Source organism: Adiantum capillus-veneris, chromosome 22, assembly GCF_014529385.1.
Source record: "Adiantum capillus-veneris isolate H3 chromosome 22, ASM1452938v2, whole genome shotgun sequence".
Taxonomy (NCBI): domain Eukaryota; kingdom Viridiplantae; phylum Streptophyta; class Polypodiopsida; order Polypodiales; family Pteridaceae; genus Adiantum; species Adiantum capillus-veneris.
In genome coordinates this window covers 8,189,836-8,261,924 of record NC_140952.1, presented here as the reverse complement: position 1 = coordinate 8,261,924, position 72,089 = coordinate 8,189,836, and the positions used below count along the sequence as shown (strand labels likewise).

The following is a 72,089-nucleotide window of genomic DNA, read 5'->3' as shown; positions in this document are numbered from 1 at the left end:
GATTAGTCCACAAAGGGGAGTAAGCCCAAATCTTTGCGGAAGGCTTTGAGCTTCTCACGAGACAATGCCTTTGTGAAAAAATCTGCAAGGTTGTCCTGTGTTGGCACATAAGCCAAGCTGATCTCTCCTGCTGAGAGTCTCTCCCTAACATAGTGGTAATGCACCTCAATGTTCTTTGTGCGAGCATGAAAATTGGGTTTGTCACAATTGCTAATGCACTCTGACTGTCAATGTAGATAGTGTTGGCAATGTCCTGTCCAACACCCAAATCACCATAAGGCGTCTGAGCCATACACACTCAATTGTAGCTATGAAGACTTCCATGTACTCAGCCTCACAACTCAAACTGGCAGGTTGCTTCTTGCTCAACGATGATATACATGAACTACCAAGCATGAAGCAAAAATCACTTGTGGACACTCTCATGTCAAAACAACCAGCCCAATCTGAGTCCGAAAAAGCATGTAAGCCTAGCGGCAATGATCCCCCCTTGGGATAAAACAAGCCAAGATGTAAAGTGCCACTAAGGTAGCAAAAAATCCTCTTGACAGACTTCCAATGCTTAGACCCTAGGCTATGCATAAATCTATTGACCTGTGAGACTGCAAACTGAATATCGAGCCTCGTGTTGCGTACATAAATGAGGCATCCAACAACAGTTTGGTAAAGAGTGACATCCATAGGATCACAAGCACCATGAAGACTCAATTTCAAACCTGTGTCCATGGGAGTGGCAATAGATTTGCAATCCTCAAGTCCAAACTTACATAGCAATGTCTCTATGTAACTTTTCTAACACAAGGAAATACCACCATCACACTGCTCAAACTATATGCCCAAGTAATGATGCAACAACCCCAAATCTTTCATCTTTAAATTAGCATTCAAATCAGCCTTAAATTCAAAAATATGTCTCTCATTTGGTCCAGTGATCAACAAATCATTGACATAAAGAACCACAATGGGAAGTACATCGCCCTCACGCTTTATATACAATGTGCTTTTTGTTGGAATGTTACGAAAGCCTTGTTTGGCCAAATGAGTGCCAGCTTTCTCATACCAAGCATGAGGAGATTGCTTCAACCCATACAAAGCCTTGTTACATTTGCACACTTTGTCCTCTTATCCTCGCTAGACAAAACCATGAGGCTACGTTACATAAACTTCCTCAAATATGTCACCATTCAAGAAAGCAGTAACAATGTCTGATTGATGTACATCCCAACCAAAATGAGCTGCCAATGCACATAGAAAATGCATAGTAGTCATATGACAAGTGGGAGCAAAAGTCTCTTCATAATCTATGCCTTTTTTATGTGCATAACCCTTTGCAATAAGTTGAGCCTTATGGCAATAGATATCACCATCTAGCTTGCATTTCAACTTGTAAACCCACTTCATACTAATGGTCTTTTTTCCAGGATGCAAATCACATAAAGTCCATGTGTCATTTTCTATAAGTGCATCATATTCTAATTGCATGGCAGCCATCCATTTTTTTGAATTTTGTGCTTCATCAAAAGACAGAGGTTCCTCAACACAGCCAAAGCATAACAATCTGATGCATAAGATGCATGTCGAGAGCTTGAACAAGTACGACTAGACAAAGGTGCATCCCATTTACTGTCACGCAAAGTGTGCACCAGCCATTTTGGAATACCTCTAGCGTCCTCATTTTCAGCCCTTTCCTCATCAAGTACATCATGTACATCTGCATCAGTAATAGACTGATCTATAACATTTTTGAAAACCCCCATAGGCTATACATTTGCCTCATTGGAATTTACATTCAAACTTCCACCATTGAAAAGAGGCAACAAAGTGTCATAAATGTCTTGTGAGCTTACATTACTATCTCTAGTACATGACAACAAGGGCTGAACAGAATCTTCCACAAACACTACATCTTGTGAAACCAAAATACGCTTTGTTTGCAAATGATACAAGCTGTAACCTTTGCTTTCAGCACTATAATCAACAAAAATACATTTGATAGCCTTATCATCCAATTTTTTGTGCTGCACTTGGGGCACTAAATCATAAGCCAAAACAACCAAAAACAGCATGTGCTCAATAGATGGCTTTCTATCATGCCATGCTTCATATGGAGTCATAGACTGCAATGCTTTCGTAGGATACCTACTGAGTACATAAGTGGCACACATGACCGGGGGGGGGTATGTGTATGTGTGAGTGTGTGTGTGTGTGTGTGTGTGTGTGTGTGTGTGTGTGTGTGTGTGTGTGTGTGTGTGTGTGTGTGTGTGTGTGTGTGTGTGTGGGTGTGTGAACGGGTAAGCGGAAATTGCGTGTGTGCGTGTGCGTCTAAGCTGGCTGTGGAGAGAGAGAACAGGAGCGGGGCTTCCTGCTGGGAGCGCGCACAGCATGGGTGAGAGGGAGAGGGTGTGGGAAAGAGGAGGGGGGGGGGGGGGGGGGGGGGGGGGGAGAGAGGATAGGGGGTGGGTGATGGGGCTTCAATTGACGCCCGCCATGGGCTGGGTCCGGAGTGCGCGAGGGCGAGCGTGAGCGGCGGGCCAACAGAAGCCGAGAACGGGGGGGGGGGGGGGGGGGGGGGGTCGAGCTTAGTCAACGGGAGAGGGGCGTGAGAGATTATATAAAAAAAGACTCCCCTAAGGCGGGTTCCTGCCATGGGAAAAGAAGGTGAGAGAGGCGAATGGGAGGGGTTGTGAGTGATGGTGAGAGGATACGGTGGGAGAGAGAAGATAGAGAGAGAGGGGGGGGGGGAGAGAGAGAGAGAGAGAGAGAGAGAGAGAGAGAGAGAGAGAATCATCTAAGGCCCGCGGGACCGCTCCCGAGAGAGAGAGAGAGAGAGAGAGAGAGAGAGAGAGAGAGAGAGAGAGAGAGAGAGAGAGAGAGAGAGAGAATCATCTAAGGCCCGCGGGACCGCTCCCAAGAGAGAGAGAGAGAGAGGGCTAAAGCTAGGTGAAGATGGGGGGTGGGGGGTGAGAGAGATGGTCCGCCAAGGTTAGGGAAGAAACAGGGGGGGGGGGGGGGGGGGGGGGTATAAGGCCAAAGGGAGTGTGGACGAGACGGGGGAGAGGAATAATATATGGCGGCCCGCCGGGGCTGGGGTGTGGACGAGCAAAGAGAGAGAGAGAGAGGGGAAAGAATATTTGAAAGAGAGAGAGAGTATATACAATATCTGTGGCGGCTCGCCAGAGGGTGTGACAGAGGCATCATCGTCTTATGCGCCCACTGGGCCGGGTGATGCAGCGACAGAGTAGGTGAGAGAGAATATTGGCAGAGCCGAGCAGTAGGAGAGAGAGAGTCCGTCTTCTAGAGATAATGGAGAGATGTGGCCAAACTGGCGGCGCCCCGCTAGTGGTTAAGCTTAGAGGGGGGGTGGTGAATGGTAAAGAGATTTTTTTTTTCCTTTGGTAATATGGCTTCCCTTCCTTAGGGTGTGGTTCTCGCGGTTGCGGTTTTGAAAACCGGCCGTCATTAGCCCTCCCATCTGGCTAGAGGCATTCATGCTTCTAGCCCTTCCTCTGCATCTTTTGTTGTGGAATTAGAGGGTTCTCCCTCTTCTGGAATGTCTAGCATGAACTCTGGATCAAACCTAAGGAAATACCTTTTCAGCCTCCATCCATTGACTCTAGTCTTGTGAATTCTCCCATCTGCTTCCATCAGCTTATAGTTGCCGTTGTCATAGAGTTTTTTGACAATGAATGGTCCTTCCCATCTGGGTTGAAATTTCTTGTCTTTTCTGGTGTCAAACCTATTGTCGTATCTCAGCACCAACATGCCTTTTTCCAGGCCCTTTTCCTTAAGCCCTTGATTGAAGGTGAGCCAACGTTGTTTTGCCTGCGCTGCATAGTGATTGATTGCTTCTTCCCTATCTAGTTGGAGCCTCTCCATATCCAGGATGTGGTTTCATAGATTTACAATTGGGCGTTGTATTTGGCTAGCCATGACTCGTAAGGTGGCTATCTGTACCTCAATGGGTATAATTGCTTCCTTTCCGTAAACTAGATGGAAAGGGGTGAAACCTAATGATGTTCGAAACGTCGTTCGATAGGCCCATAGAGCGGCCATGAGATGTTTATCCCAGTTACTTCTGTGGTTGTTCACCTGCTTTGTGATGATTTTGCAGATCATTTCGTTTACCTTTTCTACTAGGCCATTACACTGTGGATAGTATGGTGTGGAATGTCGGCGTGTGATGCCTAACGTTTTCATCAGTTCTCCCACTAGATCACCTCTAAAACATGGTCCCCTATCTGATATTATCTCTAGAGGAGTGCCAAAACGGAAACAGATGTACTCAAAAATGAACTTTGCTACCTTTTGGGCTATAATGCAGGTGGTGGTTGTTGCTTCTGCCCATCGGATCATGTAATCTACACCCACTATAATGTACAGTTTACCTGATTGGGCCCTTGGTAGAGGACCGATTGCATCTATTCCCCACTTCTCAAATGGACCATATGAGATGATAGGAGTCTGTGGCTCATAGGTTAGTGTGCGATCACTGGCCACTTGACAGGCCTTGCATGTTTTACACCAATGATGTACATCCCTGTTTAGACTAGGCCAAGAGTATCCTACCTGTAGGATCTTCCTACTGGTGATATCTAGAGCATAATGACCGCCGCAGACGCCATCATGGCAACTTGAAATTACCTCTGTGATCTCACTGGAGGTTGGCACTCGCTTGAGAATTTGATCCTTGCCCTTGCAATACAAGTGGTCGTTTACAAGGCGGTATCTGGTAGCCTTCCTTACCAGCCACTGTTTCTGGCCTTTAATGTACCCTTCCGGACATTCTCCTGTATCTAGAAAGTTAATGATATCTAGCATAGCATCACTACCTTGAAAGAGGGGTAGTTTTAGTTTGATAGCTCCTACGGGAACGTCTTGTATTCTTTCCTTGGCTAGAGCATCTGCCTCCTAATTTTCTGTCCTGGGACATGAAATAGTTGCACTGCTTCAAACTTCCTTAAAATATCCTTAACTTGGCGTAGTTAACCAAGTAAAACTTGATTTTTACAATCCCAAGTGCCGTTAATCTGTCTTATCAAAAGCAAAGCATCGCCAAACACATTTAGGCGTTCAATTCCTTTTGAAATACACCGCAAAGCAGTTGGTTTCCTTCCTTCAGAAGGTAAGATACTTAAGTAGGTTCATTCACTTGCTATCTGAAGTGGTCCTCCCTCTACAACAAGTCGCCCAGAGGGATGTCTTCTCACGGAGTGAAGAAAATGAGCAGCAATTTATCGAGGTGAAGCAAATCCTAGCCACGCTTCCCACCATTTCACCCCCCAAGTGGGACGAGCCATTTTATGTGAACCCCAGTGTAGGAAGTGATACACTCGGAGCCGTACTAATGCAAAAGGACCCCCAAACTTCTTTCATGCGTCTTATTTACTTCTCTAGTCATGTCATGATGCCATCAGAAAAGGGATTCACCGAAGTAGAACACATGGTTCTTGCACTAATGTTTGCTACCACAAAGTTTCGCTCCTATCTTCTGCTTAGACCCTTTGTAATTCTGACAATGGAGGAGGTCTTTCCATATGTAATGCGACACATGGATTTCTCATCTAGGATCTCTAAATGGCTGGTTAGATTACAAGAGTTTGACTACACCATGCAAGTGGAAAACTCCACCAGGGCTAGTTTAGCGGGGATTCTTACTCATCGCCATTATGAGAAGAAGCTGAAGGTCAACACGGAAGCAAAAGAAGAAACACCATTGGTAGAAAGTCCTAAGCTAGAAAGAGCTCACTCTCTTTTCTTTGACGGAGCATACAAGAGAACAATGGACCAGTCTGCAGCAGCTGGCATAGTCATTTTTAATGAGCAAAGATACCAGAGCTTGAATCTTGCTAGGGTCATCCTCAATCCCTTTTGCTGAAATTACATGACCAAGGAGAGTGACTTTGCTCTCACCAATGTGACACTTATCTATGTTGAGCTGGCCACCCAAGGTTTGTAGCCTGGTTAAGTCATCATAGACTGTGCTTAAATGGAGGGCTCGTGAACTATAGATGCAAAAATCATCTATGAAAACCCGTGTTGACGTTCCAAAGTAGGATTGGAAGACAAAAGGCATCACTCTGTAAGCAAAGCATCCCCAAGGTGTGATGAAGGTTGTCTTCTTCTGGTCCTCTTCCACAGTGCTAATTTGGAAGTATCCTAAGTAGCCATCACACACTGTGTATCGCTCGTGACCCGCCACTTCATTGAGAATTTCATCCTGGAATGGGAGGGGAAAGTGATCCCTCTTTGTGGTTGCATTGAGAGGTTTATAGTCCACACAGACTCTCCACTTGCCATTCTTCTTTGGTGTGACTACTACTGAGGAGACCCATTCCGAGTCTTCGACAAGGTAGATGAAACCTACCTGTAGCAAACTCCTCACTTTTTTAAGTAGTGCCTCTTGTTGGATTACTCCAAGTCTTCTGAGCTTTTGCACCACGGGTTTTTTGCCTTCCTTGAGTTTTATGTGGTGTTGTACTACTGTGATTCCTATGATCTTATCATAGCCATCAATGAACAGTGTAGTGAAATTACCCAGCATGGAGACATATTCCTTCCTTTCTTTATTCGGTTAACTCATTTGAGAGCATCCTTCGTAATTTACCTGCATCCTCTAAGGATTCCGTACCTGATGGTTCCTCTTGGTTTGTCGGGAATGTTTCAAATTGTGTCAATCTTTTTGGGTCTTTAAGAATGACCCCCATCACTTCGATGCTACAGTCACTCTCATCAATTGTGGTTGTCTCTTCTCCTGAGGTAGACGAATAGTCTCCGGTGGACTCATCTTCTGAAGCCTCCAAGATCATGTTGCGTTGCTTCCCAGTCCTCGTGTCGTAGAATATGGACTTCCCTTAGCGTCCTTCATCTAAATCATTTCGGTGCTCCAGTCTTGCTTAGCTTCCATAGCCATGAGCCAGGGTCTCCCAAGAGTGATAGGGTAGCCCTCCCCTTTGTGTGGCATGACAAAGATGTCTACCTCCACTTTTGTATTGAATGCTTTTACTTTGACCGCATTCACAATGCCTACGCATTTCACTCTTACGTTGTTTGCCATTTTGGCTCGGCAGGGTGCTGGCCTACTCACCTCTAGACCTAGATGGTGCATCATTTTTTCACTCATGATGCATATTTGCATGCCACCATCTATGTAGACGTTTGAGATTCTATGCCCCTTGATGTGGGCATCCATGGTTGGTAGTGATGGGGGCTTTTCACAAGCCAAGCTCCCATACCCCTCTTCTCTCGTCCCCACCCCATGAAAACCCCCTCTTAGGGAGGGAGTGATAAAAGGCATTGGAAAAAGTAAGAAAAAAATAAAGTATGATTATGTAAATATATAAGAAAGGTAAAATAGGCCACCTCATGCCTGCGGGTAGCCCATCCCCACCTTGCCTCCTTTTTCTTCACTGTTGCCCCGTCGGGTGTCCCTTTTCCTCTCCTCCACTCAAAAGGTCAACCCCCTCTCTCTTCCCCTTGTCCTTTCTCCTTTCTCTCTCCCCTCAAGCTACCCCACCTCTCACCAATAATGCATTATAACTCACCAATAATGCACCCTAACTCACATGCAACTTACCCTATCTTCCAAAATAGTATACCCCACCCCCTCTTTCTCTCTCCTATCATATCCCATGACCCAAATACCCCCCTCTCTCTCTAAAGGGTGCCATGTCTCTTGTCTTGTAGCTAAATAACCTCCCCCACACTCACACACACTCAGCTTCAACTGAAAAAGGTACCCACAGACCCATCCCTACCCGGTGGTTACCTGATTTTTCTTGTGTTCACACACATCTGCACACAGATTCACCTCTGAACACACTCCCCTCTCTTCCCTCTTGTAATTACTTTATTCTCCATGTCACCTCTCACTTTTTTTCATCAACCCATCTCTCTCTCTTAATCTCTCTCTCATGAGACTGCTGTTCTGGCACATATACACACAGCCATACAAGTGGGGCCCACAGTCACATGGCCTATGTAGATAATGATTTCTTCATTTCTAAATTCTAGAATTTCTACCCCCTCCTCCCCTATATAAAGAGGGGTCACCATCACACTAAACACACACCATCACCAAAGAGTACACTATGCACTGTGTGTGCCTAGTGCACACACACACACACACACCATCACCATCACCGCAATCACCATGCTCGTCTTGAGCATGACCTCTACACCCTTGGGCTATTGAAGATGAAGGGAAACTAAATGAAGGATGATGGCCGTAACCTTCGCGCGAGTCTTCGCCATCAACTCCCACCTATCCGCCATGTGCTCTACCACGCTCTCCCTTCTCATTCCCCTACCCTATGCTCCCCATTTCATCGCCTTATTCTCTAAATAAAGCTTGAGGTTTTGTGAGTATGTTTTCTTGCAATGTTTTGCCCATGTGAGGTGTGCGGAATCGCCACCTAGTCTTGTGTTTGGAGCGAGTTTGTGTATGTGTGAAAGGTGTGCGGATTCGCCATCCTTTTGTGGTGCCTAAGTACTAAGCCGCTATACCCCCTCCCTCACTCTCTCTCTCTCTCTCTCTCTCTCTCTCTCTCTCTCTCTCTCACTTGATCTCATTCCCTTTCCTCTTCATCATTACTCCCAAGCATCCATCTCTCTTGGATGAAAACTTTGTTATGGTGGTGTGTTGTTTGCGTCCTAGCCGCTGAAGCTAGGTGGTGCCCCCTGTTTGCTTTACCATGACAGGCTCGAGGCGCGCCATTCGGTCCCCGGTGTTTTAGAGGCCGTCGGGGGTTCGGGGTTCGCTTTGCTCCCGTCATTTGGTGCCCCCACGGAGGAGGGCTTTCTAAGACCCTTCAGTTTACAATGTTGAAAGTGACGCCCACTATCAATCATGGACGAATGGCTGAAGGAATTTTTTAACTGGAGGACGGAAGAAGAAGAGACGAAGGAGGCACTAGCCGCCTTCATTGAGGTGCTACCTTTTGGCTGCAGTGTCGTCAGCATTCAAGAGGTAAATTCTCCATCTCGTGTCGCTCGTTCTAACTATAAATTGAGAGCATCAGGTGGGAGGTCGGTGAAGTGCCATCACTGTTGTCAACCAAGGCACACTGTCAATGAGTGCCAGCAACGAAGGCAGCGAAAGGGCTGAAGTCATCTACATCGACATTCATCGCAAAGAAGTCATTCACATCAAGGAAGGGAAGCAAACGGTGAGACCTCTTTTCCCTAAAGAAACTATAGTCAAAGTTATAACTCCAAAGTGGCCTAAAGGGGCTGCTCGAGCCAAAGGCAACGAGAAGATAAGCCAGTCTGGAAACACATGACCCCGAAGGGAGAAGCATCTGGCCAAGCAAGTGCTTCAAGCTCAGAAAGCCGGGTTGTACCCAGTTTGCCAAAGAGGAAGTCATCCGAAGCTAAGCGGCGAAAGGTCGCCTACCGGTTTGCACGACGCATGCGAGTGCTACCAATCCACTTCGACAATCCGGAAGAAGAAGTGGTAAGAAGATTCCCATGTCCTAGAGAAGAGTGGTTCGGCTACTGCTCTCGTTGTTTTGGAAAGAGAGTGCAGGATCTTCCTCCTCTCCCGGTACAACTTATCTTGAAGAAGCTCTCTACCACGGGAGAAACCCAGTGGGCTGGGGACGAGTTGCAACTGAATGGAGTAGAATTCATGCAACACGCCGACTACGGAAATTACCTGCAATTGTTGTTAGCCAAGAGGCTGGGAGTGGTCAGACGCGTCGCCATCACCCCGTACGTGCTGAGCAACGAAGGAAAGGTAGAGCCCATGAAAGGCGACGACCTCTTGTGGATGTGCCAACTCATCAACACTGGCACGATAAGAGTATAAGTAAGTATTTCATCCTCTGTGCATGATGGAAAACGGGCCAACGGTATTCCCGTTCAGATTCTTGCAGCATATGCATGTGAATATCTATGCAGATAGGAAAGTCTTCTACCAACAGAAGATCGTACACCTATTCGGTGCGGCGGTACTAGGAGAAATCCTCAATTCCCCGAACCCTATCATTCTCCCCATATTAGATTACCATCATTCCTTTAATGTTTCTATCTTTATCTTGTTTTAACCTATCCACCCACCCTTGTAAAAAGCTGCTATGAGCCGCACTATTAATGTAATGTAAAAAAGAAAAGAAAAAAAAGAAAAAAAAGGTTTGTAATTTCCTGAGTCACTACCATGGCAAGTGTTTCTTTCCCCACGTTCAGTGGAAAGAAGGGAGAGGATCTCACCACCGACTTTTTGGATGATTTCGACATTGCTTGTATCGTCTCCAACAAAGATGACGATGCTTCACGACTTAGAATTTTTCCTCTACTGATGAGAGTAGAGGCCAAGTCCTGGTATAATGCATTGCCCCAGGCCACCAAGAATGCATGGGATGTGTTAATGGCTACTTTTGTAAAGAGGTTTGGTGGAGGCACAACCTCGGAGAGGCTATGGCAGTTACTGACAGACATAAAGCAGGGAGGCCTGCTGGAGTATGCCACCTACGAGTCCAAATTTGTGGACTTATGGGAGAGATGGGTTGCCTCACTGGAGGAAGGTGAAGGAGCGCCTAATTTCCTAAAGAAGGACCGTTTCATTGCTGGTCTATGGTCGCCGCTTAGAGAGAAGGTGAAGGGAAGGTTTCCTACAACATATGAGTTGGCAGTCGAAGTAGCCCGCCTTAAAGACAAGAAGCTACGCATGCAAGCAAGAGTAAACGAGTCAGAGGAAACAAGCTCGATACAACCAACCCCAGTGACTGCAACAGCCAATCATAGAGTCCAACCGCAAGAGGCATCAGAAGAGCAAGACCTGCTGAGTCGTATCACCACCCAACTAGAGAGTTTATCTGTGCATCTGGTGCAGCAAGGGCATACACCTGGCAGGAACCCAGAACAAGGAAGAGGACAATGAAGGCAGAACCCAGAGTACCACTGTTACAACTACGGGGAAGATGGCCATGAAATGTACTACTGCCCACACCCGAGGAGGCATAATTTCAATAGAGGGGGGAGACAGAATCAAATCTCTCCACCAAGAGCAAGACCTCCGCCACTCAGGCAACCAATCCCACCTGTTCAAATCACACCACCAGTGGTGCAACCACAGCTGGCCACACCAATTCGACGCCAGTCACCAATGCAACCACCACCACAATCACCACTTACAATCATCCTACGCCCACCACCAATTGGTACCCGCACACCAAGTATCATTGGTCTTGCAGAAGAGGTCAAGATGAGTGTAACAGAAGAAGGATTAAGTAAGAAGACTATTCAAAGAACTGAAGCAGTGGAACAAGAGGTTAAAGAATCAAAAGATGCTACCCAGGTGGGGGAGGTAAGTCAAGAAAATTGTGTTACAAATGTGAGTACATCTTTAACCTTGGATGAAATAGGCACCAAAGCGATCAATCGACAGCATTGGGTAGTAAGGATAAGAAGGTGTAAAGTGTTGATTAGGCCTCGTCAGAGTAAGAGGAATGCAAAGTTCATGAAAGATACAAGAGAAGAGGAAAACCAGCCTTTTAGCAAGGCTTTGCAGAAGATGGACAACATATCAAGCAAAGGGGAGGGCTTTGAAAACGGAAGCCTGTGCACCAGCATGGACCCAGGACAGTGTAGCAAGCTAAAGGAATCTTGCATCAAGGCAGTTTCACATGAGGACCATAACTAAGAGGTAAGTATGACTGAAGGTTTGGAGTTGGATATTGCTCTAGAGGCTTGGCAGCCGAGCAAGACTTTATTGTGTAGTGTTATAGATTTAGAGATGGGTAATGCCTCCAGTTTATGTGAGGGTGTTCAGAGTAAGTTTGATGATCAATATGCTGCCAACCTTTTAAGGATGTTCCAAACTCCTCCACAACACAACATTGTGTTTGCATGGGATGCATCAGACCTATGGCTATGGCTAGCTGCTCTAACATATAGAGATACGATCAGCATGGAGATAAGAGCAAAGGAGCCATGGATAGACAAAAGCCTAATAGAATGCAAGAATGAAGACCTCATTCGCAATTTGGTACAATTTTTTACAAATAGGGCATCCTCTCTTTGGAGAAAGGTAAGTGGATTACGCTTGAATTTAAGCAGCAAGGTAGGTGGCTTGCTATTAGCATCAGTAAAGGAAGCTGACATGTTTGAGCACACCCAAAAGAAGCATGATATGCTCGCAGTTTTTTCTAGTCATGGCAGTGACGGGAGCAAAGCGAACCCCAACCCCGACGGCTCCTAAAAACGGGGTGGATTCGCCTGTCATGGTAAAGCAAACAGGGGGCACCACCTAGCTTCAGCGGCTAGGACGCAAACAACACACCACCATAACAAAGTTTTCATCCAAGAGAGATGGATGCTTGGGAGTAATGATGAAAAGGAAAGGGAATGAGATCAAGTGAGAGAGAGAGAGAGAGAGAGAGAGAGAGAGTGAGGGAGGGGGTGTAGCGGCTTAGTACTTAGGCACCACAAAAGGATGGCGAATCCGCACACCCTTCACACATACACAAGCTCACTCCAAACACAAGATTAGGTGGCGATTCCGCACACCTCACATGGGCAAAACATTGCAAGAAAACATACTCACAAAACCTCAAGCTTTATTTAGAGAATAAGGCGATGAAATGGGGAGCATAGGGTAGGGGAATGAGAAGGGAGAGAGTGGTAGAGCACATGGCGGATAGGTGGGAGTTGATGGCGAAGACTCGCACGAGGGTTACGGCCATCATCCTTCATTTAGTTTCCCTTTATCTTCAATAGCCCAAGGGTGTAGAGGTCATGCTCAAGACGAGCATGGTGATTGCGGTGATGGTGATGGTGTGGGTGTGTGTGTGTGTGCACTAGGCACACACAGTGCATAGTGTACTCTTTGGTGATGGTGTGTGTGTGTGTGTTTAGTGTGATGGTGAACCCTCTTTATATAGGGTAGGAGGGGGGAGAAATTCTAGAATTTAGAAATGAAGAAATCATTATCTACACAGGCCATGTGACTGTGGGCCCCACTTGTCTGGCTGTGTGTGTGTATATGTGCCAGAACAGCAGTCTCATGAGAGAGAGACTAAGAGAGAGAGATGGGTGAATGTAAAAAAGAGAGGTGACATGGAGAATAAAGTAACTACAAGAGGGGACAGAGGGGAGTGTGTTCAGAGGTGAATCTGTGTGCAGATGTGTGTGAACACAAGAAAATCAGGTAACCACTGGGTGGGGATGGGTCTGTGGGCACCTTTTTCAATGAAACGGAGTGTGTGTGAGTGTGGGGGAGGTTATTTAGCTACAAGACAAGAGACATGGCGCCCTTTAGAGAGAGAGGGGGGTATTTGGGTCATGGGATATGATAGGAGAGAGAAAGGGGGGGTGGGGTATACTATTTTGGAAGATAGAGTAAGTTGCATGTGAGTTAGGGTGCATTATTGGTGAGTTAGAATGCATTATTGGTGAGAGGTGGGGTAGCTTGAGGGGAGAGAGAAAGGAGAAAGGACAAGGGGAAGAGAGAGGGGGTTGACCTTTTGAGTGGAGGAGAGGAAAAGGGACACACGGCGGGGCAACAGTGAAGAAAAAGGAGGCAAGGTGAGGATGGGCTGCCCCGCAGGCATGAGGTGGCCTATTTTACCTTTCTTATATATTTACATAATCATACTTTAATTTTTTCTTACTTTTTTCCAATGCCTTTTATCACTCCCTCCCTAAGAGGGGGTTTTCATGGGGTGGGGACGAGAGAAGAGGGGTATGGGAGCTTGGCTTGTGAAAATCTCCCATCAGCAGTAATCAGGATTCTGAAGACAACTTGAGCTCACCACACCAACAAGGCGTCCATATATGGTGGATTCTCGGTACACTCTTGGGAATCATAATTTTCAGTTCTGTCTTTGCAGGAGCCAAGATGCTCATTTCCCCTCTCGCTAATGGTGGTTACAAATTTGATCCAATTTGGCATGCAAATTTTATTGTTCGGACACTGCAAACAATGATCTTATTTTTCACTTGGGATCCAGGAGGACATTGGCACAAAGTTCTGGAAGCCATGGGCTTCCCCTTTAATCAACCGACACTATTCCAAGGAACAAGTTATCACTCGGACCTGTTACAGATTCATGAATATCCCAGAAATCTCACCAATGGCCAAATGGAATGGCTAGTTCAGAAGGCAACTCGATATCGGATCCTACAGCTAAGCGAAAGAAGAAACAGAGCTAGAGACATGAATGTCTCTAGCCAAAAGTGGAGGGCTAATGATGGGGGCTTTTCACAAGCCAAGCTCCCATACCCCTCTTCTCTCGTCCCCACCCCATGAATACCCCCTCTTAGGGAGGGAGTGATAAAAGGCATTGGAAAAAGTAAGAAAAAAATAAAGTATGATTATGTAAATATATAAGAAAGGTAAATAGGCCACCTCATGCCTGCGGGTAGCCTATCCCCACCTTGCCTCCTTTTTCTTCACTGTTGCCCCGTCGGGTGTCCCTTTTCCTCTCCTCCACTCAAAAGGTCAACCCCCTCTCTCTTCCCCTTGTCCTTTCTCCTTTCTCTCTCCCCTCAAGCTACCCCACCTCTCACCAATAATGCATTATAACTCACCAATAATGCACCCTAACTCACATGCAACTTACCCTATCTTCCAAAACAGTATACCCCACCCCCTCTTTCTCTCTCCTATCATATCCCATGACCCAAATACCCCCCTCTCTCTCTAAAGGGCGCGATGTCTCTTGTCTTGTAGCTAAATAACCTCCCCCACACTCACACACACTCAGTTTCACTGAAAAAGGTACCCACAGACCCATCCCTACCCGGTGGTTACCTGATTTTTCTTGTGTTCACACACATCTGCACACAAATTCACCTCTGAACACACTCCCCTCTCTCCCCTCTTGTAATTACTTTATTCTCCATGTCACCTCTCACTTTTTTTCATCAACCCATCTCTCTCTCTCATGAGACTGCTGTTCTGGCACATATACACACAGCCAGACAAGTGGGGCCCACAGTCACATGGCCTATGTAGATAATGATTTCTTCATTTCTAAATTCTAGAATTTCTCCCCCCTCCTCCCCTATATAAAGAGGGGTCACCATCACACTAAACACACACCATCACCAAAGAGTACACTATGCACTGTGTGTGCCTAGTGCACACACACAAACCCACACCATCACCATCACCGCAATCACCATGCTCGTCTTGAGCATGACCTCTACACCCTTGGGCTATTGAAGATGAAGGGAAACTAAATGAAGGATGATGGCCGTAACCCTCGCGCTAGTCTTCGCCATCAACTCCCACCTATCCGCCATGTGCTCTACCACGCTTTCCCTTGTCATTCCCCTACCCTATGCTCCCCATTTCATCGCCTTATTCTCTAAATAAAGCTTGAGGTTTTGTGAGTATGTTTTCTTGCAATGTTTTGCCCATGTGAGGTGTGCGGAATCGCCACCTAGTCTTGTGTTTGGAGCGAGTTTTTGTATGTGTGAAAGGTGTGCGCATTCGCCATCCTTTTGTGGTGCCTAAGTACTAAGCCGCTATACCCCCTCCCTCTCTCTCTCTCTCTCTCTCTCTCTCTCTCTCTCTCTCTCTCTCTCTCTCTCTCTCTCTCTCTCTCTCTCTCACTTGATCTCATTCCCTTTCCTCTTTATCATTACTCCCAAGCATCCATCTCTCTTGGATGAAAACTTTGTTATGGTGGTGTGTTGTTTGCGTCCTAGCCGCTGAAGCTAGGTGGTGCCCCCTATTTGCTTTACCATGACAGGTTCGAGGCGCGCCATTCGGTCCCCGGTGTTTTAGAGGCCGTCGGGGGTTCGGGGTTCGCTGTGCTCCCGTCAGTATGATGTTGTCGAGATCCCTCCCAGAGATAGCCCCAGCTATCCTTGGTCTTGATTTCCTGGTACTCACCATCTTTGTCCATTGTCTCCTCATTCTCGGTGCAAGGTGGAGTAATTGGGGCCAAGTTATCTTCGGGCCCTGCATCAACACATCTTGAACCAAGTCATAGGGTTTAGCATACTCACCTATTGAGAAATCCACGATGTCTATCTTCCATCGTGGTTTAGCTGCTTGCTTGCTAGACTTGGCCTTCCCTTTCATTTTCTCTTCTCTTTGAGAGGCTTCCTCGTGCCTAGCACGCTTTACTCCCATAGAATCCACTTCTTCTACTTTTGCCTTCCCTTTGTGCTTCTCTCGAACTGGTTCTTCTACCTTTGCCTTCCCTTTAGCTTCCAAGCTAATAACACTCACCGCTTGGTTTACAGCAGGTGGTGGGGGTAGTGGTGGAATAAGAGGTTGCGGTGGTGGTTGTTGTTGTACAGGTGGTCGAAGAATCTAGACCGGTGGAATTGGTCCTGGTTGCCTAGGTGGTGGTGGTCTTGCCCTTGGCGGAGAGATCTGATTGTGTCTCCCTCCTCTATTGAAATTATGCCTCCTTGGATGTGGGCAATGGTACATACCATGGCCGTCTTCCTCGTAGCAGTGGTACTCTTGGTTTTGCCTTCGTTGTCCTCTTCCTTGTTCTGGATTTCTAACAAGTGCATGCCCTTGCTACACCAGATACACGGATAAACTCTCTAGTTGGGTAGTGATGCGACTCAACAGGTCTTGCTGCTCCTCTGATGCCTCTTGTGGTTGGGCTCTATGAATGGCTATTGCAATCACTGGGGTTGGTCAGACCGAGTTTGTTTTCTCTGACTCGTTTACTCTTGCTTGCATGTGCAGCTTCTTGTCTTTAAGGCGGGCTACTTCTACTGTCAACTCATATGTTGCAGGAAACCTTCCCTTCACCTTCTCTCTAAGTGGCGACCACATGCCAGCAATGAAACGATCCTTCTTCAGGAAATTGGGCGCTCCTTCGCCTTCCTCCAGTGAGGCAACCCATCTTTCCCATAAGTCCACAAACTTGGACTCGTAAGTGGCATACTCTAACAGACCTCCCTGCTTCAATTCTGTCAGTAGCTGCCATAGATTCTCTGAGGTTGTGCCTCCACCAAACCTCTTCACAAAGGGCAGCACATAACACATCCCATGGATTTTTGGTAGCCTGGGGCAAAGCATTGTACCAAGACTTGGCCTCTACTTTCATCAGTAGGGGAAAATTTTGAAGCGGTGAAGCGTCATCATCCTTGTTGGAAACCACACAAGCGATGTCGAAATCATCCTGAAAGTCGGTGGTGAGATCTTCTCCCTTCTTTCCACTGAACCTGGGGAAAGAAACAGTTGCCATGGTAGTGACTCAGGAAATTACAAACTTTTTTTTTATTTTAAATATTAACAACAGTAGCAGCTCATAGCGGCTTTTTATAGAGTTGGGTGGATAGATTAAAACAAGATAAAGATAGAAACATTGAAGGACTGGTGGTAGTCCAGTATGGGGAGAATGATAGGGTTTGGGAAATTAAGGATGTCTCCTAGCACCGCCGTACCGAATAGATACACGATCTTCTGTTGGTAGAAGATTTTCCTATCTACATAGATATTCACATGCATATGCTGCAGGAATCTAAACGGGAATGCTGTTGGCCCGTTTTCCATCATGCACAAAGGGTGGAGTACTTACTTATACTCTTACCGTGCCAGTGTTGATGAGTCGGCACATACACAGGAGGTCATTGCCTTTCATGGGCTCTACCTTCCCTTCGTCGCTCAGTATGTACGGGGTGATGGCGACACGTCTGACCACTCCCAGCCTTTTGGCTAGCAACAATTGCAGATAATTACCGTAGTTGGCGTGTTGCATGAATTCCACTCCATTCAGCTGTAATTCGTCTCCTGCCCACTGGGTCTCACCCGTGGTGGAGAGCTTCTTCATGATAAGTTGTACAGGGAGAGGAGGAAGACCCTCTATCCATCTTCCAAAACAGCGAGAGCAATAACCAAACCACTCTCCCTTAGGGCATGGGAACCTCCTTACCACTTCTACTTCAGGATTGTCAAAGTGGACTGCAGTACTCGCATGCGTCGTGCGAATCGGTAGGCGACCTTCCGCCACTTAGCTTTAGATGACTTCCTCTTTGGCAAGCTGGGTACGACCGGACTCTCTGAGCTTGAAGCACTTGCTTGGCCAAATGCTTCTCCCTTTGGGGTCAACTGTTTCTAGACTTGCTTAGACTTTTCTTACCTTTGGCTCGAGCACCTCCTTTAGGCCATTTTGGAGTAAGGTTATAACTTTGATTGGAGTTTCCTTAGGAAAGAGAGGCCTTATCGTTTTCTTTCTTCCTTTGATGTGGATGACTTCTTTGCGATGAATGTCGATGCAGCCCCTTCGCTGAGATGGGGAGCTTACCTCTTGAATACTGACTACACTACAACCTGTGGCAATAGTACTTCAATGAAGGCGGCTAGTGCCTCCTTAGTCTCCTCCTCTTCCGTCCTCCAGTTAGAGAATTCCTTCAGCCATTTGTCAATGATTGATGGCGTGTGTTACTTTCAGCATTGTAAACTGAAGGTTTCTTAGAAGCCCTCCTCAGTGGCATTAGGAAATCTCGGAGATTATTTGGAGGGCCGTATGAAAGAGAGAGAAAATAGAGCGCGTCCAATGAGCTTCAGGGCTACGCTACGTAGGAAAATACGTGGAAAGACTCAAGAAATAGGAAAATAATTTAAAAAATTTCACGAATCTAGGATTGTGGCATCGTAACTTCTTTGCTTTTATCGAGCTGTTAGGTGCATGTGTGGTCCCACTGCTGATATTCTCTTATGGTCATTAACGTACTGGAGGGTGGTCATTAAGCCCGCACAAGATATTGGAATTGTAAAACACTTTCCCTCCATTAGGATACTTTCAAAGTGAATCTCCCTCCACTAAAGCTTTTCTCTCAGAGCTATGGCTTACAGGTCTTCCCGCCCAAGAAGCTCTAGGTGTTTATGGTCTCTCACACCAACTAGCAACACCTGCACTTTGCCTAGAAGGCCAAGGCATAGCAAATCATCAAGTACAATATCAACTTCAATAAGTGCAGAGAACCAATGGGTTGGACAAAGGATAAACAAAGGTTCATGGGTCCTAATGCAACCAAGAAGAGCCAAGAGGTCTAGTGCTATCAATGTTTACCGCTCAGCATGGAAGGCCAGAGTGTTGGATTTCAAAGTTGAAATCGGCAAAAGATCTGTAAAGGAAGTTTTTGTTCAGCATGTATTTACCCATCCAGACGTGATAGCAAACGGTGGAAATGTGTTAGATATACATCAACCATGATTGCAAGAGTTATCAGTTGTTCTTATTCTCTCTCTTTCACACCTCCCACAGCCAGAGGCTCGGCGCCTGCCCGGCTCACGTAGCGAACACATATCCCCCGACATCTTTGGTGAACCTGACGCGAAACGAGCCGGGGTGGGAGGTAAAGATGGAGAATTTAGAACAGATGATGAAAATGATTGCAGAATTAAGTGCGAACGGTTTTGATGATAAGTCAGCAGTTCTCGATTTTTCGAAGATGCTTCAATTAGTTCAAGGATCTCTGCTTGAAATAGAGACCGTAAAGAAGAAAAATCAAATCGATGAAGCTTTGGATGCAGCTTTAGATGCAGTATACGACGAGAGACGACTCTTTGATGGATACGATCTAGAGGGCTACCTAGAGTGCTATGAGTTGGAGACCAAGGTAAGAGGGATACGAGAAGACTCGATGATCAAATCTTTTGAGCAGTTAGTGAGTTTAGATGTGAAGGAGCAGATTCAAGAAGTTACCAAAGCTTGCAACGATGACTGGGAGTATTTCAAAGAAGATATTGTGCAAGTACGTTATGAGCAGTATGAAGTTTATCAAGAACAGAGTTCAAGTCTACTGAACTACGCAGATATTCGAGGACAAGTACGATCAAAGTTAGAAGCTGTGATTGATGAGTTTATTGTGCAGGATGCTACCTTCTTACAGGCTAATGATGAAGACATAGTCAAATCTGTATATGAAAAGTTGGGGTTTGCAAATGTTGTGCATGAAGTAGAAGTCCTTGAGGGTGAGTCTCTATAGCCTCAAACTACACAGGGTGAATTTTTCAAAGAACATATACCTGTAGTACAGGAAGAAAAGAAATCATGGGATCAAGAAAATGAATTAGATAAAGCTCAGGAAGATGTGCAGGTGAATGAGTGCAGTCGTATTCAGGTAGACATGAGAGAAGATTCGATTACAATTGATACGTTTGCTACTGACTCAGAATCAGAGCAAAATTTTTCTGGTACAGATTCTACCATAGAGGTGATTGATGATGCTGGTACAGAATCCATGTACGATGCATACGCGAGCGATGCTTTTTTCGTTTCATGCGCATCTTGAGTTCCAGCACCAGCGTGCGTGCGCAAGCCCTTCCTCTTCCCTACAACACTCGTCCCTGATTTTACGCCATGCTTTTCTTTTTTCTCTTATTTCCTTCCACACTCAAGCCCTTACTTAGTTAGTTGGGTGGCCTTTAAGTTGGTGGGCGGCCGGTTCTTAGTGGACGGCCTTTAAGTTAAGGCTTATGGGCGGCATATGAAGGGCACCACATTTGGCATACATATCGGCCAGGCAATGTTAAGCTTGGCATTTAGCTCCAAAGTCTTTTAGCATTACTGTAAATTAATATGAACCTCCCTCCAAAGCTGTGTTAAGCACATCATGTTTTAGTCGGCCATGGAATTCAATTCAACTAGCGCATTAGCTATCGATGCACTGCAAGAGATTCAATTATAAACAAGATATTCCTCGAGCACTTATTCTATCATTTTCCAGAACCCGTATGAAGCTCAAAACTCCCAGATGGCACTCCGCCGAGCCGACTAGATTGGCACGGAACCGACCCCCAGTGAATATTTAACAGCCATAACTTGGCAACCAAAACTCCAATCACTAATCTGAAAAGACCTACGCGCACTTCAAGCCCATGCATTCATTTCAATTATGTCCCCTCAGCTACAGTTTTCCCAATCCGGTACGGATCTACAATCGACTTAAACTTCAAACCACCATAACTTCTTCACTGTAGCTTCCAATCGATGAGCCGTAAAGATAGACCGGTAGAGCACTTCAAGCACTACATTTCTAGATCATAATCTCCCATTTGTGCTCACTTCAAGCATGGCATCATTAAGGCATTTGTTGGCCCTTTTAAGCCGTATATGGCATACATTAATCATTAAACTTGGCATGTTAACAAGCCCTGATCACTAACCATTAATCAAGTACGCTTCAATAAGCTTGATGTACATTTTTTCTGGCATCTTTCTTAGCATGGGAGCAGAGCTACACAACATGGTCAACACCTATCACATCTTGGAAAGAGATGGAACAAAGACTAAAATGTAAATCATGGGTAGCAACTCAACTAGGGCATAGAGGCACGCCAAGAGATTTTTCAATCTCTTGTCTAAACACAATACACTCTTCTTTGATGATTAATGTGTGTTCTACTACAAAAAACCTGGGTTTTTCCTCTAATCCCGTCACACATCCACATGTAAATCCACTAGCAAAACAACTCCAAACGGCTCCAAACTTCATAGGTAACATCCTTACACTATTTAGAACATATCTAGGTTGTCAAACTTACAATCTGAGCACTAGAAAAAAAAATGATTTTTCTCTAGCAGACTATTTGCAGGTCAGGTCACAAACTCAAATATCGGGCATGCCTACTAGGTTCTCCTTAGTGTTTGTTAACCTCGTATAATCAACAAAATCTCAATACAACACTCGGGTGGTAAGATAAGGCACTTGGAAGATTGAGAAAGTCAATCCTTGGATCTCGCAAAGAAATTGCAATGTAAATATTCATGCATAGAGCTTGATGAGACTAACAGAGTGGTGCCCTTGAAATTCTAATGGACAACCATGTGGTGCAATGCAAAGAGATAAGCTCACAGTTCAAATTACAAGCACACAAAGTACATAAGAAACCCTTATTTGCTCCTTTCATTCATAATAATGATCATAACTATACAAAGCTACCTTTTATACCCGGCTCCAGGTTTTTATGTACAAAAATTGAATTTGCCACAATAATAGCAGAATTTATAACTAAGACTTATAATCTTAACATCTTCAAAATTATAAGATGATCGTGGGATACGGGGTTTGAGTAGAAATATTACAACAGTTTGCATTACAAAGAGAGAGGTCTCCTTGGCATCTTCCTTACATAGTTGATCTTCATTATTGTTGGAATCTTCCAACATTGTTGCCATACATTTGGATTATATCTATAGCCTTGGTTCCTTCTCCTTACCACTTATTTGACCAATTGATCAATGTTTAGCATGGTAGGAGTTTGAACGCTCCGCTTTCCGCTTACCTTATGATTCACTCGTTTTAGAAGAGGCACTACTAGTTTCATTCTCTGTATCTTTTGTCACCTCTCCATAGGCCTTACAATTGTCAACTAGATATAAAGCTTTTGTAATGACTTGCTCAAACATTGTGCATTCTTTCAAGTGTAGATATTTTTTGAGAGTTCCATTTTTGAGCCCTCTCCTACAGTTACTCTTGTGTGGGACATTTCTCACTTGAAAGCATAGATCTATTACACTGTGTTGTGTTTGATCCCCCCTTTAGGAGAATGTCATTGCAAATTCTTGTATGAGATTTTCAACGTTTGAAAAAGTCTCTATGTTTAAATGGATGGAACCAAGTCAATGGTATCCCTTCCCAAGTTAAGCCAAATCTCTGATATTGTGTATGAAAATTAGATACTTTTTTAGCCCTTAATACTTGTTTAAATAGTGACACTTGTGCATACAGATCCCAATACCCATTGTGCCATGTCTTGACACTATTTGGCCACTTGATCTGGTCTCATTTGTGGTGGTTTCAGCCACTAACGTGATCAATTTGGATCTCTTGCAAAGTCATCTCTCGATCTCTCTCATGTCTCTTGCTCTCTCTTCTTGTCTTGGAGAAAATTATTATGGAATCCTTTCTGATATATTCTCTAGCATAATTTTTGGAAATCTATGTCCAGATTGTGGTCCTATTGGCCCCATAGCTTTAGTCTCTAAAACATGAGTATATTCAAGAGGCTTGTTGAATCCGGTTCTTCCCATAGATTACTTCTCTATTCCTTGTGGTTTGGTCTCAAAGATGATTGGTGCACTTACACTTGGCATAGAGATTGGAGTACCCTTGCATATATATCTTTCTAGGTCAATTGGATCAACAATCTCTAACTCTCATTCATACTTACCTACCCTCAAAACTTGCACTCCTTGGGGATCTATAGATATGAATGCATAGAGGTTCTTATGGTCTGTCAACTCTCCAACATTGGGTTTCTGCACACTTGTAGAAGTTATGTTGATCCCCATTTGTGTGAGCCTATACAAGCTTTCATGAGCATAATCCATTAAAACTCTCATGTCTTTGTTTGTTTTGATGAATCTCATGTTGGTTTTAGTGGATGCTTCTTCTCTAGGTCTTCATCAATTTTCGCTCTTGTATTTCCAGGCACACACATTTTACTTGAGGTGTATAAATATGGTGTGGTTCACAATGAGGTTTTATAATCACTTGACAAAGATCCATGATCCATGCCTTGAGTTGTGGTGTTGTATGTTTGATATGTCTCCATGTTCCCTCTCAACCCCACTATCGAAGGTGCTACGACATTTCTTGCAATTTGACTATCTATGTGCTGAGTAGAAAACCCTGATTGTGATGATTTTTAATGTTTAAGCTCACTCAATACTCTCAAGATACTTTTTGACAAGCCCACCTTGCATAGTGTAACTTATCCCTTTTTTCCTTGGTCACTCTCTCAAAATTTAGGTCTTTGTGACCTTTGGTCTATGGAAATTGGTTGTAGGTACCCTAAAAGTTTGAAATTAGGAAACCTATCAAATTTGGGCTCTAAAATACAAACTAAACGCTAATTTGTCCTATTGCTCTCACAAGATTTTTATTAGCTTTACCTGACTCAATTTGGAGTTGTGTAGCAAAAGTTAGAGAAATTTTGGTGAACTTCACTTGAAATAGCACTCAAAACAGTCTCAAGACCAAGAGACAAAAACTTTTGCTTGTATCTTGGTTTCTAGAGGGTATTTTTAGCTCAAAATTGAGATGTAAGATGTACTTAAAGTATATCTACAAGCTCATCAACTCAGATACCCTCACTATGAAGAGGTAAATGGAACATGATCCATGACCCTTGTCAAATTTTGGACTTCAAATTTTGACAGTAGTAGCTAGGAAAGGTCATCTATATGCTCTGTACCAATTTTGACCAATTTTTGAGGTTGGGAGACATGGATCGTGATCCATGTTCCACTACATCCGGACTTGATCTTTGGAGAGCTTGTTACACTCTATATCTACAAGCTATATCTCAAATATTTTTGAATTTATGAATTCTTTTGGTTGGTCAAATGACAAATTCTAGGTCTGATCTACGGTTTTGAGTCTATCTTCTATTTTGATGTCTTTTGACCCAAATTTGCTCAATTTTTTTCCAAAATTGAACTTAGGATATGTCCTTATATACACTATAGTCTAAAAGACATTCAGGTTAAGTTGTCACCAAGGAGACATGGATTGTGTTACCATGTTTGGAAGCCAAATTGAGTTTCCTTGTACCATTAGGATTAGCATGATTACTAGATGCTATGGTATTAAATATTTTGGTTTTGGACCTCTAGATTGGAAAATTAGGTCATTTTTGCACTTTCTCAGAGTACTTGGATACTTTTGGAATCTTGACTTGGTGTTGATACCCAAATTCTTAGTTTTAGTCAAATGAAGTCAATATCTATCAATTGGGTCTCTGTTATGCCCAATTTTTGTCTTAGGAGTAGATGGATCGCAATCCATGTTCCATCACAAATGAATTCGCAATTTTCACTTTTTAAACACCGATTTTCTCTAACTAGTTCACTAGGTCTTTTGCGATTTGGATCTCAGAATCTAAAGATATGCCCAATTTTGTGCTTGAAATCCTTGTTTCTAGGGATTTTTCCCTATCAATCAATTTGACGTGAATTTTGAAAAGTTTTCTACAACCAAACTTTCTTAGAGGAATGTTCTACTGATACAGAGTGTCACTACTGACAACTTTCCTGTAAAAATGACCTATGGGGTACATGGATCGCGATTCGTATTCCACCACACCAATCTGTTAAAAATTTCTAGCTTGCTTTTCATGAGTTTTGTTGAGGCTCTTGAGCACCAAATTTTGGTTTTAGATCATCTTTCAGGTCTCTCCCATCAAATTTCTAGTTTTTCAAAGTTACGGTCGTCTTTGCCCAAAATATTCCCCGAGAACAGTGCCAATGTTAGCGGGTCACCAATGGACGTTTGTAGCATAGCTATCTGGCACTAACATACTTTAAATGTCAATACTTGAGAAAGTGACTCAGATGGGGCATGGAGGAGTCATTCAAGAAGTGAACCTAACAAGAAAATGGATCAACTCAACAATCAAAGGAAAAGGGGCTGAAATCTGCAAGTGCTATCTGTTCTGCTGAAATCTGCAAGCGCTAGCTGTTCTGCTGAAATCTACAAGCGCTAGGGTTGCTCTGCTATTGTAGAGCAAAATGCCATGGCTGATGCAAAATGCTAGCCTCCCTAATGCAAAATGTTGTATGTATTATTGCTTGTTTGGGTGCTTCCTTCACTTGTTGAGATCACTAGCCAACTTGCTCCCTTTATAAGTGAGTTTGGCTAGTTATAAACTTCTTAAGGCTTAGGTAGGGCAAAACCTGTGTCAAATTCTTACAAAATAAATCATTAAAATGATTTATTGATAAGTTTGACCAGGGCTTACTTTCTCGGTGAAATTGTTGCGCGCATTTTCCCATCCAAGAATCCGTTTGACATGGGGAATGTGTCATTAAATTCCTCTAACCTAAAACTACATGCATGTCATGCAAGATGGCCTTCGCCTCTCAAACACTTGTACAATCCATTCATGCAACAAGGTTGCAAAACTGGAAAACCTAATCTAATGGACCCGTCTGAACATACAGGTCCTTTCTCACTGGTGTACATCATCATGCCATTTCAATGACTAAACGGACTTGAATTGTCACAAAACTTTAAGGGAAGCTATATTAGGTCTAAGGGAACATAGTCGCAATCTGACAAGGTATCAAAATCATGATCCATCTTGTACCAGGTCACAAAAATTGCAACAGAACAACCCAAACAAATTGCCCTAAGGTCTAATAACACTCTCCTTGGTCAAAATCTCATAAAACAATGATTTAAGTACTCAAAAAATTGAAGTTGAGGCTCATAGAGCGAAAGCACAAACCATGACAGAATTTGAAATTCTTACACATGAATGGAAGAGAAGAGAAGAGGAGCACAATGCAAACTAGATTACCCAAACATGAGAAAATTTGATTAAAAATTTGGTCGCTTGAGCGTATGTACATAGAGCTCCTTTTTCTCTAAAAGATAAGCCTCCTTTTCACACTAGCATTAATAACTTTTATACCTAACGCTTTTCTAAATGGCCAGTGGCCAGGATCACATGGGCCTTTACAAAGATCATGAAAATTACAACTCATTATTGACTTGCACTTTGGAATAGATCACATGGTATAGCTACACTAAGTCGTAAAAATAACAAAGTACAAATATATTACAAATTGGTGTCTTGTTAGGTGATTAATTACAACTAAACTAGTAACAAAAAAAAAACAAATCATTACAAGATGGAATGTCATTAGGTGAGCGCCTTGGTTATCGCAAAAAGATACCCATAATCTGAAATGGCCAAACAACAAGATATCCTTATTAAGGACTTAGTGGCAATTAGTACGCAAAAAATTACAGAATTGTGCATAAGTGGTACAAGCAGGAATAGATTATTCATATGGTTTTTGGCACTTGTTTATGTGTGATCACTCCATTTTTGTATGTTGAGTGCGAATTGCCATTGTATGCACATTGTGGAACCACTTTGGCATCTTGGATGCGGTTTTGCGGTTTGAGAGTTTGCATTGAGATTTTGCTCATATTGCAGGGGAGACTCTGCACAGATTTTTTTCTCCTATATTTTTCGTCATAGTTTTGGCTTGATTGCATACACACTCTTTATGATGTACTTACGATCATTGATGATTGAGATGGTGATTCTCTCTTGTTGTGTTGACTTTTCTCCACATTGACATCATGTGATTGGATATTGGACATTGTTCTGGTGTATATCCACTCTCGCAAGAGAGATTTTTATATGTCTGCAGTGGCTACAGATAGACTTATGTATGCACTATTTTTTATCGACAAAATTCTGATCGTAAGTCTATGGCATACACTTTACAGTAGTCTCTCACTGGTTACAAGTTCTATGTACTTTTGACATTTGAGACTTGCATCAGTGTGTGAACGATTGCAGAGCAAAGTGTGGGTTACACTATTGCGAGAGATTTTTTGTGTTGATGCGTTGAGCACTATAAGTGTTACTAAGCTCTTCTTTCCTTGCAAGGAGCTCCTTTCATTCTAGGTTTGGTGCACTTCTCTTCAACATTGGTTTATACACATTGCCCTTGTATATAATGTAGAGCCATAGCTTCACTTATGGCAGTTGATATGTGTGAAAATTTTGAGTCCACCACGATGACTTACGTGAGACAGTGGTCTCATTCACATCAACACTTGAAATTTTGGCATTGTGATCACATAGAGCACATTAGAAGTTCTTGTTGTAGATGCATGAAACATCAATTCAGATGTATACATGATACAGAGACAGTCTTGACATAGATTAAAGAGGTAGTTTTGTATGCTAGTGACGGTGATGTCACATTTACCTCTAGTGTTCTCTGTGCTTTTATGTATAATTGAGATAACACTTGCTCTCAATGGCTGCTACATGAGTATGCATTGTTTGACATCACATCACATTGTTGTGAGTGGTTTAGCACTTTTGTTAGTGAGAGCTTTGATTGTGTGCATCTAGTTTATGGGTGAACACATAATAGAGAGAGGTGCAAGAGATATATGAATGTGATTACCCAGTGATACACATCTAATATGCTACGATATGTACATTATTTTCCTTAGATGGCACAGAGTTTGATCTCGATGAGACAGTTGATAACACATTGGATGTGAAGTAGTGCTTAGAGAGTACTCTTTTCAAATGCATTGCAAATTGCTCGTCATTGCAATTCTTATTGTCCCACTTCTCACTGACAATAGTGTTTGATTCCATCTCCGTTAGACATGGTTGGTGAAAATTAAACAATTACACAATTCTACAACGCAACATTGTTTCACGTTGTTGAGAAGTTTGAGGTCTTGCCAAGAAAGCACCGGGCTTTTGGCTGTGAGATTTTGTGAGAGAATTCAAAAAAAAACTATATGAAGGAGTTATACCATAGATGCCATGAAGTCTAGGGTTTGGAAGGAAGTGCAATCAATAGAATATTCACTCTCTCCTCTCTCTCTCGCACACACAAACAGAAAAGAAAGAACACAAAAGAGCATATCAAAACAACACAAAATGAAAACATCAAGGCTATGGTTGTATCGTATCATGGGTAATATGAGAAAGTATTAATAGATGAGTTAATGGCGTTCAACCTTTGCCGACCAAATAGGCTACAAATTAAATTTGTGAAATTGTAATTTTGTGCTTACCGTAATAATATATGTGTTTGTCTAGTGATTGGGATTAATCTTGTGTACAAATCCTTTTGTTTCATAGCAAGATAACTACACTTATGTCAAATAAAAAGTTTATAATCTACAAGGGGGATTTGGGATCCGGAAAGAAGTATTATTCTATGAGCCTTTTTTGCCAAAAAGAAATACTATATTGTTGAAAGTGCAATTTTTTGGCTAATCCATACGTTAACTGTAATAGATCGTACAGAGTGGAGGCGATAGAAATTCACATTGTGTGGATTATTCATCTAGGATATTATTTACAACATACGTCCAAACCATCTGTTTTTAAAGAGATGCATAACTTGTGCTGGTTATCAAGGCTTATCCTATACTAAAACCCAGTCACCTTTGTCAATTGCTTTACTCTTGAGCCGATTCTCTTATCTAAGTAGTCTTGTTTTACAACCTTGCATTTTTGAGTTTTCTTATCTTTTTCTTAGCATCTCACTCAATGTCTCTAGGTCTTCTCTTTAGTTATCTTATGCGCAATGCAAGGAGACCCTCCCTGGTGAGCCCTCTTGCCAAGGTAGTACATTCCATGTGGGAATTGTATCTTCAATGGTATCATTGTCTTTTGACCATACATCAGCTCCGCAGGCATATAGCCAGCTATTGAGTTATGTGTTGTATGATCCACAACCCATTTATAGTGCATGGCTAGTGTATATGTAGGGTGCAATCCATCATGATGTCGAACATTCATTTGACATACTTTGACACGTTACACACAACTCTACAAATTGAAATACATCATTTTATACATACACTTCCACCAGTATTTTTCTTTCAACTTGGTCGAAGATTGGCCCACACAACACCTGTGTCTAGCCCAAGACTATAGACTATCAATGAAACTCTTGCATGAGCTTTACTTGAGTCTCTTTTTTACATATAACCCTTTGTGGTGTAACACCTTTGTTGATCCTTCCACAAGTAACCATCCCTCAAAAAGTACCCATATGGTTTCGTGTGTATCCTCCGGAATTCTTGTTCAGACCAATCATCGTGTTTTGTTAAAGTACTCAAATAGCTTCCAATAGAAGCCAATCACCTTATAAAGCTCTTTCAAGAACAATTCAAGTGGATTGAGAGATAGAATAGAACTTTGTGCCTACATCATCTCCCTCTTCAATCATTTGTGACTCATCTTCATACATTCCCCTTGATAGCATATCTACCATTGTATTGTCTTTACCTACAATGTGCTTAAACTTCGAATTGAAGGACTTAATGTAGGCAATCCACCGCAACATAGCAATGTCTGGTGTTAAGCAGCTTGTAATCATCCCAATAAGTGGTAGACAATCTCTTTCTACAGCCACACATCAATTAGGTACTCTTTCCCATTTTTCAAGGCTGTAACCATACCCCATAACTCTCTCTTTATTTGTGGATAGTTTCTTTGGTGAGAACTTAGTACTTTTGCTCCAAATCTCACCACATACTTGTGTCCTTCTTCTTCGTCATCTTTCCCTATTGCCCATCCAATTCCTATAGGATTGGTGTCTATTGTCACAATTACTAGCCTTTGACACTCAGAGTCTACCTTTCTTAAAGTTGGTGCTTGCTTCTATCCATTTAAATTTTTGATTATTTCTAAGAAATTGATAAAGAGGATCAGCTACATGCGCATAATGTGGAATCCAAATAACATAAAAGACACATGCTCCCAGAAATGTTCTAACCTCAGTGATGCTAGTGCATGTTTCTTTCATTCTTTGGATGGCATCTACCTTTGTTGGACAAGGTTTCCTACCATATGGCCGCACATGTGTCCCACAATGAGTACTTCATTGACGCCAAGCATTGAATTTTTCCATGACACAGTAAGATTCACTTATTCCAACCTAAACAAAATTTTATCACAATCATTTATGTGATTTTCCACAAACTTGCAACATCCCCTAAGATCCAAAGCTTTATCTTTCTCACTTTCTTCACATCCTTTGATAGGTAAATCATCAATGAAAGGCATTGTGATTTGAGGAATAAAGTCAAGTAAGACCTTTTTCATCCCATTCGTCATATATGCAACAGAGTTGGTTGCTCACTATGGCAAGGTACGCATTCTTAGCAAACGTAATGGTGTCCTCATGGTTGTTAAGTCTCTGCTTTTAAGCTGAAATTGATCATACCTTGAGTAGTCCCCCATTGAGTAGATTGCCCTCCCTGCAAACGCCTCTGCAAACTCATCCACAATCAGACCTGTACCTACATTTTTAATTGTCACCTTGTTCACTGGTTGCATTTCTTTAATGAAGCGTAGAGCACCATTCTTATTTGGAATTGTGAACCACACAAGAAGGCTCCAAAATCCCCTTTTTGATCTTTTCATTCAATAGCTCTACTAACTTTGACAAATGTGCCTTTGGAACCGGAATAGGCCGCAGATTCCAAAGCACATGAGGTATTGTAAAAATTACCATGAGAGCTACAATAGAAGCACCAACACATCCTATCTCATGTGGCTCAAATGCAAAAGCCTTACCATGCTTTGAAAGCATTTCTTAAGAGCACTTTGTCTCCTCCTGTGTTAGAAACTCCTCGCAACCAATCTGCAACTCTTGAAAAGACTCCTTAAGGTGTGCCCAATATTTTTAGGATTCCTCAAACTTGGTTGCAAAGCAACTCGCTCAATCTTTTCCCTGTTGTTGGGTGATAAGCGTGAAGCTAATGGTTTCACCTTCTTTGCTACACTCTAATATTTAGTTTAAATGTAAGACCGCAGGGGACTGGACCATGCAACTCTCCACCCAACCGTGCCATATATAGACTCCTAGCCCCTAAATATAGTGCCCCTTGACCGTATGTCCGTCCTGGCCCTTGGCCCTGCCCTTGGCCTGACATTACTTCCCCCTTGGAGAAGCGTTTTTGTCCTCGAAAACACAAGTGGTAGTATCTTCGTAAGAACACTGATGTTTTCCTTATTGGCATCCTCTACACGGGCAAATTGTCCATATACCGATACCTGGTGCAGTGAGGAGGTTCAATGAAACCAAGAGCAACATCTTGATTTTCAACATTGTTGTCCTTTTGCAACCACCCGTATCTAAATGGTAACTCATGATAACTCATGTGAGTATCTTGAAAAGTTCATAGCTACTGAAAGATAGAATAGGGAGTGTTCTCATGTCAGACTTCTGAACCTTTTGGAACACACAAAACCACATGTTCACCCCTAACAAAGGTTACATGCCAACATACTCTGTCAGCACACCTACTAAGTCCTTGACTTATGAAACTATCGGTATCCAACCCCACCACAACAGGTGTTCAAAGTTGAAAACCTAACCTAAGCAAATTCTAGAATAAGGAGAGAATCACCTATTCAGAATGCATTGTGCTAATGTATGATCTTAGCAGATCCTTTAGCACGGTTTACTAATGTATGCGCTTAGCATATCCTTCAGTACTAAATAGAATACTTGTCAGCTGCCTATCCAACGTAGGATGAATAACAGCAGTAAGAGTGAGGTACTTTCCCCAACCACTTACAGACAGTCTTCCACGACTGACGACAAACTATGACTCAATCATTGAGTATCCAGCCATATACTCGATATGGAATGGAGACAACCAACTAGGTTGAAGGTAGATTGGAGGTTCCAGCAACCAATCGCTAACATCCATACTCAGCCATCACCTTGTATGGCAGGGTGTAAACTCATACGAAATCTACAAGAGAGATTGCACTAGCAATGCAAAAGGGTGCAGAAAGAATAAAGTCCATGGATTTGCATGCCGCTCCAAATAAATTTGTGTTAAACACTAGGCCCATAACACCTAGTGTGCATGCATTTAACACAAACATATCCAAGCCGCAATTCCATGACGAGACTTTCCACGATACTTACATGAAAATCTTGCAACAAAGTTGGACCATAATAGAATGTGACAACCTGGTCACACCTAGGAACCAACCATGAGACCTTCTCATGAACGTAGCATACTTTGCAACAAAAGTTGGACCATAATAGAATGTGACAACCCGGTCACACCTAGGAACCAACCATGAGACATTCTCATGAACGTAGCATACTTTGCTATATGTAGAAACGACCCTCCGTTAAGGTGGTTTCACAGCACTTGTAATCACAACAAGTCTGTACTTAGTACCCGACAATTTTTTGCCACTGAAATTGTTCCTGATACTGTGTGCGTCAATTGGTCTAATGAACGATGCGACCAGCACCTAGGGACTTCGTCGCGACACATCATTTCGAATTGGGCGCCAGTGTCAGTCCCAGAGACTCATATTCTCCACATGTGGAATATGTCTCAAGTAAGGATGCCAGGAAAAGTCACATCCATCAAGTACGAGTTGTACTTGTGTGTGGAGGTAACTACGAACACTCTGCGACACGAGTGAGAGGGACCCTCATTATCATGCTCCACACTGGCTAAACCAAACTCCTTGAGTTCCTAGACCATGTTGTATCCCATGTGACAACATGTGCCAAATCGAGCCCTACAAGTAGGTTCATAACAGCATAAGGCAAAAAGGTAGATTGGACACTTGGCCCAAAATACTTTGTGCCGACATGCCCTTGGCATGGCTCTGTAACATTCAAGCGTACTTATACGTCTTGAAAAAAAAACAAGCAAAGTATACAAAAAATGGAATAACACCAAATTAATAGATGTGTACCAGGAGGTTTGAACGAAATGTTCACTTACCAGTATTCAAACGAAGAGGAGCACATCTCCTACCTGAAAAACAAACAACATTGCACTGGGAACCGTGGGTGTTGCCTTCGCAATCCAACCCCTTTGGTTAAAATCTACGTAGTCAAACCCCTTGGTAAGACCCTTTAAGACCCTTTGTAGAAACTACTCAACTAGCAGGTAACGGCAACCAACATAGGTAACCGTGTACATAATAAATCAACTTGAAAAGTTGAGTTTGTCCGCTACCGCGTAGTAGATTGCGAATTCTTTCCTTGAAAGTCTAGCTGAGAGAGATCAAACAGTGGGAATCCTCAATGCAGCTTGCTTGTGCATTAACGTCGATGTATACTTCCCTGGGTAGATCTGTTCAATCTTGAAAACAATCACCCCAAAGAATGTCAATAGTTGGGTCTTACCCTTGGCCTGGTAATGGCTCTTAGCCGGTGTGGCTCATAGCCCTTATGCAAATTAGTGTTCAATGGACGAACCGATGAAGACTAATTTGAGTAGCATATTAGCCACATGCTAGCTGAGAGTTAGAGCACCTTGGCTCAGGCTGACTCACGAGCAAAACACGTATCAAAAGCTTCTTAGAAGATTTTTCATTTTTCCCTTAAAGAGAAGGAGAGAGAAGAAGAAGAACATGCTGGGCTGAGGATTTTTTCTTAAATTTCTAGAGTGTGTGCCCAATCTGTGTGCTTTTACGCATCTTATGCCTAACTTGCAGCTTATCGTATAAGCATTCCACAGTTTTCCGGTATGACTCTCTCATCAAGAGAGGTAACAGAAAAACACAAAACTCATCATTCCGACCCACGTACCTTGGAGGGGTCGTGATTGTATGAGGGCAACTTAGCATTGACACTTTGCCCGTGAAATAAGTCCTAGATTTAGGTTCCTTTTAGTGTTGTTGTGTGTTAATAGCAACCAACAATCATGGTAAAAAAATCCATCAGTTTGACAAAGTTGCGAGTGTGATAGCGGAAGCGTAATGCATGAAGTGGTAGAATTGAATCCACCTCGCTAGCATGCCTTGCATGCAGAATTGTAAGCCCTTGCCGAGAGTGATGGCCTCAAACGTGAGAACCAAAACCATAAGTGCCTTGCACAGTTTAAACTGGTAGGGATTCTGTGAGCTGATATTCCCTATTTTGCCAGTTCCCAAACTTGTGTGCCAATGCCCTTGATTCCAAATCAATGGCAGTATCGCGGCACAAGGGAGAAGCCTTGCTTCGTATAAAATTTCCAAAGCACTTTGCTTTGCACAATGACAGTAATTGCCAAGTAAAGTGTAAACATGGACAAAAAAAAAAAGAAAAACTTAAACTTGGCTAACCTGGTCGTTGTTGCTGCAACCAGTTGTCATGAAATTTGGAAGGAAAAACTCATTCCAAAACGCCTCATAGCCATATCTGCGCAGACGCCCTCGTATAGCGTATACACCTGTCTGGTACATAATGAAATAACCTGCAATAGGAAATAACCTGCAAACACATTGCCTATTCCTTCCCAATTGTGTATGCTCATAGCATATGCCAAAAGTGGGAATCTTCAATGGCAGATGCCCAAATTGAAGCCATGCTTCACATAATTACTTTTGTTCGCATAGCCAACAGATGCTTCTGCTAGGTGTTAGTGCCATTACCCGTGACAAGGTACATGATGTGTGCGATGATGCATAAGTATAAACTCCATGCTTCACCATTTTGGATTGTCTCCATCTACTGACGTGCGGAAATAATTTGCCGAAGAGCCATGCCCTAGCAAATTTGGAACCGCAAACTCAAAGATGGAGAAAGAAAGACTCCTGTCAATCTGCCTGAACTTCAAAGCGCTGGCCATGTTGAACATGTTTGCACCTTTTGTCAAATCTAACAGTAGGCCATGTCGATCTCCTTGAGATACTAAAACAGTGCCAATGTGCTATGCTTTGGCAGCAAAATAGAACCGTTGAGGAGCCTGCTCTGGAGCAAGGAGGTCGGTACTCAAGCCATGCTTGATTCTAATCTTGAAACCAATCATTGGACCCTTGCCAACAATTTACGCATCAAATTTTTATTGCTTACGGTAATTATCACAAGCCGTGATTGTGCTTTGTGTGCCGAAAGTGTATGCGCATTTGTTGCATGCCATAACTATACAGTATATTCCAAAAAAAATTGCCAAACAGATTCAAAAGCTACTACATACCGTATTACTGATGACGAATGCCGACCCGCCTTGCCGGCTTCTTGCACTTTGCATGATTAGATACTGACGTCAACTCGCCTTGCGAGCTTCTTGCTTTCGGTATGTAAACTTGTGCAAGCATTGAAATTTCTACAACTTTGTGACAAACAAAAATGCTAAAGGAACTCTACGTACCTTTTGGGAATTCGATTTTGGACTATGTCATGCAACCATGGCCAGTGCCTTGTCGATGCCCTTGCAAACGGCCTTCGGCGACCTTTCAGGCCTTTGCATTCCCTTGATTTCAGATGTGTTGCGGATCTGAAGTTTTCTGTTATGGTAGTGACATGCCTCGGAAAGCCAAAGGCGAGCACCTTGGCTTGGTACCTTCATGATACCGAGGCCTTCCCATCCAACGAGTGTAAGCTCGTCTCTTAAATCGCCATGCTCAACCGGTGTGTACCCACCCTTGAGCCCTAAAATCTTTAGGGCGCCCAAGCTTTGGGACACCTAGATGAAAAAAACAAAGTTTTGCAATCCGATGCTACCGCCGCAGGCGAGGATGATGACGATGCTCTTGCTATGGTGCTCCAACGATGGTGCCCAAGTGTCGAAAACTCACCCCCTGCCCAGCACGCAACCAACGAAATCGAACTTGCAGGTTTTTGAGGTGGTCGACAGACCCCGCTTTCCCCGTTAAGAGATGCTGCACATGTGGTCCTCGATTCCCCAATCTTCATCTTCCTTGGCTCTGCAGGGACTGCTTCCCACGCCTGAGATTCATGCAATTACCTCTTGCATGCTTCATGCATGGCGCCCATCTCCTTCCTCCTTCCGCAAGGCAAGAGCCATGCTCAGCCATGGCAATATGCACGAACGAGAGAGAGAGAGAGAGAGAGAGAGAGAGAGAGAGAGAGAGAGAGAGAGAGAGAGAGAGAGAGAGAGAGAAAACAAGCGCATGCACTCCTTGATTTGGAGCTTCAGAATGGTTGCTTTTTGTCAAGATGCTGTTCAACAGTGTATGTTCTAAGGGCTTGAGCGTGTTTCTGGTCTTTGTTGTGTTCAGACTCCACTTGAAGTGCTGGAGCGCATCTTGCGGGAGGATGTGCAGAAAGTGAGTGCTTTCTTTAAGCTGAAGTGCTTGCTTAGAATTTCTAGTGACCATATTGTTCTTGCATGCAGATTTGGAACTCTGTTCCAAAGCCCGCAAAGCATGTTTCTACTCCTATCAGTGAGTTTTTCAATGTGAGTATCATCTCTTTAAGATGTCTTGGCTGGTTTCTGTTTCTATGTGAAGGTATTGATGACAACATGCTTCTGTCAGGTTGAAGTTACTGCCTTATCTAGCTACGAAGAAAAGGAAGAACAATTTTTGGAACAAGTTAGCTCTTGATTCAAAGAGTTTTTTAATTTTATCATACTCTGGCTCGGTTACAAGCTACTGAGTATCGACCTTTATGGATGATTGGGGCAGGTTTCGGATTTAAGACAGCGGTTTATGAACTCTATATCACCAGGTGGTCTTGCTGGAGATAGAAGAGCTGTTGTTCCTGGGTCAGGTTTCCCTCTCAGCACACAAGAAATCTGGAAAGTGATTAAAGAAAACAAAGATCTTGACTTGCCTGCTCACAAGGTTCAATTTTTATCTGGTTGTCTTGGCCTCGTCTGAAGCCGTATGAGTATGAAGTTATTGATGTCTTTGTGTGGATAAATGTTAGGTGATGGTTGCCACAGTTCGTTGCGAGGAGATCGCAAATGAGAAACTGATGGAGCTAGCTGCAGATGAGGTTTTGTTTCAATGTGGAATGAACTTTTATAGTTTTCATGGTTTGGTCTTTAGTGAAGGTTAGAACTCAGTTTTAGTTCCAACTTTTGCTCTGAAGGAATGGAGGACTTTGGAGGATGACAGTAGAGCTGCTATTGTTCCAGGTTTTGGAAGGAAGTTAAACAATGTTCTTAGCCGTCACCTTTCCAGGTGTGTTTTCAGCAGCCTCTTTTGGCAGAGCTCATGTCTTGTATTTGTATTTTCACATCAGACCGAGATTTCTAGACAAGGAAACCTTTGGTTCCATTCACTTCTCTGGCTGTAGAGTTTTTTGATGCACCAAGGACGACTGCTTCTTCTACTTGGTTGTTTATACCGTTCTAAAACACATTCACAGCACTTGTTTTGATTTGAATCTGGTTTCTTTTTTGTGGCTCAATGGATTAGATATGACGCAGAAGCAGCCTTTTTTGATGAGGGCGTGAGAACAGCAAAGCGGCAGGTTTTACTGAAGAAAACGCTGGAGGTAATTTTCAATAAATTCTACTGAAGGACTTTATTCTTTGCTATGTAAATGTTGTATAGATTGCACTGAGAAGAAACATACTCTTGCACACATTCAACTGTTCAGTATCAGGACAAAATTGCATACTCTCCTTTCCAGCCCCTGGCTGCTTCGATCACCCATTTCATAGATGCCCACAGTTGAGGGGTGAGGGTTTGCAGTGATTCGAGAATGGTTTTTGCGTTGGATGCTTTTAGGTACAGTTAAGCAGTCGGGCTTGTGCAGCCAATATGGCTCTAGAACAGCAGGGTTATTGGCAGATGTAGAGAGAGGTAGGGGCTAAAATAGGTGCAGTTTCCAAGGGGCGAGAATGTGCAGGCAAGATGGCTTGGAGCAGCAGCGGTATGGGCTGATGTAGAGGGAGGTTGGTGGCCGCAAAATGCTAGGAGGAATGCTGGCCAGAAAATGCCGGAAGCTCCTCCTCCCTGCCCTTCAATATGGACAGCTCCTTGTAACTTCCAAAATGTGAAAAACTGTGTGAATGTTGCAGATTGTGGTAGGATACGTTATTTTATTATTCAATGACTAGTTTTAAGTGATTGCAATGGGACGTGCATATCTTGCTTCTGCATGCTTGTGTGTCTATTCTATATAACATGTAGCTATACAAAAATTGCTTGTCATTGATTGATTCTGGTTTCACTCTGTTTTCATTGTGATTCTGTAGACGGTAGTATTTTTAGGACATGTTTTGAATTATTCTTTTTGTAGATGCTTTACCCTTCGTATCAAGCTATGCTATCACACCAAAGATCGAAGGCATTTGACAAATTCAAGAAGGATGTAGTAACATCTTCTTCCAACCATGAAGGTTTTGCAGCTAAAGTTAAGGATTGTTCAGCAAAGTGCTTGGCAGAGTTTGACCGAGGCTGTGCAGGTATGGAACATTCTTATATCTGCCCCCAGACGTAATTTCATGTCTGCATGACTTGTTGAGCATTTTGTAGAAACTGGAAGCACTAAAAAAAGTTGTGAAATGGTTTAGACGCATTTGTCCAAATTGCTGGCTGGGATGCTAGCAAAGTTCGAGAAAAGCTCCTCCGAGATATTGATGCACATGCGATTGCCTTGCGGGCTGAAAAGCTTGCAGATATTGCAGCCCAATTTGAGGTAAACCTTTCTTGCAATACAGTGCTGGAAGGAAATTGATTCTAGAAAATATCAATAGATTGGTTGTGTGCAGAAACGCCTTGAAAGAGGTCTTGGAGACTCTGTCTCATCTCTACTTGAGGGTGCCAAACCTGACACCTGGCCTGCTATTAAGGAGTTACTGGCTCAAGAAACAGAAAGTGCAACAGCTGACCTTTCTGCAGTTCTTACTGGTTTTGAGCTGGAGGAGGAAGAAGAGCACAGGATGGTTAGCAACCTGAAGCAAGCCGGAAGGCAGATCGTTGAAAAGAAGGCAAAGGAAGAAGCAAGCCAAGCTTTAGTACGTATGAAAGAAAGGTAATTATGGTTGCTGGTCTTTGTCCTTAAGAGCTACATGGATTTATTTGGCATGTCAAATTATGTAAAGTGGGGATTGTTACAAATGTTGAACAGGTTCAACCAAGTTTTCAGCTATGGTCCTGATTCTTTACCACGGGTTTGGACTGGCAAGGAGGATATGAAAGCAATTATCCGAAGTGGCCGTGTGCAGGCGATCAAGCTTCTCTCCATTCTTGCAGCTTTACAACTGGATGATAGGAAGTTTGACCATATAGAGAGTGGGCTAACTTCTTTAGTGAGTGATGCAAGTGACTTGGCGCCGGAGGGTGGAATCCTTCCTGTCACAACTGGCTCTAGTTTGCTTGCGTCAAGCACGTGGGAAGGAGTAAGCTTAATTTTTTTTGATAGTTTACATTCTGTTCAGTGTCAAACATATCTAAGAGTAATTGTCGTTTCTCATATGCAGATACCAGCATCTGAGACATTAATAACACCTGTCCAGTGCCGAGGCCTATGGAGGCAGTTCAACAGGGAAATTGAATATACAATTTCTCAAGCAATTGCAGCTCAGGTTGGTGCTCTTCATGTTATTGAGGTAGGGCAAAGATCACTTCAAACACTTATAGATTTTTGGCTTTTGTTTCTGTGCAGGAGGCAAGCAAGCGCAGTGCTTCATGGCTACCTCCACCGTGGGCTATTCTTGCCATGATATTTTTGGGATTCAACGAGTTCATGATGCTCTTAAGGTCCTCTTTTAAGGGAAACAGCAATTGCCACAAAGTGAATGTTTTGAAGGAATACTAATCATGTTGTTGTCTTTCAGAAATCCGTTGTACTTGCTTATAATGTTTGTATTATTCTTACTCGGGAGGGCAGTGTGGGTACAGCTTGATGTTGAAAGAGAGTTTCAGCATGGATTTGTGAGTCTTTATTCTCATAGAGGGTGCACTTGCTTTTAGGTCCATGCTTTCTGACTTGTCAAGCAATCGTGGTCTATGCTCTCATGAAATTGTTTGCTTATTTAGTTGGCGGGAGCTTTATCGGTATCCGCAAAGCTGTTGCCAACCTTCATGAACTTTTTAAAGAGGCTGGCCGAAGAAGGACAGCAAATGGCGAACAGTGCAACTCACAGTGACAATAGCAGCATTACATCCGGCAATTATACAAGACCGGCGTACAAGCAGGTACCTATGCAAGAAATGGCATCTTATACAGACTCTAGTGAGGACTCATTCAGCAATGGGGATGATCGAATGAGGTTTCGACAAAACGCTAAGCTCGCTTCTTAATGGGAAGTTGCTGCAAGGATGATGGGTTGTCCCAAGATCTTCAGGAGTGCCACATACTGCCTTTGGAATTTCCTTTCCTTCGATTGAATTTATGGTAAGGTCCTTTTACAGAGGTCACGATGATGTCAGGCATACAAGCTTAAGCTCTGAGAGATGCTTTACCAAAAGCTGGCTGTGATTGTAAGCTAAGTTTTTAAGTGAGAGAAAAGATGTAACATTTTTGTGTTGGGCAGTATTCAATATAACAGCTATTGCAAGCTACAATTCGAAATTATTGGAGATAAACACATCTATTTATTTTTGACCGTGTCTTGTACAAGGAAACCTATCTGTAGAGATAGTTAACGTGTTTTTTTTGGATTTTTTTCACGTGTGCAGATCTAAAATAAGTAAAATTGGCTTGGTTGTGAGGCCAGCTCAAGATTGGTGGTATACTTGACAGCCTATGATCTCTCCAAATGCAATCACATACACTTGCACCTTGAAGGCATGTGACATTTCACAAGATATGGGCAAAAAAATTCACGATGATATTGTTAGTCAAGGGTTGTTGAAAGAAGACGTGCTTGGAAGTGCCATGGTCAACTTGTATGCCCGATGTCATGCACTTCATAAAGCACAAAAGAGTACGCAGCTTGTCCGGGAGTTTCTCTTGGAATGGCTACAAATCAAAGAGAGAGAGGGAGAGGATACCTCTATGGAGGAGTGGGATAAATATGGGGAGAGGGAAAGAGAGAGAGAGAGAATAATCCATGAAAGAGAGAGAGAGGGAGAGGATACATAGAGCAACTAAGAGCTCTCTCTCTCTCTCTCTCTCTCTCTCTCTCTCTCTCTCTCTCTCTTCATGGGCTCTCTCTCTCTTCATGGATTATGGTCTTAGTTGCTCTATTTCTCAATAGAGGTGTCCTTTCCCTCTCTCTTATTCATGGATCTCTCTCTCTCTCTCTCTCTCTCTCTCTCTATCTAAATGTATGGCTTATGTAGATAGTGTTGGCATGCTTAAGCACCTTTGGAGGCCTTGTCATTGTACCATTGGTAAGAGCGAGTGAGACTTGTCGTAGGTGGGTCATGCGAGCTAGTAGTGTCATAAGAGTAAGGAAAAGTTTTGCAAAAGAAGGGTGGACAAGAAATTGATTACAACGTTAGGAACCTTTTTTCAAACTTATGTTTGGAATCTTTCTTGATAAGAACCTCCTGTTGTCGAGCGGAAGCTTCATGCGCTTTCATGTTGTCACCTTGATTGGAACCATTTCTAGTGGTGAAGATACTTCATGAGCTCTCTTGTTGTCCTTTTTGTGCCTTCATTGGTGGAGGCTATTCTTTAGGTAATCTTAATCCCTTTGACCAATTTATGGAGCCAGTGCTTTGTCATCTTGAGCATTCCGCTTGGTAGTCAGAGTTGAGAAGGATTTACGTACCTAATTTGTTGTTTTGGAGCTACTTTGACGAGGGTGAGGAAGAAGGATGTTGAGGTGATTTGAGTTTGGATCAAACACCTATTATTTGTACTTACTGTTGTACTCTTGACAAGGTGCGTCTCTCTCTCTCTCTCTCTCTCTCTCTCTCTCTCTCTCTCTAGGAATGTACACGGTTGAACAACAAATTGAACAACTATGTATAACGGCTAGAAGACCAATATTGGATGTGAACATGAAAAGCCTATAGCCAAGATGTCAAGTCATGTTAGAGAATTAGACAATGAATGTTGCCGCGAAGAGCATCCTTCCTCTCAACTGACTTAACACGAATTTGAACGCCACTTGCACCATTGAGAGTAAATATTGAGATGCCAAGCTTAATATATGGTATGCTTAGATGACTTCTTGCCTACTATTGTCATTAGCACGAGGATTATCGCTAGTGGTACTGCAATTGGACTGCATCGACACGATTTATCTATGGAAAGAGATGGCCACTTATCTTGTCAGCTCACTCACTATTGGTTTCACATTCCACTTTGTACATAGTTATTGTTACATTGTATTTTCCTTGTATGTTTTGTAGATCTTTTGATTATTTTGAGTAGTGAAAAAGAAGAAGCAAGTTTTGGTCTCCATCTCTATTGTGTGCTCTTTTGGTTGTGTGTGTGAGCTTGTAACAACTCAACTCTCTCCATCTCGATCTCTGTACATGTTATAAGCGTCAAGTTGTGGCCAAGGAGCTATGAGTGACAAACAAGAGAAGCACAAGAAGTAGTTGAGGATAAGGGTTTCTCCATTCTGCTCCCTCGTATATTGGTACTACACTCATCCTTGAGATTCTTGGGAGGCGTCGATAACGATATTTAGTCCAATGATTTTAGTTGAGTATCGTATGCTTGGGATTCTATGTAATCATTTGGACTAGCAACCAAGTATCAGTTTTAGATGCGTTTGAATCTCCATATAAAATTAAGAGTGTGTTTGTGTGCAATAACGCAGATGTTCAAGAATCAATAAATCTCCTATTTTGGTGTTACAATTTTTATAGCTACTTCATTGTAGCGTTGTCGTGTTGTAACAAGTACATAGTGGGAACAAATGCTACAAGATCTATCTTGCAACATTTTAGATACATAAGTATATTTCTTATAATGTACATATGCATATCTAAGAATAAAAATAAGCTTTCTATATCATCCTAATATTTATCTCAAGGGTAACATATTTTCACTTTACCGTTAGAAAGCAGTATGTGAAAAATATCAATAGCTCCGCTTCTTTAACTTGAGGCAAAAAACATTGGTTCTTTCTTTTTACTATCTCATTATCATCTCACACCCTAGTTAGATCCTATATCTAGGGTAACTTTATATATATATATATATATATATATATATATATATATATATATATATATATTGTGGTGTGTGTGGCCACTAGGTGTCCGACCACCTAGTGTGGGAAGACACCCTAGGTTCTTGGCATGTAGGGATTTCCTCTAATATAAGGATGTGCACTCTCATAGAAGAGGCACGCTCATTGGGTCTCAATCTTGCTCTACATTTGGATACACCACATTGGTGGAGGAGACGGGCATGCCCTAGGCAGTTAGGGGCGTTTCTTGCTTTTCTTGCTAATTCCCTGAGCCCGCTCATGACGTTCTTGCTTGATACCGGAGAGAGAGCTTGATACCGGAGAGAGAGAGAGAGAGAGAGAGAGAGAGAGAGAGAGAGAGAGAGAAGAGAGAGAGAAGATCACAAGGCAAAGGCCATTGTGCTTCCAGAGTTTTTCCCGCAGCGAGACGAACAAGAGGTGGTCTCACCCTCGAAGGAGAGGGCCTTGGCGGTAGCTGGGGCCACGTTGGCGCATCGGCTGCTGCACTGACGGTGCAAGTGACACATTCGGCCACTAGTGCAGTGCAGATATATGTAGCCTACACTTGAACGAGCCCTCAGCTAGCCAAGCAAAAATACTTGCACATCGCTGCTAGGCCTTCTGCTTTTCCTTGGAGAAACGAGTCCCAGTCCTAGAGGCGACGAGGAAGCTTGTGGAGGTCGCTGCTAAAAACAACCAAGAAATGAGAGCTACTCCTTGTGAAGAAGGAGCCATGGCGATGGCACATTCAACAGCTGATCAGTCCCATGCTTGCATCGTCAATCACAAGAAGCTTACGGCTTGTTTTTTGTGGGCTCTTCTTTCGATAGCTGAAGTCCGGCAAGAAACACTTCTCGAGCAGTTCATGTGCATGCATAGATGATCGGCAAGATATAGTGTGCAGATAGCCCGCAGATGTATACTCCTCTCTCATCGTTCAAAATCCCCGCTTTCTTGTTCCGCTCTGAAATGGCTCACTGCTAATTTTTTCTCAAGCTCATGCTGCTCTGCGATAGTGGATACCTCACCCTTTTCTTCGCTAGTTATTTTCTTGCAACATGTTTGAGTCCTGGAACCAGCCTCAACTCGAGCCATGCTTCTGATTCCGACTTTGGCTCCACTCATACTCTGCCCATACTGAATGCTCTTGCTCTACCAGCTAGCTAACCTGGGTGTGTTCGACAAAAGAACCTTTCCTTGCCCTGCTCCAGCTTTCTCTACACCAATCACCAAGCTGTCTATGTGATTGTTACTCATGTGCAGGCACTCAATCTTGTTGTAGTCAAGTTATGCTCTTGGTGTGCCGAGATTATCCCCAAGTAGTTTATTCAGGTTAGTGCAACCCAGTTGCAGAGGTACCTGATACTTTTGCTTTCACAGTTGCAATGCAGATTGCCGCCTTGAATCTTAATCTTTCTTTATGTTCTAGTAGTAGTTCTTGTTGAATAAACATCATGATCACACCAAGCCCCTTTTGGATGGGATGTACTTCAAAAAATAAAAATAAAAGTCGCGCTCATGTCCTTATAGTGGAGCTCTCAGTTAGTCATTCCTCGAGTAGCCACTTCCACTGGGATAGCGACCTAGTGTAATGCCTACCATGAGATGTTTTCTTTGTCGAGTCAAGTCCTCTCAGAACCTAACCCCTAACAAGTTGTAAGCTCACCCCCCCCGGATGAGGCGTCGGAGTTGATGCAGTCCCTTCAGTCATGTCGAGTCCCTTCTCAGTTCAATCTTGTAAAAAGATGTCAATCTTTTTCTCCCTAAGGGGGGAGGTGTGGTGTGTGTGGCCACTAGGTGTCCGACCACCTAGTGTGGGAAGACACCCTAGGTTCTTGGCATGTAGGGAGTTCCTCTAATATAAGGATGTGCACTCTCATAGAAGAGGCACGCTCATTGGGTCTCAATCTTGCTCTACATTTGGGTACACCACAATATATATATATATATTCTATGTATTTTTTATATTTTTCTTATATTTATCTTTAATAGCTACTAGGAAAGAAACAAATCCTAGCTTTTATGATTTTCAAAGATACACCTATTTTAATGCATTATTTCAAGGATGATTACAAAACTTTGTCAAGGAGCAAAGTCATGTTTTCATATTGCATGGGGTGTCCATTGGAATCAAATGAAAGTCTAAGCTAAGGGGACCATAAGAAGACTTTTGCTGTCAGAAATCTATCCTATTTTGATGACGTTTTTACACAAGGTTCCAATATGAATTGGAAAAGTATATAAAATGGGGTCATAGCTTATAAGCTTGCCCCTATTTTTACTTTTTATTTGGAGCCACTGTTGAGGAGATATGATCAAAATGGTAGACCTCAGTCTGCCCACATCATGCACAGACAACCTATTTCAAACTTTGCCAATTTCTGTTCACAATGGCTCTTCTTTTTCTTGTGTAACCCTTGGGGGCTCCCTTCACCTATAAAAGGGGACCTGTTCTTCCTTGAAATTCCTTCATGAGAAAGTGAGAGGATTGATGCCTAATTGTAATTAGCCATAAACATAAGCCTAAGCCTACACTTGCTCCTAGAGGAAGACTAGCCAATCTTGTAAGCTATCCTTGGAAGATCAACTCTAATCAAAGAAGGTCTTGAACCTGGTGCATCGATCAAGGCTTGAAGTCTTCCCTCTTTCTTCTCTCTCCATCAAAATGGTGAATAACTCTCAAAGAGTTTGTCAAGTAAGATGTGTTTTACTTTGATATTTTGTTGGTTTCTTGTTTTTTTTTTTTCATCTCTAATCCAACATATATCTTTAATTTCATCTCCCTCCCTAACCAAACCTATCTCTCTCACTCTTAAAAAGTCATTCTCTCTATAAATCCTAGGTTCTCCTTGCTACAAGAACATCTTTCCCCGCAATATTCTTATTGCCTACGGACAAGAATAAGGCTTCGGAGGAAAAATTCTCTTTTCTTCACTTCTCTTACATCTACATTTTGCACATACTAAAAATATCCTAGATGAATAATCCACACGATGTGAATTTCTATCGCTTTCACTTTGTGAGATTTATTACAATTAACGTATGGATTATCCAAAATATACACTTTCAACAACATATAGTATTTCTCTTTTGTTTAAGAAGGCTCAATGAATATTTCTTTCACCAGATCCCATCATACTATCCTTTATAGATTATAACTTTTCTTTTGACATAATGTATATATCTTGCTATGAATCAAGAGGATTTGTACACACAATTAATCTCCATCACTAGACAAAACATATATATTATGATAAGCACAAAATTATAATTCCAAAGAACAATTTGTAGCCTATTTGGTCAGCAAAGATTGAACGCCATTAACTCATGTATTAACTCTTTCATATTACCCATGACACGATACGACCATATCCTTGATGTTTTTATTTTTGTGTTGTTTTGATATGCTCTTTTGTGTTCTTTCTTTGTGTGTGTGAGTGCAAAAGAGAAAGAGTGGGGATTGTTTGATTGCACTTCCTTCTAAACCCTAGACTTCATGGCATCCATTGTATAACTCCTTCATATAGTTTTTTTTTGAATTCTCTCACAAACTCTCACAGCCAAAATCCCGCGGTGCTTTCCTGGCAAGACCGCAAACTTCTCGACATATTTTTGGTGAACTCGACGTTTGTGGATAACCATAGGTAATCATGTGAAGAAACATGATATGCATTTTGACCCACCAACAATGCAAATGTTTCAAGCATTTGCAATGTTTATGCAACAACAACATGCCACTGAAAGAAGGAAGATTTTAACAACCAAAGCTATACAAGCGATCTTCAACAAAATGGATCCGTTCAATGGCAAATATGTAACCAAGTACTTGTGCAAGTATGTGAAGAAGATGGAGCTGCATCGTGTGTCAGAAGGTGTGATGATTCAAAGCTTTGAGCTAGTTGTTGGTCCAAAAATTAGGGAACGTGTTAGAGAAATTAAAGATGGGTATGCGAGAAACTGGGAAGAACTCAAAGTAGCTTTAAAGAAGGAATATTTCATAGAGGACTCTGAGAGAAGGATCAAAAGGACATTCTTAGAATGGGTAGTTAAGCCAAAGCAAGGACTATCAATAACAGAGCTACTAAAGAAATTTGAGCGGCGCTATACACAACTCACTAGGACAGAAAAGGCCACACTAGATGCGGAGAAGATAGATCTTTTCTTACAAGCTGAAGGTAAAGAGTTTCAAGAAAATTTGGAGCGTCTTCTTGAAGATAAAGATGCTGAGAAAGGACTAAAGACTGACTGGAATGAGGTTGAAGGTGCTGTCTCCCTGATTTCCAAACGACAAAGAAGAAGGGACAAGATGGTATTAAACACTACAAGTTCTTCCACCTCAACTTTTGACAAATTGGTAAAGCCTACTTTTATAGCTCCTAAGTTTAATGAGTCCATGTTAGACGAGCTTGTGAAGGGAATGCGTGACTTGAAGGTGAAGCTTGCAAAGCTTGAAGAAAAAGGCCAACCATTAGGGGCAATTCCTAGGCAAAGACAACAACTCAAAGAAGGGTATGTTAATAGATGTATTTGGTGTGATAGTACAGACCACGTAAGAAGGGATTGTGATAGTTTACGTGATGCTTTGACAAAAGATGTTGTCTTTTTTAAGGATGGTAAAATCCACTTAAGAGAAACAGGTCTACCGTTGAGAACTAACTTTGGAAAGGGGGGAATGCAAACCTTAGTTGAAGATATGTCAACTAACCATGCCACCTCTTCAGTTGAGGCTGCTACTTATGGAGCAAAGATCGAGCACTCCAAGGATTTCATGAGTAATGATGATGGTAAGTTGTGGCCCAATTTTGTGGAACTTTGTAGGAAAGGAAAGCTTACAAAGGAGATCCTACATGAGGCAAGGGAATGCATACGCCTAGAAATAGGATGGAATGATCCAGTAGACTCGTTGTCAGTACATGACTACATTACAAAATGCCAACAAAATGAGGCTATTGTAGAAGAGAAGCGTAGATGTGAGAATGCTGTGATGAAGGACCATTAAAAAGAGATTCTGGAAGTGGGGAAAGAAGCGACTCAATGTCTTCCCAAACACCCCCGACACAAGGAGCATCTCCACCTAAAGTACTCATGGAGGAGTCTACAACAGGAAAGAAGAAAGAACCAACAAAAGGTAAGCGAAAAGGTCCAACTTATAAAATACAATCTGATATTGAGGCTGCTACAGATTTGAAGAAAATCTTGAAGGATAGGATTTTGAATAGCAAGATTGAGTTTACTCTGGGAGAAGTCCTTGGCATTGCAAAGCGTGAATTCCATGAGGAGATAATCGACATAATCAAGAGAAAGAGGCAAACTATTGCTGAGGTTGCTCATCCACAGGTTGAAAGTGAAACCTTGAAGACACAAGGGATGCAGTTGCAATAACAAGGATGATGGAGGTGTGGTAGGATGCCACCAATCTAGTGGGAGAGTGAAATAAGTGCATTTCTCAAATGATGATGAAGAAGTTGAAGCTATTCCTAGGACCTACTATTCACAAAGTCACTGGGCAAGGGCTACTACAGAAACTTTGGGCAAGGTAGGTGATCTTGAAGAGCCATTTGTTGCCTTGATTGACCATGGTTCAAAAATAAACATAATGTCAAAGAGTCTCTACAACAAGTGAAAATGACCGATGGACATAGATCATGGTTGGATGGTGAAAGTGACAAACAATTCATCTCGTGAATTATATGCAACATGTCTAGGTGTGAAGGTGACAATAGGTGATGTAAAAATTGACCAAAACTTCTTTGTACAGGAAACATCTTCATACCATCTCATCCTTGGACAACCCTACATTATATGCAACATGTCCAGGTGTGAAGGTGACAATAGGTGATGTAAAAATTGACCAAAACTTTTTTGTAGATGATACATCTTCATACCATCTCATCCTTGGACAACCCTACATTGTGGGAGTTTGAATGGAAACAAATGTAATGGACGGTGGTTCAACATATGCTAGGATACAAAGCAAAGATGGTAAACGTGCTGTTCAATTCCTCACAGTTTGTGTAAACTATGAAAGGAATCGTGACAACCTTAGAGATCATCCTCTACCAAAGGTGAGCAAAGAGTTTCATGACTATAGGGAAATGATGGGTTTTGGCCAAGTACCATTGTAAAAGCGAGATTGCAGTGGTATAGAAAGAAAAAGGGTCTCACCTGATCTAAAAATATGTGAAACTTTCTCAAAGGGCTCCTTGTTAGCAAGGAATGGATCAATATGTTCTACAAAAATGAAGATTTGAAGAGATATGAGAGGCAATATATACATAATGTACAAATAAGCATGAAAGAGAGTGGGTTGCTAGCCTACTACTGAAAATGTTTTGGGTTTGTGAGACCAAGTTTCTTTTGTAGATACTATGGGTGAGCTTGATGCTATAATGGAGTCTATTTTGCAGCTTGAAAATGAAGTTGTGGAAGTATGCCCTATGGAAATGTATCAAGTTATAGAAGCCTTTAAAGAAAACCAATGTTTCAAGCAAATAGATGACCTAGAAGTCCATGTTTAATGTCAGGCCAAGGGCAGGGCCAAGGGCCAGGACGGACATGCGGTCAAGGGGCGCTATATTTAGGGGCTAGGAGTCTATATATGGCACGGTTGGGTGGAGAGTCGCATGGTCCAGTCCCCTGCGGTCTTACATTGATATCAGAGCTCAGGAGGCATGGAGAAAGAGAAGGGACGTGGAGTCTCAAGGAGTGCATGCGCTTGGTTTCTCTCTCTCTCTCTCTCTCTCTCTCTCTCTCTCTCTCTCTCTCTCTCTCTCTCTCTCTCTCTCTCTCTCGTTCGTGCATATTGCCATGGCTGAGCATGGCTCTTGCCTTGCGGAAGGAGGAAGGAGATGGGCGCCATGCATGAAGCATGCAAGAGGTAATTGCATGAATCTCAGGCGTGGGAAGCAGTCCCTGCAGAGCCAAGGAAGATGAAGATTGGGGAATCGAGGACCACATGTGCAGCATCTCTTAACCGGGAAAGCGGGGTCTGTCGACCACCTCAAAAACCTGCAAGTTCGATTTCGTTGGTTGCGTGCTGGGCAGGGGGTGAGTTTTCGACACTTGGGCACCATCGTTGGAGCACCATAGCAAGAGCATCGTCATCATCCTCGCCTGCGGCGGTAGCATCGGATTGCAAAACTTCTGTTTTTTTCATCTAGGTGTCCCAAAGCTTGGGCGCCCTAAAGATTTTAGGGCTCAAGGGTGGGTACACACCGGTTGAGCATGGCGATTTAAGAGACGAGCTTACACTCGTTGGATGGGAAGGCCTCGGTATCATGAAGGTACCAAGCCAAGGTGCTCGCCTTTGGCTTTCCGAGGCATGTCACTACCATAACAGAAAACTTCAGATCCGCAACACATCTGAAATCAAGGGAATGCAAAGGCCTGAAAGGTCGCCGAAGGCCGTTTGCAAGGGCATCGACAAGGCACTGGCCATGGTTGCATGACATAGTCCAAAATCGAATTCCCAAAAGGTACGTAGAGTTCCTTTAGCATTTTTGTTTGTCACAAAGTTGTAGAAATTTCAATGCTTGCACAAGTTTACATACCGAAAGCAAGAAGCTCGCAAGGCGAGTTGACGTCAGTATCTAATCATGCAAAGTGCAAGAAGCCGGCAAGGCGGGTCGGCATTCGTCATCAGTAATACGGTATGTAGTAGCTTTTGAATCTGTTTGGCAATTTTTTTTGGAATATACTGTATAGTTATGGCATGCAACAAATGCGCATACACTTTCGGCACACAAAGCACAATCACGGCTTGTGATAATTACCGTAAGCAATAAAAATTTGATGCGTAAATTGTTGGCAAGGGTCCAATGATTGGTTTCAAGATTAGAATCAAGCATGGCTTGAGTACCGACCTCCTTGCTCCAGAGCACGGCTCCTCAACGGTTCTATTTTGCTGCCAAAGCATAGCACATTGGCACTGTTTTAGTATCTCAAGGAGATCGACATGGCCTACTGTTAGATTTGACAAAAGGTGCAAACATGTTCAACATGGCCAGCGCTTTGAAGTTCAGGCAGATTGACAGGAGTCTTTCTTTCTCCATCTTTGAGTTTGCGGTTCCAAATTTGCTAGGGCATGGCTCTTCGGCAAATTATTTCCGCACGTCAGTAGATGGAGACAATCCAAAATGGTGAAGCATGGAGTTTATACTTATGCATCATCGCACACATCATGTACCTTGTCACGGGTAATGGCACTAACACCTAGCAGAAGCATCTGTTGGCTATGCGAACAAAAGTAATTATGTGAAGCATGGCTTCAATTTGGGCATCTGCCATTGAAGATTCCCACTTTTGGCATATGCTATGAGCATACACAATTGGGAAGGAATAGGCAATGTGTTTGCAGGTTATTTCCTATTGCAGGTTATTTCATTATGTACCAGACAGGTGTATACGCTATACGAGGGCGTCTGCGCAGATATGGCTATGAGGCGTTTTGGAATGAGTTTTTCCTTCCAAATTTCATGACAACTGGTTGCAGCAACAACGACCAGGTTAGCCAAGTTTAAGTTTTTCTTTTTTTTTTTGTCCATGTTTACACTTTACTTGGCAATTACTGTCATTGTGCAAAGCAAAGTGCTTTGGAAATTTTATACGAAGCAAGGCTTCTCCCTTGTGCCGCGATACTGCCCATTGATTTGGAATCAAGGGCATTGGCACACAAGTTTGGGAAACTGGCAAAATAGGGAATATCAGCTCACAGAATCCCTACCAGTTTAAACTGTGCAAGGCACTTATGGTTTTGGTTCTCACGTTTGAGGCCATCACTCTCGGCAAGGGCTTACAATTCTGCATGCAAGGCATGCTAGCGAGGTGGATTCAATTCTACCACTTCATGCATTACGCTTCCGCTATCACACTCGCAACTTTGTCAAACTGATGGATTTTTTTACCATGATTGTTGGTTGCTATTAACACACAACAACACTAAAAGGAACCTAAATCTAGGACTTATTTCACGGGCAAAGTGTCAATGCTAAGTTGCCCTCATACAATCACGACCCCTCCAAGGTACGTGGGTCGGAATGAGTTTTGTGTTTTTCTGTTACCTCTCTTGATGAGAGAGTCATACCGGAAAACTGTGGAATGCTTATACGATAAGCTGCAAGTTAGGCATAAGATGCGTAAAAGCACACAGATTGGGCACACACTCTAGAAATTTAAGAAAAAATCCTCAGCCCAGCATGTTCTTCTTCTTCTCTCTCCTTCTCTTTAAGGGAAAAATGAAAAATCTTCTAAGAAGCTTTTGATACGTGTTTTGCTCGTGAGTCAGCCTGAGCCAAGGTGCTCTAACTCTCAGCTAGCATGTGGCTAATATGCTACTCAAATTAGTCTTCATCGGTTCGTCCATTGAACACTAATTTGCATAAGGGCTATGAGCCACACCGGCTAAGAGCCATTACCAGGCCAAGGGTAAGACCCAACTATTGACATTCTTTGGGGTGATTGTTTTCAAGATTGAACAGATCTACCCAGGGAAGTATACATCGACGTTAATGCACAAGCAAGCTGCATTGAGGATTCCCACTGTTTGATCTCTCTCAGCTAGACTTTCAAGGAAAGAATTCCGCAATCTACTACGCGGTAGCGGACAAACTCAACTTTTCAAGTTGATTTATTATGTACACGGTTACCTATGTTGGTTGCCGTTACCTGCTAGTTGAGTAGTTTCTACAAAGGGTCTTAAAGGGTCTTACCAAGGGGTTTGACTACGTAGATTTTAACCAAAGGGGTTGGATTGCGAAGGCAACACCCACGGTTCCCAGTGCAATGTTGTTTGTTTTTCAGGTAGGAGATGTGCTCCTCTTCGTTTGAATACTGGTAAGTGAACATTTCGTTCAAACCTCCTGGTACACATCTATTAATTTGGTGTTATTCCATTTTTTGTATACTTTGCTTGTTTTTTTTTCAAGACGTATAAGTACGCTTGAATGTTACAGAGCCATGCCAAGGGCATGTCGGCACAAAGTATTTTGGGCCAAGTGTCCAATCTACCTTTTTGCCTTATGCTGTTATGAACCTACTTGTAGGGCTCGATTTGGCACATGTTGTCACATGGGATACAACATGGTCTAGGAACTCAAGGAGTTTGGTTTAGCCAGTGTGGAGCATGATAATGAGGGTCCCTCTCACTCGTGTCGCAGAGTGTTCGTAGTTACCTCCACACACAAGTACAACTCGTACTTGATGGATGTGACTTTTCCTGGCATCCTTACTTGAGACATATTCCACATGTGGAGAATATGAGTCTCTGGGACTGACACTGGCGCCCAATTCGAAATGATGTGTCGCGACGAAGTCCCTAGGTGCTGGTCGCATCCGTTCATTAGACCAATTGACGCACACAGTATCAGGAACAATTTCAGTGGCAAAAAATTGTCGGGTACTAAGTACAGACTTGTTGTGATTACAAGTGCTGTGAAACCACCTTAACGGAGGGTCGTTTCTACATATAGCAAAGTATGCTACGTTCATGAGAATGTCTCATGGTTGGTTCCTAGGTGTGACCGGGTTGTCACATTCTATTATGGTCCAACTTTTGTTGCAAAGTATGCTACGTTCATGAGAAGGTCTCATGGTTGGTTCCTAGGTGTGACCAGGTTGTCACATTCTATTATGGTCCAACTTTGTTGCAAGATTTTCATGTAAGTATCGTGGAAAGTCTCGTCATGGAATTGCGGCTTGGATATGTTTGTGTTAAATGCATGCACACTAGGTGTTATGGGCCCTAGTGTTTAACACAAATTTATTTGGAGCGGCATGCAAATCCATGGACTTTATTCTTTCTGCACCCTTTTGCATTGCTAGTGCAATCTCTCTTGTAGATTTCGTATGAGTTTACACCCTGCCATACAAGGTGATGGCTGAGTATGGATGTTAGCGATTGGTTGCTGGAACCTCCAATCTACCTTCAACCTAGTTGGTTGTCTCCATTCCATATCGAGTATATGGCTGGATACTCAATGATTGAGTCATAGTTTGTCGTCAGTCGTGGAAGACTGTCTGTAAGTGGTTGGGGAAAGTACCTCACTCTTACTGCTGTTATTCATCCTACGTTGGATAGGCAGCTGACAAGTATTCTATTTAGTACTGAAGGATATGCTAAGCGCATACATTAGTAAACCGTGCTAAAGGATCTGCTAAGATCATACATTAGCACAATGCATTCTGAATAGGTGATTCTCTCCTTATTCTAGAATTTGCTTAGGTTAGGTTTTCAACTTTGAACACCTGTTGTGGTGGGGTTGGATACCGATAGTTTCATAAGTCAAGGACTTAGTAGGTGTGCTGACAGAGTATGTTGGCATGTAACCTTTGTTAGGGGTGAACATGTGGTTTTGTGTGTTCCAAAAGGTTCAGAAGTCTGACATGAGAACACTCCCTATTCTATCTTTCAGTAGCTATGAACTTTTCAAGATACTCACATGAGTTATCATGAGTTACCATTTAGATACGGGTGGTTGCAAAAGGACAACAATGTTGAAAATCAAGATGTTGCTCTTGGTTTCATTGAACCTCCTCACTGCACCAGGTATCGGTATATGGACAATTTGCCCGTGTAGAGGATGCCAATAAGGAAAACATCAGTGTTCTTACGAAGATACTACCACTTGTGTTTTCGAGGACAAAAACGCTTCTCCAAGGGGGAAGTAATGTCAGGCCAAGGGCAGGGCCAAGGGCCAGGACGGACATACGGTCAAGGGGCACTATATTTAGGGGCTAGGAGTCTATATATGGCACGGTTGGGTGGAGAGTTGCATGGTCCAGTCCCCTGCGGTCTTACATTTAAACTAAATATTAGAGTGTAGCAAAGAAGGTGAAACCATTAGCTTCACGCTTATCACCCAACAACAGGGAAAAGATTGAGCGAGTTGCTTTGCAACCAAGTTTGAGGAATCCTAAAAATATTGGGCACACCTTAAGGAGTCTTTTCAAGAGTTGCAGATTGGTTGCGAGGAGTTTCTAACACAGGAGGAGACAAAGTGCTCTTAAGAAATGCTTTCAAAGCATGGTAAGGCTTTTGCATTTGAGCCACATGAGATAGGATGTGTTGGTGCTTCTATTGTAGCTCTCATGGTAATTTTTACAATACCTCATGTGCTTTGGAATCTGCGGCCTATTCCGGTTCCAAAGGCACATTTGTCAAAGTTAGTAGAGCTATTGAATGAAAAGATCAAAAAGGGGATTTTGGAGCCTTCTTGTGTGGTTCACAATTCCAAATAAGAATGGTGCTCTACGCTTCATTAAAGAAATGCAACCAGTGAACAAGGTGACAATTAAAAATGTAGGTACAGGTCTGATTGTGGATGAGTTTGCAGAGGCGTTTGCAGGGAGGGCAATCTACTCAATGGGGGACTACTCAAGGTATGATCAATTTCAGCTTAAAAGCAGAGACTTAACAACCATGAGGACACCATTACGTTTGCTAAGAATGCGTACCTTGCCATAGTGAGCAACCAACTCTGTTGCATATATGACGAATGGGATGAAAAAGGTCTTACTTGACTTTATTCCTCAAATCACAATGCCTTTCATTGATGATTTACCTATCAAAGGATGTGAAGAAAGTGAGAAAGATAAAGCTTTGGATCTTAGGGGATGTTGCAAGTTTGTGGAAAATCACATAAATGATTGTGATAAAATTTTGTTTAGGTTGGAATAAGTGAATCTTACTGTGTCATGGAAAAATTCAATGCTTGGCGTCAATGAAGTACTCATTGTGGGACACATGTGCGGCCATATGGTAGGAAACCTTGTCCAACAAAGGTAGATGCCATCCAAAGAATGAAAGAAACATGCACTAGCATCACTGAGGTTAGAACATTTCTGGGAGCATGTGTCTTTTATGTTATTTGGATTCCACATTATGCGCATGTAGCTGATCCTCTTTATCAATTTCTTAGAAATAATCAAAAATTTAAATGGATAGAAGCAAGCACCAACTTTAAGAAAGGTAGACTCTGAGTGTCAAAGGCTAGTAATTGTGACAATAGACACCAATCCTATAGGAATTGGATGGGCAATAGGGAAAGATGACGAAGAAGGACACAAGTATGTGGTGAGATTTGGAGCAAAAGTACTAAGTTCTCACCAAAGAAACTATCCACAAATAAAGAGAGAGTTATGGGGTATGGTTACAGCCTTGAAAAATGGGAAAGAGTACCTAATTGATGTGTGGCTGTAGAAAGAGATTGTCTACCACTTATTGGGATGATTACAAGCTGCTTAACACCAGACATTGCTATGTTGCGGTGGATTGCCTACATTAAGTCCTTCAATTCGAAGTTTAAGCACATTGTAGGTAAAGACAATACAATGGTAGATATGCTATCAAGGGGAATGTATGAAGATGAGTCACAAATGATTGAAGAGGGAGATGATGTAGGCACAAAGTTCTATTCTATCTCTCAATCCACTTGAATTGTTCTTGAAAGAGCTTTATAAGGTGATTGGCTTCTATTGGAAGCTATTTGAGTACTTTAACAAAACACGATGATTGGTCTGAACAAGAATTCCGGAGGATACACACGAAACCATATGGGTACTTTTTGAGGGATGGTTACTTGTGGAAGCATCTTAAACAAAAGGTGTTACACCACAAAGGGTTATATGTAAAAAAGAGACTCAAGTAAAGCTCATGCAAGAGTTTCATGATAGTCTATGGGCTAGACACAGGGGTGTGTGGGCAATCTTCTCCAAGTTGAAAGAAAAATACTGGTGGAAGTGTATGTATAAAGATGTATTTCAATTTGTAGAGTTGTGTGTAACGTGTCAAATGTATTCAAATGTTCGACATCATGATGGATTGCACCCTACATATACACTAGCCATGCACTATAAATGGGTTGTGGATCATACAACACATAACTCAATAGCTGGCTATATGCCTGCGGAGCTGATGTATGGTCAAAAGACAATGATACCAATTGAAGATACAATTCCCACATGGAATGTACTACCTTGGCAAGAGGGCTCACCAGGGAGGGTCTCCTTGCATTGCGCATAAGATAACTAAAGAGAAGACCTAGAGACATTGAGGCTGCAAAAGAATGACTCAAAAATGCAAGGTTGAAAAACAAGGACTACTTAGATAAGAGACATCGGCTCAAGAGTAAAGCAATTGACAAAGGTGACTGGGTTTTAGTATAGGATAGTAGCCTTGATAACCAGCACATAGTTATGCATAAGTTCTCAAAACAGATGGTTTGGACCGTATGTTGTAAATAATATCCTAGATGAATAATCCACACAATGTGAATTTCTATCGCCTCCACTCTGTACGATCTATTACAGTTAACGTATGGATTAGCCAAAAAATGCACTTTCAACAACGTATAGTATTTCTTTTTGGCCCAAAAAGGCTCAATGAAATACTTCTTTCACCGGATCCCATCATACTACCCCTTGTAGATTATAACTTTTTATTTGACATAAGTGTAGTTATCTTGCTATGAACCAAAAGGATTTGTACACAAGATTAATCCCAATCACTAGACAAAACATATATATTACGGTAAGCACAAAATTACAATTTCAAAGAATAATTTGTAGCCTATTTGGTCGGCAAAGGTTGAACGCCATTAACTCATCTATTAATACTTTCATATTACCCATGATACGATACAACCATAGCCTTGATGTTTTCATTTTGTGTTGTTTTGATATGCTCTTTTGTGTTCTTTCTTTGTGTGTGCGAGTGCAAGAGAGAGAGAGAGAGAGAGTGAATATTCTTTGATTGCACTTCCTTCCAAACCCTAGACTTCATGGCATCTATGGTATAACTCCTTCATATAGTTTTTTTTGAATTCTCTCACAAAATCTCACAGCCAAAAGCCCGGTGCTTTCTTGGCAAGACCTCAAACTTCTCAACAACGTGAAACAATGTTGCGTTGTAGAATTGTGTAATTGTTTAATTTTCACCAACCATGTCTAACGGAGATGGAATCAACACTATTGTCAGTGAGAAGTGGGACAATAAGAATTGCAATGACGAGCAATTTGCAATGCATTTGAAAAGAGTACTCTCTAAGCACTACTTCACATCCAATGTGTATCAACTGTCTCATCGAGATCAAACTCTGTGCCATCTAAGGAAAATAATGTACATATCGTAGCATATAAGATGTATCACTGGGTAATCACATTCATATATCTCTTGCACCTTCTCTATTATGTGTTCACCCATAAACTAGATGCACACAATCAAAGCTCTCACTAACAAAAGTGCTAAACCACTCACAACAATGTGATGTGATGTCAAACAATGCATACTCATGTAGCAGCCATTGAGAGCAAGTGTTATCTCAATTATACATAAAAGCAAGAGAAACACTAGAGGTAAATGTGACATCACCGTCACTAGCATACAAAACTACCTCTTTAATCTATGTCAAGACTGTCTCTGTATCATGTATACATCTGAATTGATGTTTCATGCATCTACAACAAGAACTTCTAATGTGCTCTATGTGATCACAATGCCAAAATTTCAAGTGTTGATGTGAATGAGACCACTGTCTCACGTAAGTCATCGTGGTGGACTCAAAATTTTCACACATATCAACTGCCATAAGTGAAGCTATGGCTCTACATTATATACAAGGGCAATGTGTATAAACCAATGTTGAAGAGAAGTGCACCAAACCTAGAATGAAAGGAGCTCCTTGCAAGGAAAAGAAGAGCTTAGTAACACTTATAGTGCTCAAACGCATCAACACAAAAAATCTCTCGCAATAGTGTAACCACACTTTGCTCTGCAATCGTCACACACTGATGCAAGTCTCAAATGTCAAAAGTACATAGAACTTGTAACCAGTGAGACTACCTGTAAAGTGTATGCCATAGACTTACGATCAGAATATTTGTCGATAAAAAATAGTGCATACCATAAGTCTATCTGTAGCCACTGCAGACATATAAAAATCTCTCTTGCGAGAGTGGATACAAGAACACCAATCAATGTCCAATAACAATCACATGATTGTCAATGTGGGAGAAAAGTCAACCACAACAAGAGAGAATCACCATCTCAATCCAATGATCGTAAGTACATCAAAAGAGTGTATGGCAATCAAGCCAAAACTATGACGAAAAATATAGGAAAAAATCGTGCAGAGTCTCCCCTGCAATATGAGCAAAATCTCAATGCAAACTCTCAAACCGCAAACCGCATCCAAGATGCCAAAGTGGTTCCACAATGTGCATACAATGGCAATTCGCACTCAACATACAAAAATGGAGTGATCACACATAAACAAGTGCCAAAACCATATGAATAATCTATTCCTGCTTGTACCAACTTTGCACAATTCTGTAATTTTTTGCGTACTAATTGCCACTTAAGTCCTTAATAAGGATATCTTGTTGTTTGGCCATTTCAGAATATGGGTTCTTTTTGGCCATTTCAACACACGAGCGCTCACCTAACTAGACACCACATTTGTAATATATTTGTACTTTGTTATTTTTACGACTTAGTGTAGCTATACCATGTGTAAATCTAATTCCAAAGTAGCAAGTCAATTACATGAGTTGTAATTATTTCATGATCTTTGTAAAGGCCCATGTGATCCTGGCCACTGGCCATTTAGAAAGCGTTAGGTATAAAAGTTATTAATGCTAGTGTGAAAAGGAGGCTTATCTTTTAGAGAAAAAGGAGCTCTATGTACATACGCTCAAGCGACCAAATTTTTAATCAAATTTTCTCATGTTTGGGTAATCTAGTTTGCATTGTGCTCCTCTTCTCTTTCTCTTCCATTCATGTGTAAGAATTTCAAATTCTGTCATGGTTTGTGCTTTCGCTCTATGAGCCTCAACTTCAATTTTTTGAGTACTTAAATCATTGTTTTATGAGATTTTGACCAAGGAGAGTGTTATTAGACCTTAGGGCAATTTGTTTGGGTTGTTCTGTTGCAATTTTTGTGACCTGGTACAAGATGGATCATGATTTTGATACCTTGTCAGATTGCGACTATGTTCCCTTAGACCTAATATAGCTTCCCTTAAAGTTTTGTGACAATTCAAGTCCGTTTAGTCATTGAAATGGCATGATGATGTACACCAGTGAGAAAGGACCTGTATGTTCAGACGGGTCCATTAGATTAGGTTTTCCAGTTTTGCAACCTTGTTGCATGAATGGATTGTACAAGTGTTTGAGAGGCGAAGGCCATCTTGCATGACATGCATGTAGTTTTAGGTTAGAGGAATTTAATGACACATTCCCCATGTCAAACGGATTCTTGGATGGGAAAATGCGCAACAATTTCACCGAGAAAGTAAGCCCTGGTCAAACTTATCAATAAATCATTTTAATGATTTATTTTGTAAGAATTTGACACAGGTTTTGCCCTACCTAAGCCTTAAGAAGTTTATAACTAGCCAAACTCACTTATAAAGGGAGCAAGTTGGCTAGTGATCTCAACAAGTGAAGGAAGCACCCAAACAAGCAATAATACATACAACATTTTGCATTAGGGAGGCTAGCATTTTGCATCAGCCATGGCATTTTGCTCTACAATAGCAGAGCAACCCTAGCGCTTGTAGATTTCAGCAGAACAGCTAGCGCTTGCAGATTTCAGCAGAACAGATAGCACTTGCAGATTTCAGCCCCTTTTCCTTTGATTGTTGAGTTGATCCATTTTCTTGTTAGGTTCACTTCTTGAATGACTCCTCCATGCCCCATCTGAGTCACTTTCTCAAGTATTGACATTTAAAGTATGTTAGTGCCAGATAGCTATGCTACAAACGTCCATTGGTGACCCGCTAACATTGGCACTGTTCTCGGGGAATATTTTGGGCAAAGACGACCGTAACTTTGAAAAACTAGAAATTTGATGGGAGAGACCTGAAAGATGATCTAAAACCAAAAATTTGGTGCTCAAGAGCCTCAACAAACTCATGAAAAGCAAGCTAGAAATTTTTAACAGATTGTGTGGTGGAATACGAATCGCGATCCATGTACCCCATAGGTCATTTTTACAGGAAAGTTGTCAGTAGTGACACTCTGTATCAGTAGAACATTCCTCTAAGAAAGTTTGGTTGTAGAAAACTTTTCAAAATTCACGTCAAATTGATTGATAGGGAAAAATCCCTAGAAACAAGGATTTCAAGCACAAAATTGGGCATATCTTTAGATTCTGAGATCCAAATCGCAAAAGACCTAGTGAACTAGTTAGAGAAAATCGGTGTTTAACAAGTGAAAATTGCGAATTCATTTGTGATGGAACATGGATTGCGATCCATCTACTCCTAAGACAAAATTGGGCATAACAGAGACCCAATTGATAGATATTGACTTCATTTGACTAAAACTAAGAATTTGGGTATCAACACCCAAGTCAAGATTCCAAAAGTATCCAAGTACTCTGAGAAAGTGCAAAAATGACCTAATTTCCAATCTAGAGGTCCAAAACCAAAATATTTAATACCATAGCATCTAGTAATCATGCTAATCCTAATGGTACCAAGGAAACTCAATTTGGCTTCCAAACATGGTAACACAATCCATGTCTCCTTGGTGACAACTTAACCTGAATGTCTTTTAGACTATAGTGTATATAAGGACATATCCCTAAGTTCAATTTTGGAAAAAAATTGAGCAAATTTGGGTCAAAAGACATCAAAATAGAAGATAGACTCAAAACCGTAGATCAGACCTAGAATTTGTCATTTGACCAACCAAAAGAATTCATAAATTCAAAAATATTTGAGATATAGCTTGTAGATATAGAGTGTAACAAGCTCTCCAAAGATCAAGTCCGGATGTAGTGGAACATGGATCACGATCCATGTCTCCCAACCTCAAAAATTGGTCAAAATTGGTACAGAGCATATAGATGACCTTTCCTAGCTACTACTGTCAAAATTTGAAGTCCAAAATTTGACAAGGGTCATGGATCATGTTCCATTTACCTCTTCATAGTGAGGGTATCTGAGTTGATGAGCTTGTAGATATACTTTAAGTACATCTTACATCTCAATTTTGAGCTAAAAATACCCTCTAGAAACCAAGATACAAGCAAAAAGTTTTTGTCTCTTGGTCTTGAGACTGTTTTGAGTGCTATTTCAAGTGAAGTTCACCAAAATTTCTCTAACTTTTGCTACACAACTCCAAATTGAGTCAGGTAAAGCTAATATAAAATCTTGTGAGAGCAATAGGACAAATTAGCGTTTAGTTTGTATTTTAGAGCCCAAATTTGATAGGTTTCCTAATTTCAAACTTTTAGGGTACCTACAACCAATTTCCATAGACCAAAGGGTCACAAAGACCTAAATTTTGAGAGAGTGACCAAGGAAAAAAGGGATAAGTTACACTATGCCAAGGTGGGCTTGTCAAAAAGTATCTTGAGAGTATTGAGTGAGCTTAAACATTAAAAATCATCCACAATCAGGGTTTTCTACTCAGCACATAGATAGTCAAATTGCAAGAAATGTCGTAGCACCTTCGATAGTGGGGTTGAGAGGGAACATGGAGACATATCAAACATACAACACCACAACTCAAGGCATGGATCATGGATCTTTGTCAAGTGATTATAAAACCTCATTGTGAACCACACCATATTTATACACCTCAAGTAAAATGTGTGTGCCTGGAAATACAAGAGCGAAAATTGATGAAGACCTAGAGAAGAAGCATCCACTAAAACCCAACATGAGATTCATCAAAACAAACAAAGACATGAGAGTTTTAATGGATTATGCTCATGAAAGCTTGTATAGGCTCACAAATGGGGATCAACATAACTTCTACAAGTGTGCAGAACCCAATGTTGGAGAGTTGACAGACCATAAGAACCTCTATGCATTCATATCTATAGATCCCCAAGGAGTGCAAGTTTTGAGGGTAGGTAAGTATGAATGAGAGTTAGAGATTGTTGATCCAATTGACCTAGAAAGATATATATGCAAGGGTACTCCAATCTCTATGCCAAGTGTAAGTGCACCAATCATCTTTGAGACCAAACCACAAGGAATAGAGAAGTAATCTATGGGAAGAACCGGATTCAACAAGCCTCTTGAATATACTCATGTTTTAGAGACTAAAGCTATGGGGCCAATAGGACCACAATCTGGACATAGATTTCCAAAAATTATGCTAGAGAATATATCAGAAAGGATTCCATAATAATTTTCTCCAAGACAAGAAGAGAGAGCAAGAGACATGAGAGAGATCGAGAGATGACTTTGCAAGAGATCCAAAATTGATCACGTTAGTGGCTGAACCACCACAAATGAGACCAGATCAAGTGGCCAAATGTGTCAAGACATGGCACAATGGGTATTGGGATCTGTATGCACAAGTGTCACTATTTAAACAAGTATTAAGGGCTAAAAAAGTATCTAATTTTCATACACAATATCAGAGATTTGGCTTAACTTGGGAAGGGATACCATTGACTTGGTTCCATCCATTTAAACATAGAGACTTTTTCAAACGTTGAAAATCTCATACAAGAATTTGCAATGACATTCTCCTAAAGGGGGGATCAAACACAACACAGTGTAATAGATCTATGCTTTCAAGTGAGAAATGTCCCACACAAGAGTAACTGTAGGAGAGGGCTCAAAAATGGAACTCTCAAAAAATATCTACACTTGAAAGAATGCACAATGTTTGAGCAAGTCATTACAAAAGCTTTATATCTAGTTGACAATTGTAAGGCCTATGGAGAGGTGACAAAAGATACAGAGAATGAAACTAGTAGTGCCTCTTCTAAAACGAGTGAATCCATAAGGAAGCGGAGCGTTCAAACTCCTACCATGCTAAACATTGATCAATTGGTCAAATAAGTGGTAAGGAGAAGGAACCAAGGCTATAGATATAATCCAAATGTATGGCAACAATGTTGGAAGATTCCAACAATAATGAAGATCAACTATGTAAGGAAGATGCCAAGGAGACCTCTCTCTTTGTAATGCAAACTCGTTGTAATATTTCTACTCAAACCCCGTATCCCACGATCATCTTATAATTTTGAAGATGTTAAGATTATAAGTCTTAGTTATAAATTCCTGCTATTATTGTGGCAAATTCAATTTTTGTACATAAAAACCTGGAGCCCGGGTATAAAAGGTAGCTTTGTATAGTTATGATCATTATTATGAATGAAAGGAGCAAATAAGGGTTTCTTATGTACTTTGTGTGCTTGTACTTTGAACTGTGAGCTTATCTCTTTGCATTGCACCACATGGTTGTCCCATTAGAATTCCAAGGGCACCACTCTGTTAGTCTCATCAAGCTCTATGCATGAATATTTACATTGCAATTTCTTTGCGAGATCCAAGGATTGACTTTCTCAATCTTCCAAGTGCCTTATCTTACCACCCGAGTGTTGTATTGAGATTTTGTTGATTATACGAGGTTAACAACACTAAGGAGAACCTAGTAGGCATGCCCGATATTTGAGTTTGTGACCTGACCTGCAAATAGTCTGCTAGAGAAAAATCATTTTTTTTTCTAGTGCTCAGATTGTAAGTTTGACAACCTAGATATGTTCTAAATAGTGTAAGGATGTTACCTATGAAGTTTGGAGCCGTTTGGAGTTGTTTTGCTAGTGGATTTACATGTGGATGTGTGACGGGATTAGAGGAAAAACCCAGGTTTTTTGTAGATAGAACACACATTAATCATCAAAGAAGAGTGTATTGTGTTTAGACAAGAGATTGAAAATCTCTTGGCGTGCCTCTATGCCCTAGTTGAGTTGCTACCCATGATTTACATTTTAGTCTTTGTTCCATCTCTTTCCAAGATGTGATAGGTGTTGACCATTGTTGTGTAGCTCTGCTCCCATGCTAAGAAAGATGCCAGAAAAATGTACATCAAGCTTATTTGAAGCGTACTTGATTAATGGTTAGTGATCAGGGCTTGTTAACATGCCAAGTTTAATGATTAATGTATGCCATATACGGCTTAAAAGGGCCAACAAATGCCTTAATGATGCCATGCTTGAAGTGAGCACAAATGGGAGATTATGATCTAGAAATGTAGTGCTTGAAGTGCTCTACCGGTCTATCTTTACGGCTCATCGATTGGAGCTACAGTGAAGAAGTTATGGTGGTTTGAAGTTTAAGTCGATTGTAGATCCGTACCGGATTGGAAAACTGTAGCTGAGGGGACATAAATGAAATGAATGCATGGGCTTGAAGTGCGCGTAGGTCTTTTCAGATTAGTGATTGGAGTTTTGGTTGCCAAGTTATTGGCTGTTAAATATTCACTGGGGGTCGGTTCCGTGCCAATCTAGTCGGCTCGGCCGGAGTGCCATCTGGGAGTTTTGAGCTTCATCCGGGTTCTGGAAAATGATAGAATAAGTGCTCGAGGAATATCTTGTTTATAATTGAATCTCTTGCAGTGCATCGATAGCTAATGCGCTAGTTGAATTGAATTCCATGGCCGACTAAAACATGATGTGCTTAACACAGCTTTGGAGGGAGGTTCATATTAATTTACAGTAATGCTAAAAGACTTTGGAGCTAAATGCCAAGCTTAACATTGCCTGGCCGATATGTATGCCAAATGTGGTGCCCTTCATAATGCCGCCCATAAGCCTTAACTTAAAGGCCGTCCACTAAGACCGGCCGCCCACCAACTTAAAGGCCACCCAACTAACTAAGTAAGGGCTTGAGTGTGGAAGGAAATAAGAGAAAAAGAAAAGCATGGCGTAAAATCCAGGGACGAGTGTTGTAGGCGAAGAGGAAGGAGCTTGCGCAACGCACGCTGGTGCTGGAACAATGATGCGCATGAAACGAAAAAGCATCAGCTCGCTAGCACGCATGATTTCGGCACTACTCCCGTCGAATTCCGTACTGATCATCGTACATGCTACCACGTCATAGATTCTCCCATGCCATGTCATCGATTCTCCCATGCCACATCATCGATGGCGCACTCGTTGCATAAAAACAAAAGAGGGATATTAATAGGGGAAGTGGTGAGTAGATGCAAAAAGGAAGGGGTAATAGGGTAATGAGGTGAAGCAGAAGGAGCAGGCACAAGGAAGCTCTCTCTCTCGCTCTCGTTTTCAGCTACTCTTCGATAAGCAAAGCAAGCAAAGGAGGAGCGGGCACAAGGAAGCTCTCTCTCTCGCTCTCGTTCTCGGCAAGCAAGCTCCATTTCTCTCGCTCTAGTTCTTGGCAAGGCAAAGAAGCGAGCTCAGAGGAGAAAGGGGCAAAGAGGAGAGTTCTCTCTCTCTCTCTCTCTCTCTCAAGTTTGAAAAGCAAAACAAAAGGAGACTTTCTCTCTCACTCTCGACCTTGGTGAAGCGAGGAAGGACGAGAAGAAGGTAACGGGTCCTCGACTAGTAGAACAAAGTGAGGGCTTTCATGTTGAAGGGCAAAGTGGATCTCTCTCTCGTGTTGGAGAAGCCGGCAAGGGAAGGCTTGAAGCAAGATATAGGCTATCTTGCTCTCGTTCTTGAGAAGCAAAACCAAGGATCTCTCTCTCAGCATAAGCAAAGGAATCGACCTAACTAAAGAAGCAAGAGGAAAGGACAAGGCAGCAGACCAAGCAAGGGTTAAGGGAATCGGAGCAAGTTGAGTAAAGGAGAAATTGAGGCTCGTGAATGGCAGATAAGGCAATGCAAAGCACACAAAGCAGGATAATTGATAACCACGGAAGCTTGATGATTGAGGCAGTGAGCAGAATTGAAGCTTGTAAAACCCGCGAGGTATTTGAAGCAGATAAAGCGGTAGAGGAAAATTTCCATCACCTCATCATTCCAAAGATTGATTATATAGCTTATTAAGCCCTGGTGTCATTAACGGCTTGGTTAATAATATAAATGAGAGCTTAAACTCCTAGTTAGCAGATGATCCAAGTGACGATGCTGTTAACAGCCCACCTTGGCTAAGGATAATTGGCTAAGGTTAAGTTGTACTCAAAACATTAATCAATTAATTGATGATTATGGTGATTGCCAGAGCTGTCAGTGTCTCTTGTTCTCTCTCTTTCACACCTCTCACAGCCAGAGGCCTGGCGCCTGCCCGGCTCACGTTTCGAACACATATCCCCCGACACCGTTGGGTCCCAAGACATTAGCACCGTTGTCAAGGAATGAGTACGTAAACTAGTGGACGTGTGTGACAGAGTTTCCTTAGGTAGGTTAGTAGATAGGAAATAATAGAAGAAGAGGAGATCGGGGTTTCCTTGGTCCTTGTTTTGTTATGGTGAGTATCTCATTTCAAGAGTGTTAGACAATTAATGTAAGTGTGTTTAATAGGGTTAGAGCTTGGTCCAAGGCTTCAGTGGCTATCAGAGTGGTGAAGTTTGCACTAGGCAAGAAAAATGCAAGAAAACAAGGTTGTTTAGAGTTCACGTAGAGAGTTGTTTGTTTGAGTATTTTGAGGTTGTTTTTAAGCTGGTTTCTTTTGTCATCGGAGTAGAGTAAGTAGATAAATTTTGACAAGTACTCTTATCATTCTAAATCTGTATATTATTGAAAAGATCTTTATTGTGTTTGGATTTCAAATTGGTGAAATTCCAAAAGAAGATAGGTCATCTTTTCAAATTTGTGACTTAGGGCATGGATTGCACGTACTAGAGTGTGTGAATGCACATCCACAATCAGATTTTACAAAAAGTTTGTCATCAGTCTCTGAAGGAGAAAATCACTTTTTTTTTGCAGAATTGAAATGGAGACAATATTATACATGTGATTTTACATTGGTGCCATTCTCAAGGAGCGAGTACGTAAACTAGTGGACGTGTGTGAAAGAGTTGCTTTAGGTAGGTTAGTAGATAGGATATATTAGAAGAAGAGGAGATCGGGGTTTCCTTGGTCCTTGTTTTGTTATGGTGAGTTTCTCATCGCAAGAGTGTTAGAAAATTAATGTAAGTGTGTTTAATAGGGTTAGAGCTTGGTGCAAGGCTTCACTCGCTATCAGAGTGGTGAAGTTTTGGACGAGAAAAACACAAGAAAACAAGTTTTTTAAGAGTTCACGTAGAGAGTTGTTTGTTTCAGTATTTTGAGGTTGTTTGTAAATTGGTTTCTTTTGTCGTAGAAGTAGAGTAAGTAGATAAATTTTGACAAGTAGTCTTATCATTCTAAATCTGTATATTATTGAAAAGATCTTTATTGTGTTTGGATTTCAAATTGGTGAAAGTCCAAAAGAAGATAGCTCATCTTTTCAAATTTGTGACTTAGGGCATGGATTGCACGTACTAGAGTGTGTGAATGCACATCCACAATCAAATTTTACAAATTTTTTGTCATGAGTCTCTGTAGCAGAAAATCATGATTTTTTTTCCAGAATTGAAATGGAGACAATATTATACATGTGATTTGACCTGTGTGTTTGACTTGCTTGACAAAACATATGTATGAAGATTAGTTGCACGTTGATCTTTAGAGTGTGAGAGAGATCAAGTCGGCTTAGTGTCAAGACGGCTAAATTCTTACTAAAAAACAAGGTTAAAAATAAGCTACATGCTAGTTTTTTAAACTAAAAGAGTGGTATAAAAGCAATAAATTTAGAAAAAGGCTAAAAAGAGCATTTCTAGGAGATTCTTGGAAAAAATCGTGATTTTTTTCCTTTTTTCACATCTTGAGATCAAAAGTTTCCAAGGTTTGGTTCATGCATTCACCTGTCCAAGAAAGCCACCCATCAAATCGAAAGTAAATTTTTGCATCAAGAATGAATGTAAAGTTGGCTTTTGGACTTGAGAAATTCTAAAATTGAGATTGAGGTCAAATCAATTGTCTAAGTGGGGTGAAAAATGGTAAGTATACTCTTGAAGAAGGATAGAATACAATTGGAGTTGACCACAATTGCACACAATAGCCAGAAACAAGAGTGCATAAAAAAATCATGATTTTTTTCAAATTTTTGACTAGGCTTTGTACCAAAAGTCTACCTTGAGGTAATAATCACACCTATCTAGTTCAAATTGCCTATGGGCATTTTTGTAGTAAGGATGGGAGAAAATCACGAATTTCACTTGACTTACTACTATCTCCAGCAATTTGGGCCAACACTTGAGCTCAATGCAAGGAACACATCCATAGAGTCAAATCTTGAAGTAAGTTGGTGTGCATGAGATTAGACCAATTTCTATTCAAGAAGTGGGCCAAAAGTGGGTTAAGTGACCACCTAAGACTATAAAAAAAGCCTAAACATTGGGATTGGTGTATGATTGAATTCTTGAGACTGTGTGGTATGCTTGTGAGAGAGATAGAGTGAAAATTAGCTCATAAGTTAACATGTAGGAGAAAATTGTGATTGTTTCTTCCAGAGAGCAAGGAGCACAAATTTTTGACAAATTTTGGTTCCACACACTGAAGTGAGTCCCATAGAGTAATATTAGGCCCTTGGATTAAGGAAATTGAGCATGAAGTCTTGTGTTCTACTAAAGTTGTGTACACACCATTTGCTAGCTTGACATAACTCCATCAGTGCTTTACTTTGTGTCGAGTCTTGTATTGGCAAGGAGATTGGTGCATGAGAGGATTTGGACCGTGGTAGAAGTTCCAGAGAAGTTGGAGTGGGGTAGAAGTTCCAAGGGATCCAAAGAATTCTAGGTAAGAGGTCAAGTTTCAAATTTCCATACTGTTCATGTTCTCGAGATCGGGAGTTTGGTATAGGTCAGGTGCCAAACTATCGAGAGATCAAGTAAGTAGTGGGTCTACTGAAGAGAGTGTCAATCAGGTTAACTTAGAACACTTATCAACTATTCATGAAGAGGTAGTTTTTGACACTTCTTTTGAACAAGCTTCTTTTGAACCAGCACAAATGAGACCATCTCAAGTGGCCAAATATGTCAAGACAAAGTACAATGGGTTTGGGGATTCGTATGCACAAGTGTCACTATCTAAACAAGTGTTAAGGGCTGAAAAACTATCTAATTTTCATACACTATATGAGGTATTTGGCTTAACTTTATAAGGGATAGGCCGACTTGGTTCCATCAATTTGAACACAAAGGTTTTTTCAAATGTTGAAAAGCTCTTATAAGGATTGGCATTCTCTACAAGGGGGGATCAAGCACAACACGGTGTCATAGATCTATGCTTTCAAGTGAAAGGACAATAAAAAGGTGAAGATAAGCATTGCTTTTATTCAAACAATACCTTAAGAAATGTCCCAAACGAGAGTTACCGTAGGAGGAAAGATTTTCAGTTCTCTTTATAGAGGGCATAAAAATGGATCTCTCAAAAAAGATATACATGCACAATGTTTGAGCAAGTCATTACAAAAGCTTTATATCTAGTTGACAATTGTAAGGCCTATGGAGAGGTGACAAAAGATACAAAGGGTGCAACTAGTAGTGCCTCTTCTACGATGAGTGAATCTATGAGGAAGTGGAGTGTTCAAACTCCTAGCATGCCGAACATTGATCAAATGGTCAAAGAAGTGGTAAGGAGAATGAAACAAGGCTATAGATAGAATCCAAATGTATGACAACAATGTTGGAAGATTCCAACAACAATGAAGATCAACTGTGTAAGGAAGATGCCAAGGAGACCTTTCTCTTTGTAATGCAAACGTGTAATATTTCTACTCAAAACCCGTATCCCATGATCGTGTCATAATTTTGAAGATGTCAAGATTATAAGCCTGAGTTGTAAATCCTGCTATTATTGTGGCAAATTCAATTTTTGTATGTAAAACCCAGAGCTAGGGTATAAAAGGAAGCTTTGTATTGTTTTGATCATTATTATGAATGAGGAGAAAATAAGTTTTTCTTCTGTACTTCGTGTGCTTAGACTTTGTATTGTGAGGTTATTTATTTGCACTGTACCACATGTTTGTCCCATTGGAATTCCAAGTGCACTACTATGTTAGTCTCATCGAGCTCTACGCGTGGATATCTACATTACAAGTGCTTCACGAGATCCAAGAATCAACTTTTTCAATCTTCCAGGTGCCTTACCTTACCACCCGAGTGTTGTATTGAGATTTTGTTGATTATATGAGGTTCCCAACACTGAGGAGAACCTAGTAGGCATGCCTAATATTTGAGTTGACGACCTGCAAATAATTTGGTAGAGAAAATCATATTTTTTTTCTAGTGCTCAGATTGTAAGTTTGACAACCTAAATATGTTCTAGATAGTGAAAGGATGTTACCTATGAAGTTTGGAGTCGTTTGGAGTTGTTTTGCTAGTGGATTTACATGTGGATGTGTGAAGGGATTATAAAACAATTCCAGGTTTTTTGTAGATAGAACACACATTGATCCATCAAAGCAGAGTGTATTGTGTTTAGACTCCATGCCCTAGTTGAGTCACTTCCCACGATTGAAATTTTAGTCTTGGTTCCGTCTCTTTTTCAAGATGTGATAGGTGTTGACCATTGGGTCTCAAGACATTGGTGCCATTCTCAAGGAGCGAGTACGTAAACTAGTGGACGTGTGTGAAAGAGTTGCTTTAGGTAGGTTAGTAGATAGGATATATTAGAAGAAGAGGAGATCGGGGTTTCCTTGGTCCCTGTTTTGTTATGGTGAGTTTCTCATCGCAAGAGTGTTAGACAATTAATGTAAGTGTGTTTAATAGGGTTAGAGCTTGGTGCAAGGCTTCACTCACTATCAGAGTGGTGAAGTTTTGTTGCACTAGACGAGAAAAACACAAGAAAACAAGTTTTTTAAGAGTTCACGTAGAGAGTTGTTTGTTTCAGTATTTTGAGGTTGTTTGTAAATTGGTTTCTTGTGTCGTAGAAGTAGAGTAAGTAGATAAATTTTGACAAGTAGTCTTATCATTCTAAATCTGTATATTATTGAAAAGATCTTTATTGTGTTTGGATTTCAAATTGGTGAAAGTCCAAAAGAAGATAGCTCATCTTTTCAAATTTGTGACTTAGGGCATGGATTGCACGTACTAGAGTGTGTGAATGCACATCCATAATCAAATTTTACAAATTTTTTGTCATGAGTCTCTGTAGGAGAAAATC

At 41.7% G+C, this 72,089-nt stretch overlaps 1 protein-coding gene across 1 annotated transcript; it reads left to right on the top strand.

Annotated features, from left to right (window-relative positions):
• Positions 1-36,393: 36,393 nt before the first annotated feature.
• Positions 36,394-40,704, top strand: LOC147428885 (protein ROOT HAIR DEFECTIVE 3 homolog 2-like). Its single transcript, XM_086495261.1, has 15 exons — positions 36,394-36,469; positions 36,538-36,600; positions 36,680-36,736; positions 36,830-36,988; positions 37,074-37,142; positions 37,239-37,330; positions 37,568-37,646; positions 38,397-38,562; positions 38,671-38,795; positions 38,869-39,131; positions 39,228-39,498; positions 39,580-39,684; positions 39,765-39,859; positions 39,937-40,033; positions 40,139-40,704. The coding sequence occupies exons 4-15, from the start codon at positions 36,854-36,856 to the stop codon at positions 40,400-40,402; spliced, it is 1,761 nt and encodes a 586-aa protein (XP_086351387.1). The 5' UTR covers positions 36,394-36,469; positions 36,538-36,600; positions 36,680-36,736; positions 36,830-36,853; the 3' UTR covers positions 40,403-40,704.
• The last annotated feature ends 31,385 nt before the right edge of the window (positions 40,705-72,089 follow it).

Bases quoted from the DNA above. Each gene is read 5' to 3' on its own strand.
- LOC147428885 (XM_086495261.1), top strand. From the start codon at position 36,854: ATGAACTCTATATCACCAGGTGGTCTTGCTGGAGATAGAAGAGCTGTT. The intron at 39,499-39,579 runs GTAAGCTTAATT...TCTCATATGCAG, and splicing joins CGTCAAGCACGTGGGAAGGA to ATACCAGCATCTGAGACATT. The intron at 39,860-39,936 runs GTCCTCTTTTAA...GTTGTCTTTCAG, and splicing joins GAGTTCATGATGCTCTTAAG to AAATCCGTTGTACTTGCTTA.